We start from the raw sequence: 72,089 nt of genomic DNA, 5'->3' as shown, positions 1-72,089 counted from the left end.
GCTCCATAACATCAACTCTTTTTAAAAATGTTTTTAGATTTTTTTATCTCATTCATTGTGTTCTTCATCTACAGACTTTCATTTGGTTTGCTTTTTGGAGTTTCAATCTCTTTTGTGAAGAATTCTCTCTGCCCCTTAATTTTATTCCTGAATTCATTGAACTGCCATTCTGAGTTTTCTAGTAACTAGTTGAATTTCTTTATGACAACTATTTTGAATTCTCTGTCATTTAGATTGTAAATTTTTGTGAGTTCAGGATTGGTTTCTGGAGACTTGTCATTTTCTTCTTCTTTGGAGTGTTAATGTAGTTCTTCATGGTGTTGATTAAGTGATCCCTTGCCCATGCATATTGGTAGTATCAGGGCACAGATTCCACCTTACACCATGGGGGGGCAGTGGGTGTGAGAGCTGTGTTGTTGGATCCTGCTGTGTCTGCTGGAAGTTGTGCTGATAGGACTTATCTGCATTTACCCATTGGCTGCAGCTGCTTGGCAGGTCACTCATGCACATACAGGCCCTCTGATGTGGATCCACTGCCTTCCTGGGGACTGTCCAAGCTGGCATGCCAGGTGCGGGGTGGAAGGGTGCTGTCTTTCATGTGTGTGGGCCCACTCTGTGCTCATGGGCATTTTCACCTGGGTTGCTGTGCTTGGTGGGGGCACCCATGCAGTGGCTGAGTTGTGCCAATCAGTGTGGAGCATTCCTGTGGGCCAAGCTGCTACTCCAAAAGTGAAAGGATGCACACAGGCCTGCCTGCTCTCCCACCTCCTCTTACAGTCATGTGCCAACTGCTGTGTGAGGACCCACAACCTAGATTGCTGCTGCTGGGGAGGGGGAGGGTGTACACTCACCTCCTTCCACTGCTTCCTGGGGATCTAGTACCTCTACCTTGAGATGTGTAGCTGTGTGGATCTCTCAGATGTCCTATTGTGCTTTTTAGGGAATCTTCTGTTGGTTAATGAATGTCCATTTGGTTGTAACTTAAGGGGGGGGGGAGACTAAGGGGACAGCTCACTCTGCATTGATGCTGATGTCACTTTTGATAACATTCTTTTATCTTATCAAGTACATTGTGTAGATTTTTGTCAAAACCTTGAAGTTCCAGATTTAGCTCAATGTACAGAAGAATGATGTCTAATAGAAACAGTATGTGAGTCACATATGCAATTCTAAGTTTTCTAGTAGCAACACTGAAAGAAGTTAAAAAAAGCAGATGAAATTAATTTAATAATGTATTTCATTTAGATCAATATGTAAAAATATCACCCTTTAAAAATATAATCAATATAATAAAATTTACGCTGCTTTGGTTTTTAATTTTAAATATAAGAATTCAATTCCTCAGTTACATTAGCCAAACTGAAATACTCAATAGCCACATGTGGTTAGTGGCTATTGTATTAGGCAGTGTAGATATAGAAAATGTTTACCATTTAATCTATCTGGTAAATCTAGTCCTCATTATCAATTTAATCATCAAAATTAGATTTACTTTCTGTCAAAAAAGTCTTCATTTCTCAACAAACAATATTGTGTACTGCAATAACTATTATAAAAATTTTAGACCCAGCCCTGATGGCCTAGCAGTTAAAGTTTGGTGCACTCCTCTTCTGCAGCCCAAGTTCGGTTCCTTGGTGCCAAACCATACCACTTGCCTGGCAGTAGCCATGCTGTGGTGTCAGCTCACATAGAAGAACCAAAAGAACTTACAACTATAGACAACTATGTACTGGGGCTTCAGGGGAGAAAAAGGCAGAAAAAAGGAGAAATATTGGCAGTGATGTTAGCTTAGGGCAAGTCATCCCCTGCAAAAAAAAAAAAGCATAAGGGTATATCACATAAAACAGGCTCCTGAAAGCAGCAAAATAAGATTAAATCAACTTTGGTCTAATATAAATTAATCTATTTTGTATTATAAGTGCTAAAACATCATCCTAAATCTAAGGTTTTCATTACTTAATTTACAATAATGCAATGTAGCGCACAGCTAAAATTATGTCATTTATAAAGTTAGAAGTGTAATAAAAGATGTGGCATTCCTAAGCAAATGTATGTTTGCTTATGATCTCTTGTATTTGCATTTTTAGAAATAGTTAATTAAGAATTATGAAATCATTCCATTAATTAAAGATGAACCCTGAAATTATTCCATTAATTTTTTTGGACACTGTTATCACATTTTCCCCACGTATTTAGCAAGAAAATAAAGTTACATAATGCTTCAAATTAATCAGTTGCTCCAGCCACTAAAATATAATTTTGTTTTTTGGTAATAGAAGGCAGAAAATATTAAACATTTCAAAAATTGAAATAGGATGAAGATGGTGTGGTAGGCAGAATTCTAAGATGTCCCCTAAGATGTGCATGCCCTCTATCATCCCCTTCCCTTGAGTGTGAGTGGGGCCTGTGAATATGATGGGATAGCCACTCCCTTGATTAGGTTATGTTCCATAAACCTGTTTTAGCTGACTGGAGAGATTCTCCTGCTGGCTTTGAAGAAGCAAGCTCCCATGTTGTGAGAGTGCTTGTGAGAAGGTCACCTGACAAGGAACTGCAGGGGTCTCTAGAAGCGGAGAGTGGCCCCCAGCTGACAGTCAGCAAGAAAGCTGAGACCTCAGACCCACAACTGCCAAGCTGAATTTTGCCAACAACCAGCGAGCTTGGAAGAAGACCACTGAGCCTCAGATGCAATCAAACCCCTAGGCTACACCTTGATTGCAGCCCATCAGATCCTGAGTAGATGATTCAGTTAAACTCTGCCAGGACTCCTGACCCATGAGAACTGTGAAGTAATACATGTATGCTGTTTTCAGTTGCTAAGTTTGTGGTTCATGGTAACTTTTCATGCAACATAGAAAAGTAATACAGATGGCCTGTAGTAAAGGAATAAATATTTTTAACCTTTTTTTTGAGGAAGATTAGCCCTGAGCTAACATCTGCTGCCAATCCTCCTCTTTTTGCTGAGGAAGACTGGCCCTGAGCTAACATCCATGCCCATCTTCCTCTACTTTATATATGGGATGCTTGCCACAGCATGGCTTGCCAAGTGGTGCCATGTCTGCACCCAGGATCCGAACTGGTGAACCCTGGACTGCCGAAGCGGAACATGTGAACTTAACTGCTGTGCCACCAGGCCGGCCCCAAGGAATAAATATTTTTGATATGATTTAATAAAACATGTTTTAAGGCCAACCTTGGTTGCCTAGTGGTTAAGTTCAGGGCACTCTGCTTCAGCAGCCCAGGTTCAGTCCCCAGGAGACTTACACTGTTCTGTTAGCAGCTATGCTGTGCTGGTGGCCCACTTACTAAAAAAATAGAGGAAGATTGGCATGGATGTTAGCTCAGGGCGAATCTTCCTCAGGAAAAAAGCCCACAACATGTTGTAACTATGATATTTAATAGTCCACACAGAATCTAAAGGAAATGACATAAAATATTTATCTACAGGTTTTATCCAGTGTCAAAAACATTTGAAAAATTTGGTACTCCAAGAAAGCTTTCCTAGTTACTGTGAAAATTTGACATATGTGGAGCCATTTAAAAACAGAACTGGAGCAGCCTTTCCAGAGGAACTGCCTTGCTCATCTTGTTCCTTGAACCATGAACTGGCCCAAACCTTTGGACTGGGCCAAAATAACAATTGTCTTACAAGCAATTGTTGGATAAGTCAGCAAGAGAATGAACAACCCTATCACAAGACTGATGATTGTGGACTTTCTGAAGATGGAGTCAATGACCAATGATGTATAGCCAAGAGTAACTTAGCTTGTCAGCACCAATGAACTCTTCTTAAAAACATCTTACCTTACCCTCCTCCTTTTTCCTATAAAAACTCTAAGCCCCTCTCCTGTATTTGGGACACTATTTGGATTTCTGCCTGAATGTGTGCTCACCAAATTGCAATTCTTTGATCTCAAATAAATGCTTTGTCTCTTTAACTGGTTTCTGATTTTTGTAGGTTGACATACATGGTGTCAGAAGTGGGATCTGAAGTGATCTAACCTTCTTGGACTGGCATCCTCTGGAACCAGGTATGACACCTACATGAGCCCCTTTGCTCACTGCTTCCACAGACTGCTGTGTCCTCCAACTGTGAGTCTTCTTTTGCTCCAACTTCCCTCTTTTTGGTTGAGATCCATTGCCTTTCTTTGGGATCAGGCAGGAGTTTCCCTGAAAGATGAAAAACCTGCTCATGGCAATTGCCACAGGAGGGGCTTCCCTGGTTGGTGAGCACTCTGACCAAATTGGAGGGGCTTTTCTCAGTAAGGGTATCCTAATTATCATTCTTGTGTTTCACGTTCTTCTTTAACATTGGACTTTCAGTTTCTAAAATTCTCTCATAAGTCCCTCCTTTGAGAACTCCAGTTGATTTTATGTTTAAGAACTATAGTCCTTCCTCTTGTAAATTTTTGTCCCAGGGGATTGACAATACTGAAGACAATTTACAATTACAGTGGTCTCTTTGGGACTCTTTTGAACTACCCGAAATTGTCTTTTTGGGCACTAGACTTGAGAACTGCAGATGAGACTAATCGAATGCGATCTTTAATTTCTAAAAAGTCAAGTGTGCCAACTTCCAGCACACCTGCTTAATAACTGTGGTCCCAGAAGCTGTAGACATTTACAAAACAGAAAAATTTTATAAGCTTGTTTCACATCCTGAGAACTTAGCTTAGTAACTGTCAGGTTGGGGACCCAAAATATGGTCAGACAGAAATGTGGGTTGCACCCAATTTGTGGCCAGATATGGCTGGGCAGAAATCGGGGTTGAACTCCATTTGCAGCTAGGGTCCTACCAAACTGCTGCCAGCTCTCAAGGGAATCACAATGGCCATTAGAAGGAGCATTCTAATTAGATCAAATCATTTAAAAAGTTCACTTAAAAGCAAAGTCCTCAAAATTCCAAAATACCTTCATTGAAAGTTGTGTTGCAAAAAAGCTAACCAAAAATTAAACATATAAGAGGTGTGGGGGATTGGAATTGGCCACCCGAAGATAATGCCTCTTTGGCATGAGGATTATTTTGAATGGGTTACTTTTAAAAACTGCAGACATGAGAGAAACTCTTAAAAGTAGAAGTTACCCTTTGTAAGATACCTTTACATTTGTAAAGGAAATCTCCATCTGTAAAGGTGTCTCCCTCTCTATACCAGGAAGAAGGGGGGATGACCTTATCTCTGGAAACTCCTATCAATGCAGAAGGCAAGGACTTAAACCTGCATATTAACCTTGATCTTGTTTATTGTACCTTTCTGGTAATCTCCCATAACTGACTCTCCCCACCCCCAACATCCTCCTTTGGCTTTAAGTGAGGATGGTATTTAAGGTGAGAGCTTCTGCCATTTTGGTGAGTTGCTCAGTTTTTCTGGGTCTCTCCCATGTATACATGTTATAAAGCTTTGTTTGATTTTCTCCTGTTATTCTGTCTCATGTGAATTTAATTTGTAGTCTGGCCAGAAGGACCTAGAATGTGTAAAGGAAATGTTTTCCTCCCCTACAGAGGTATCTAAAAGAAAAGGTTACATGACAGGAAACAAAAGCCCAATCTTGATAGGAAGTTTTTAGACCTTCCCCTGACTAAACTAAAATAAAACTATGTACCCAGAAGTAAAGAAACAAATTGGAGAAAATGTAGGTGGATGGGTATGTCAGTCCTTTGATAAGTAAATAACCTTGCCAATTTATCTCAAAAGGCTTGTAAGTATTCTGGTCTTAAGAAATCAAAATCCTTCTTGGAGGCATTTGCATTCCTTCCCTGTGCCTTTGAGATGTAAAAGCTCTATTGTTGCTTCCCGAAGCTCTTATCTAGAATTTTCCTGGATTCCTAAGACTAAAAAAAAAAAGGTTGTTCTAAAAATACAAGCTTCTAGAAAGGCTCTCTTGCCCAAATGTTACTTGTCTATAGCAAATGTAAATCTTTTTTTTCAATCTTTGTCTTTTATTTGGCTGCAGTGTTCAAACTTCAGAAGGCATTAAAGCAATAGTAATTCTGAACATACTTTTATGATACAAAGTTTAAGTACCACATTATTTGGACACAATTTTTCTTCCCCTTTTTATGTTTAGCTACAAGAGCCCATAGAGAGTATAAATACCCAAAGGTGGCAAACCAGGTATGTTTGTGTAGGTTACTTTTTCAACACAGTTAAAACATTTTTAAACAAGTATTTAGCACTGATGAATTATACTACTGAGGATATATGTACTTAACAACAAACTAACAGTGAAATTGATAATGACCATTGATAATGGTCAGTTCTACCAGTCTAAATCAATGTTTGGAATTCTTCATGGACTGTACAGAAACAGGTGGAAGTTTTGCTAGGTAGGGATAGGAGACCCAAAATAGCAGCAGTAACTGTTCAGAGACCATGAAGCCAAAGTTTAAAGATGTTAAAATCAAATCTTTTAAATTGTTCTTGTGAACTAACATACAATAGAAAATTAAGCAGTATATTATTTTTACAATTCCCCCATCTCTGGCAGACAGCTGGGCATAGCACAGCAGAGCATAAGCCAGTGTGAGGGTGATTGATAAATAAATGATAAGCAATAGGATATATTGGAGTATATAAGGAAGCCATTTGGTGTAAAACTAATTTAGCCTGAACTTGTGTTTCCAAAATGGCCTGACAGTGGCTGTTGAGCATGCATTGTATATCTGCTTTACATATTTACTATCCCAAAGACAAGAACAATGCCTTAAAGATAAGGATCCCACATAGGCATTTCCTTAAGGATAAGCATCTCTCCCTAGGCTAGGGATTGATCCCCAACCTGTTGTGACCACCGACCTTGAGACCACCAACCTGCTGCATTCACAGAAATGCTATGCCAGCAAGGCAATCTTGTGACTATTGTAAAAGGGACATTTCAATCACACATGATACGTGCTCTGTGATGGTATACAACCACTCTGTAGACCCCCACTTCTTTGGAGTGCTCCATTCCTTTGTGAAAGGACTCTCCTGGGCTATATGGTCCTCAGATCTGGCTCAAAGTGTAAAATTATATTTTCTCCCCTCTTGGAGCTTACAATCCAACAGAGAAAGAACTACTTGTAGCCATTGTAGCTAGAGGTGATTAGGAAAGGTCTCATGGAGACAGTGAAGATGAAGTGCTAGTAATTAACAAGTAGATTTTAATGACAGAAATGAGGACATTCTAAGAACTAAAGGTATAGATATGTGACAGTCCCAAAACTATGAGGAAGGCTAATTTCCTTGATGAGTTACATCAGTGATTCTAAATGTACAGACCATGAGTAGGCTTCAAGGGAACCCAAGAATCAGTGAAATCTTTTGGTAAATTTTGTGTGCAGTTTTCTAGGGAGAGGGTCAATGGCATTCATATTTTCAAAAGGGTCTATGTTGCAAAAGAGATTTTGAGTTTATGTTGTAAGTCCTTGGACAACCAACTTCAAAAAGTTTGGCCTAGGATGAAGACCTTCTAGATCAGGCTAGTAATGTAGAATTTGAGTCCCATTTGAGGCTTTTGTACAGAGGATGTGTAAACAGATTAAATTCAAGACTTGGTGATGACTTAGATGTGAAAGATCAGAGGAAAACATCAAGAATGAAATCAAACTTCTGATTTGGGACTGTGAGCGTGGCCAGAGTTACAGGCTTGCTGGAAGATGAATTAAGTTTGGAGTATTCAGACAGAGAGAAATGGACAATTGAAAACACAAGTATACAGACACAGTGCCAAGAGTCAGTAATGCTAGATTTAGCTGAAGAAATTAAACTGATCCAACCACTATTTGGCAAAATGGAGGTACTCAAAATTTGGTGAAAAATGGAGAGACTCAATAGTAGGAAATATCAATACTTAAGGAGAAAGAGTAACATAAGAGAAATGATCAAGATTGGGATTGGAATATCATGGTATCTAGCCCAAAAAAGGAGTGATTAGGTCGATCATACCCCACAGAGATCAAGTGAAAGAAGTGGTAACAGATGCCAGCTTGTTAATGGTTGAGGGGGAGGTAAAAAAGTGTAGACACTGTAGGCCAGTGGCAAGGGCTTTATTGAGTTTAATCTGTAGCAAGTCCTTAACATTTTGGGGGACACAGATCCTTTCAACAAAAATGTCAATTTTCTTCTTTTCATAGAAGTGAACATATACATAAAATTTTACATGTAAGTTTAAGAGGTTCATGGACACATGGATTAAAGCTTAGTGATCTATAAAATCCTCAGGGCTGCATAATGTAACAGTGATTTCCAAATATGGTTTATAGATTGATGATACGTCAATCTCTCAGTAGCAACTGCTCCTTTAGAAGTGAACCTTGCTGGGTACACTGCCCAGACTTAGGTTTTTACAAGAAAGAAACTAGTTATGGTTGTCAACTGGAGATTCCAGTTGCTGAAAATGTTTGTAGGCTAGGGGTTATTAGCGTGGCTAAAATATGTATTATCAGAATTAAAATAATTTTATCATCCACAGAGGCACCCACCATAGCCATACAAGATGTATTAAATCTTTCATTTGGAATGGGAAAGGTGACTCTGCTTTTTTTGTCCATGGGCAATTTCCCTGACACCCATCAGAGAAATTCTCCAAATAATTCCCTTTCAATGACTGCCACAGTGCCCCTTCATCTCATTTAGTGTCTTCCCTACCCTTAGGACCAATCACTACTTTTCTTAAAAAAAAAATCAAAATAAAACATCATTTCTATCTATAGCTAGAGAAAAATACACACCGTTTCTGAGATACTGACTACAAATACAAACCATGCCCTTAGAATTTTGTAAAGATCAAGGGCTGGCCCAGTGGTGCAGCAGTTCAGTGTGCACGTTTTGCTTCGCAGCAGTCTGGGGTTCGCCAGTTCAGATCCTGGGTGTGGACATGGCACCGCTTGGCAAAAGCCATGCTGTGGCAGGCATCCCACGTATAAAGCAGAGTAAGATGGGCCATGGATGTTAGCTCAGGCAAGTCTTCCTCAGCAAAAAGAGGAGAGTTGGTAGTAGTTAGCTCAGGGCTAATCTTCCTCAAAAAAAAAAAAAAAAAAAGAATTTTGTAAAGATAATGTGAAAGAGGACTATATTGCTCTTGTCACCCTTTCTGGGATATAACCATTTTAACTTTCTAAAACTTATGGATCGAGATACAGAAGATCAAGTAGTAACTTTAGAGCTGTATAATAGGACGTTATTAGCATTTAAGAAATAGCAAATATAAATCTTAAAGATCTTCTCCCCGAATAGTAAAAAGCTTTAACCTTCTGAGAAGATAAGCTTAATTTTTTTCCAAACTGCCCAAACAAAATTTGGATCCAACTATTCTTTCATAATTAGTGAGTTTTGTATTATTGTACCTAGTTCATGGCAGTAATTTTAAAACAATAGCTGTGGGGTCTCTGTATATGTGTGTCTATGTATATGTATGTTATAAATGTGTGATATTTTTCTGCCTCTGGGTGGTATCAAAACTAATTTGTAGAAAGCTCTATATAATTGACTTAAACAAACATAGACTATATAAACACTATTCTCAAGAATAGAAACTAACTGAAATGAATTTCAGGCTCACATGACCTAGGAAAATATTCAGTATTAAAACTAATTTAAGTTTGTTGGGTTAATTAAAATAGGCATGTCTTTAGGGTTATCAGCATTACGTATAAAACTTTTGTTCTACCTAGGTTTACAAAAAGTCAAAAAAAGTTCATGTTATCTTTGTTACAAAATTTGTAAGCAAAAAAATATTAGTGGCTGACTGTGTGTAATGTCTCACAAAGTTTTTGCAGGTAATCTAAACATAATTATTGGGAACAAGTAAACTAAATAGATATAAGTAAGATAAAGTTTTTAGGTGAACTTTTTAACAATAATTATGTGTTACGGTATATATACTTAAAAATAACTTCAAAATCTTTTGGTAACTTGAAACCTTAGAGTTTTGCTAAATCAAGTTAAATGATGTAAATTTATTGAATATCTAGATCATTTCCAAATAAGATAAATATTGAATATTAATTACTAAACATAGGTTTGTTTACTTTTGGCTTCTAATTACAGAAAAACTAAAAGATGTTTGGGTCTATGAGTAAATGTATCTTGTGCCACATTAAGAAAATCTTATACTGTGAGAAAATTCATGTTTTCAATAAACGAAGGTATAAGGAATAGAGATGTTTTTGTTAAGAGAGTAAATTTGTCCTAGAGCAAAACTGGTTATGGGAAAGAGGAAAGAAAAAATTATGAATGTAAAAAAGAAAGTTATAGAAGGTTTGTGGAAAAGGAACCCTGAGAAAAGAATTTTATGCATAGTCAAGCTGGCTAACATTAGAATGAATTTAATTAAGTAAATGAGATTTAATATCAAAGATAAGCTGGTGAAAATTAGAATTTGGTTTTCTCTTGTTAGAAGAACAAGGTTTTCTTGGGCTTTTAGTCTGCCTTTGATAAAGAGTATGAAAAGTTTTTCTTCATCTTTGAGTAGTCTGCCTCAAATGCAGGGATCTTGTTTTTATCAAAATACTTTCCTGTGTTGTTTTTATCAGGTCTTTAATTACAAAAGCTAAAGTTTTATCTTACAAGCATTTAACTTTCTGTATTTGCCTGAAGGTCTTTAATTATCACCATGGTCAAATGGATAACTGAGTACTGTTTCATAGTGACTTATGATCCTATTTGACTGAGTGTTTTAAAGTCTTTTTGATATTTTTCACAATCTTCCCAAAATCAAATTCTCAGTGAAGTTTTTTTTTTAAAGAGAGATATTAAACTCTTTAGGCTTGTTTGATATGCTAAACTATGTAGGAAAACATTTTCAATTAAAAGGTAATGCCAAACTTATAGATTTTATTTGTATAGGTATATGTGGTAAGCGTTCTAGAAATTGTATGAAATTCCTAGAAATGTGATATATCCTTATATAATGTTATCACTTGTAATTCCAGTTATCATCTCAAAATGTTATCTTGTCTGTCATCAAAACTGAGGCTCACACTAAAGGGACTAAATCTAAGTATCAGGAAAATGCTCTGGCTGACTTTCCTGCAAAGGCAGCAACAACAATATCTATATAGATTGTGGCACATGTGGATGAAATCTAGTGTTCTTCTGCAAAGTAGTTGCCAGATTTTTGCCAGGCTGATGTCCTTGTAATATGGCAACATCCTGCTTCTGAATCAGAGAAATTAAGATGGGTAGACAATGGCTATAAATTAAACAAATAGTCAGGGTTACAAAACCTAAGACAGCCACTTAGCTCTTCCCAGCTCGCTGGCAAACCCCATTTTTCATTTTTTGCATTCCTTTGCCCACTATACTGCATTAAGAAAAATTATTTCTGTCTCTAAGGACCTCAGACCTCCCCACTCTGGACCCTTTGAGCACCTGCAGCTGAATTTCATTCAACTGCCACTTAATATGGACTGTCAATATGTTCTTGTTATTGTATATAACAGTGTTCTCTGGATGGGTTAAAGCCTTCCTCTGCTGCAAGGCTGGTGCCTTCACAGTGGCAAAGAAACTGTTAGAAAATGTGTTTCACTTGGAGTATACCTTCTGGAGTCTCCAGTGACAGAGGCACCCTCCTCTACTGGGCAAATCATATGAGGCTTAATGAAAACCTTGGAAACTTCTTGGAATTATCATTGTCCTTATCCCCCCCAATCATCAAGCAAGGTCAAGAGAACTAACAGAAAAACTAGATTCAAGCAGAATAAGAATTAATAATATGGGACTGAATGAACTGATGAGGATTATAATTTTTTTTTTTTTACTTTTTATTAAGACTCTCATAGTTTACAACCTTGTGAAATTTCAGTTGTACATTATTGTCAGTCATGTTGTAGGTGCACCACTTCACCCTTTGTGCCCTCCCCCCACACCCTCCTTTCCTCTGGTAACCACCAATCAGTTCTCTTTGTCTACATGTTTAACTTCCACCTATGAGTGGAGTCATGCAGAGTTTGTCTTTCTCTATCTGGCTTATTTCACTTAACGTAATACCCTCAAGGTCCATCCATGTTGTTGTGAATGGGACTATTTTATCCTTTTTTATGGCTGAGTAGTATTCCATTGTATATATAGACCATATCTTCTTTATCCAGTCATCAGTTGATGGGCACTTAGGCTGCTTCCACATCTTGGCTATTGTAAATAATGCTGCGATGAACATAGGGGTGCATGGGACTTTTGGAATTGCTGATTTCAAGTTCTTTGGATAGATACCCAGCAGTGGGATGGCTGGGTCATATGGTATTTCTATTTTTAATTTTTTGAGAAATCTCCATACTATTTTCCATAATGGCTGCACCAGTTTGCATTCCCACCAACAGTGTATGAGGGTTCCCTTTTCTCCACATCCTCTCCAATGTTCGCTGTTTTTTGTCTTGGTGATTATACCCATTCTAACAGGTATAAGGTGATATCTTAGTGTAGCTTTGATTTTGCATTTCCCTAATGATTAGTGATGTTAAACATCTTTTCATGTGCCTGTTTGCCATCTGTACATCTTCTTTGAAAAAAATGTCCATTCATATCCTCTGCCCATTTTTTGCTTGGGTTCTTTGTTTATTTGTTGTTGAGTTGTGTGAGTTCTTCAGATATTTTGGAGATTAACCCCTTGTCAGATATATGATTTGCAAATATTTTTTCCCAGTTGGTGAATTGTCTTTTCATTTTGTTCCTGGCTCTTTTGCTGTGCAGAAGCTCTTTAGTCTGATGAAGTCTCATTTGTTTATTTTTTCTTTTGTTTCCCTTGCCTGAGTAGATATGGTATTCAAATAGATACTGCCAAGACCGATGTCAAAGAGTGTGCTGCCTATATTTTCCTCTAGGAGTTTCATGGTTTCTCATCTTACCTTCAAGTCTTTAACCCATTTTGCAAAGGAGCTCTTCCCTGTCTAAGTTACTGTTGTCACACCTTATTTCATTTTGTGTTGTGAGTTTGTGATTAAAATGAAGTGATTATTGTTATTTTTGATGCTTTCCTTCCCTTTGTCTTTTGTGTCATTAAGTGTTCTCTAACCTGTTCTGATGGAGAGCTGCAATTTTCTGATTTTGTCTATTTATCTCCTTGCTCAAGGCTTTGTAAACTTTTCCTTTTTTTTCAAGTATGAGGGCCTTCTTGCTCATTTTTTTCTAGGGGGGCATCTTATGGCTCTGAACTTCCACAGCTTTTGTTTATCTGGTAAAATTTTTATTTCTCCATTGTATCTGAAGGACAGTTTTGCTGGATAGAGTACTCTTGGCTGAAAGTTTTTGTCTTTCAGTATTTTGAATATATCATTCCATCTCTCCTAGCTTGTAAGCTTTCTGCTGAGAAACTCACAGAAAGCCTGAGAGGGGTTCCTTTGTAGGTTATTTTCTTTTGCCTTGCTGCACTTAATATTTTTTCTTTGTTATTTACTTTTGTCAGTTTTACTAATATATGTGTTGGAGAAGGTCTTTGTTTATGGATGTAATTAGGACTTCTGTTGGCTTCATTTACATGTAATTCCAACTCCTCCCTCAGGTTTAGGAAGTTCTTAGCTGTTATTTCTTTGAACAAGCTCTCTCCTCCTTTCTCCCTCTGAAATACCTATAATCCTTATGTTGCGTTTCCTAATTGAGTCAGACATTGTCAGAGAATTTCTTCATTTCTTTTTAGTCTTTGTTCTTTCTCTTCGTCCACCTGAAGTATTCCTATATTTTTGTCCTGTGAGTTACTAATTCTGTCCTCCATAATGTCAGCTCTTTTTTTTTTTTTTTAAAGATTTTATTTTATTTTATTTTCCTTTTTCTCCCCAAAGCCCCCCGGTACATAGTTGTGTATTCTTCGTTGTGGGTTCCTCTAGTTGTGGCATGTGGGACACTGCCTCAGCGTGGTCTGACGAGCAGTGCCATGTCCGCGCCCAGGATTCGAGCCAACAAAACACTGGGCCGCCTGCAGCGGAGCGCGCGAAGTTAACCACTCGGCCACGGGGCCAGCCCCAATGTCAGCTCTTTTTTTAAGGGTTCTGGATTTTTTTAAAATTTAGTTTTCTCATTCATTGTGTTCTTCATCTCCAGCATTTCTGTTTGGTTTATTTTAGAATTTCAATCTCTTTTCTGAAGAATTCTCTCTGCTTATTAATTTTATTCCTGATTTCGTTGAACTGTCTTCCTGAGTTTTCTTGTATCTCATTGAGTTTCTTTATGATAGCTATTTTGAATTCTCTGTCATTTGGATTGTAAATTTCTGTGGCTTCAGGATTGGTTTCTGGACATTTGTCATTTTCCTTTTGATCTGGAGTGTTAGTGTATTTCTTCATGCTGTTTAATGAGGTAAACTTTTGCCAGTGCACGGTGGCAGTATCTGGTTGCAGATTCCACCTGCTACCATATTGAGGGGACAGGAACTGTGTTTTCTGAGTCCACTGCATCCACTGGCAGTTGTGCGCATCCATTGGAAGCTGTGCTGGCAAGACCCATCTGTATTTGCCTCTGGCCACCACTGCTTCACAAATGCAGGTGCAGGCACTGTGTTATGTATCTCTTGCACTGGCCAACTGGCCGAACTGTGCACCAGGTGGCATTGGAGGGAGAGGAAACTTTCTTTCCTGCCCATGGTCCCAATCTACATTCACTGGTGGCCCACCTTGGCTGTTTGGCTTGGTGGGGGCAGCCCCCCAGTGACTAAGCTGCCTTGGTGTGGAGTGTTCCCATGGGCTGAGAAGCAACTCTGAGAGCAGAAGCATTCCTACAGAGGGCTGCCTTTTTCCCATCTCCTCTCAATGTTACATGCCAGCCCCTGCTTGAGGTTCCATGCTCTAGGTTGCTGCCACTGGGGAGGAGGAAGAGATCTGCTTTCCTCCTTCCACTGCTTCCTGGGGGATCCACTACCCCCACCCTCAGACGTATGGCTGCATGGATCTCTCTGATGTCTATTGTGCTGTGTGGATGTCCTCTGTTGGCTAATGAGTGTCCTTTTTGTTGTGTGTTAGAGGGGAGAAGCTATGGGAACAGCTCACACTGCCATGATGCTGATGTCACTCTCCCTGAAATGTAAATCTTAATGTAGGATCTTAAATTTTAATTAATCCAATGGAAGGCAGTGGTAGTTTCTAGGGCCCTTATTATGCAAAAAATGTTCAGTGAATCTTTTAAGAAAATCATTTTAAAGATAGAAGAATGGAATCCAGATGGAACTGGGCAGGCATTGGTTTCCAACCTTCACTTCTCTCTGAGGAGCTCTTAAAAATCCTGATGCTGGGGCCACACCCCAGACTGACTGAATTGGAATCTCTGGGGGTAGGACCCAGGCACCAATATTTTTAAAGCAGCTCAGCTGATTCCAGTATGAGTGAAGCCCCACCAAAGGGTGCTTTTAGTCTATGATAAGAACTCAATGGTAGATATAACATTAGGGCATAATTGATATTTAGAGTATATATTCTACAAGCACTATGTAGAAGGTATCATTTTTCTTTATTAGTTTGCTTCTTCACCTTGCTGTTTTCTTTTAGTCTACAGTTTTAAGTAAACTAAATGGTACTTTGAGGCCTGAGAGATACTAATTTTTCTGGGCCTCAGGCTTAAAAAAAACTTCTACAACTTCAATTTTATGTTTGGAACTGCTTCACTCAATCAACTGCAGCCAGAGTGATCTTCACTTTTTACTTGGGGTAAAACATACATACAATGAAATGCACAAATACTAACTCACATTTTGATGAGATTTGGTAAATGATTACATCTGTGTAACCACCACTCTAATAAAGATTTGGAACATTTCCATCACCTCAGGAAGTTCCTTTATGCCCTTTACAGTCAATCCTTACCCCCTCCCCATAGATAACCACTCTTCTGACTTCTATCATCCTAGCTCAGTTTGGCCTGTTCCTGAACTTCATTGAAATAGACTCACACTTCATGCACTCTTTCACAGTGATCTTTTTATTTTATTTTATTTTTTGCTGGGAAAGAGTCCCCCTGAGCTAACACCTGCTGCCAATCTTTCTCTTTCTTTTTCTCCCTCACCAAAGCCCCAGCACATACTTGTATCTTCTAGTTGTAAGTCCTTCTAGTTCTACATGAGCCACCGCCACAGCATGGCTACTGACAGACGAGTGGTGTGGTTCTGCAACTGAGAACCAAACCCATGCCACAAAAGCAGAGCACACTGAAGTTTAACCACTAGGCCATCAGGGCTGGCTCCACAGTGATCTTTTTAAAAACACAAATTGGGTCATGTTAGCCCTCTGCTGAAAAACTTTAATGGCCCCCTATTACTCTTGGAATAAAATCCAGACTCCTCCTTGTGGCTGGCAAGTCCCTGCATCCCTCTTAATCCTCCAGCATTGTCTCCCAACTCTATCCCAAGCTCAGGATGACGGTGTCCCAGTGACTCAGGGCTCCTTTTCCTACCTCCTTCCTACTTAGGGCCTCTACTTAGCTGTATTCCCCTGCTAACTCCTACTCACCTTCAGGCATCATCTTAAATGTTACTTCCTCTCAGAGGCACTCCTTGCTGCCCCATTCTAAATTAGGTTCTTTTCATTTCTGCTACTATCAAAATTAGTAATTATATATTTATATTTGTTTATTCTACTTCAAAATTGTCTATCTCCTTCACTTTATCCATTAGGGTAGTGGCCATGTCTGTTTTGTTTACCACTGTATTCCTAGCCCCCAGTCTGAAACATATTAGGTATCCAATAAATACTTGTTAAAATAAATGGATGAAATGGTTTAATTAAACTCTTGAACCTACTGTGTTGCAAAAAGAGGAGAAAGGGAAGAAAGGCAGAACAGATGTAGGCAGGTAAGGTTGGGATTCCAGTGGAGAACTGTACCTTGACTAGTGAGAGCTAGGAGTAAGTGTTATATATAATAACAGAAATCACACTTGAGAAGAAGCCAGATCACCTTGCTTGGCGACTTCTCTGGACCCCAGTTTCCTGAGTTACAAAATGCAGGAATTGGACTAGAAGATTTCATCAGTACTGCCTCACTTGCAGCGTTTGGAAATATATGAGGGAATTTCCATAGTCACAATAATGGAGACCACTATTGGCATTTATTAGCTCAGAGCACCAGGAATCTTAAATGTCCTGCAATGTATGAGATAGTCTTAAATCTGTAGCATCCCAAACACCAGTGTTGAGAAACACTATAATATGATTCTATCAAATCTACAAGGCATAGCCTATGGTTCCTCATTTTATCATACTTCATAGGCTATTTTCCAGGCAAACGCTCATTGCATTTACATTACTTTATCTATTAATAAGTAAATAGTGAATTATCTCATCTATTTATAAGTCAAACAGCTTGATTTAGTCTGTGATAAGAACTCAGTAGACATGATATCAGAGCATAATTGATATTTAAGGTATATATTCCACAGAAACTATGTAGAAGTTATTATATTTCTTTACTGTTAGCTTCTTCCCCTTCCTTTTCTTTAGAGCACAGTAATTTTAAATGAGTTGGTAAGCATTTCTCCCGGAAATTCAAAGAGCTTGACGCTATTTCATTCTTCCTTAGTAGATGCATAGGTAGAAGTCAGTTCACATTTGGGGAACTGTTAAGGACTGAATATTTGTGTCCCCCTCAAATTCCTGTGTTGAAGCCCTAACACCCCATGTGGTATTTGCAGGCGAGACCTTTGGAAGGCAATTAGGTTTAGATGAGATCATGAGGGTGAAGCCCTCACACAGGGATTAGTGTCCTTATAGGAAGACTTTGATTATTATTATTATTTATTTTTTTAAGATTGGCACCTGAACTAACATCTGTTGCCAATCTTTTTTTGTTGCTCTTCTTCTCCCCAAAACTCCATGGTACATAGTTGTATATTCTAGTTGTGAGTGTCTCTAGTTGTGCTATGAAGGATGCTGCCTCAGCATGGCCTGATGAATGGTGCCATGTCTGCGCCTAGGAACCGAACTGGCGAAACGCTGGGCCACTGAAGCAGAGTGCGCTTAACCACTCGGCCATGGGGCCAGCCCTAGGAAGACTTCTTATAAGAAGAGGAAGAGAGAACAGAGCTCCTTCTCTCTGCCATGTGAGGACAGTGAGAAGGTGGCCACCTGCAAGCCAGGAAGAAGTCCCTCAGCAGGGAACTAGATGAGCCAGCACTCTGTTCTTAGACTTCCAGCCTCCAGAACTGTGAGAAGTAAATTCCTGTTGTGTAAGCCACTCAGTATATGGAGTTTTGTTACAGCAGCCTGAGCTGACTAATACAGAAACTAAGGCTTAAAGAAGAGAAGCATTAAAATTATGCAGAGAACAACTGTGGCAAGGTTGATATTTTTAGTGTTGTGCTTCCTACATAATGTTTTATCCACCAGAACTCACTCTTCAGTGACAGTAATTAAGGAGACTATTTGCTAAATGTAGTCTCATCTTCACAATTTTAGGGTCCTTTCTTGCTCTAAAATTCTATGTGGTTTAAAAAAAAAATATATGGTGGAGGGCCAGCCCCAGTGGCCTACTGGTTAAGTCTCCACTTTGGCGGCCGGGGTTCTGTTCCCAGGCATGGACCTACACCACTCCTCTGTCAGTGGCCATGCTGTGGCAGCAGCTCACACACAGACAGAGGAAGATTGGCAGCAGATGTTAACTCAGGGTGAATCTTCCTCAGCAAAATAAATAAATAAATAGAAACATGGTGGAAACAACACAAATGTCCATCAACTGACAGCTAGATTAAAAAATATATTATTTATACAATGGAATGCTATTGGCCATAAAAATGAACGAAATACTGATACATGCTACAACATGGATGAATCTTAAAAATATGCTAAGTGAAAGAAACCAGTCACAAAAACCCCACATGTTATATGGTTCCATTTATATGCACTGTCCAGAAAAGGCAAATCTATAGAGACAGAAAGTAGATGAGTGATTTCTTAGCTCTGGGGGTAAGGGGGTTGGGGAGTGATCTCTAAAGGATACAGACTTCCTTTCAAGGTGATGCAAATATTCTAAAATTGACTGTGGTGATGGTTGCAAATCTGGGCAACTGTGGTGATGGTTATGAATATACTAAAAACCATTCAACTGTACACCTTAAATGGGTGAATTACATGGTATGTGAATTATATATCAATAAAGCTATTTAAAAATATGAAAAGGTGTTCACTTCATTCATAATAAGCGAAATGAAAATCAAAACAACAGTGAACAACCATTTTTCATCCATCAGATTGGCAAATATTTTTTTCTTTCTTCTTCTTCTCCCCAAAGCCCCCAGTACATAGTTGTATATTCTAGTTGGAGGTCCTTCTGGTTGTCATATGTGGGATGCCAGCTCAGCAAGTCCTGATGAGCGGTGCCATGTCCACACCCAGGATCCAAACAAGTGAAACCCTGGCCGCTGATGTGGAGCGCGTGAACTTAACCATTCGGCCATGGGGCTGGCCCCAGACTGGCACACACTTTTAAGTTTATAATATTTATATAGGTGAGAGTGTGGGGAAGTTGGTGCTTTTGTACCCTGTTGGTGCGAGTTAAATTGAGGCAACCTTCTTGGAAGGAAGTTTGGTGAGATCTTTCATGATTCAATATACACATACCTTCTGCTTTACTCATTCCACTTCCAGGAATTTATTCTCCTGCACATTTATCAAGAATGAAAATAATTAATACAACATTGATTATAATAACAAGTATTGAAAACAAGCAAAAGCCCACTAATAGAGAATTGAGTAAAATAAATTATAAATCTCTATAAATTATGAATACTATGCAGCTGTTAAGAGAATGAAGGTGCAGGACAGTATACATAACATGCTAGTGTTTTGTACCAAAAAAGGGGAAGAAAACAAGAATGAGATTATACATGTGACTATGTCTTTGCATAAAGAAGGATACACAATAAACTAATGTAAATGGTTACCTGGTTGAGTGGGAATTGGTGGATGGTAAGTAGAAGTGGATGTGAGATTTTCACTGAATACCTTTTCATATTGGTTTATTTTTGAGCCATATGAATATCTAAGCTAAAAAAATTAAATTAAAAAAATTAAGAATATGAGTGAAGTAAAAGAATAAAGTTTATCCACAAAAAGTAAATATAATGTGTACAACATACATTAAGTGAAAAAACGAGTTGCAGAGTTGTATGTACAGCACTCTTTCATCTATTTATTCAGTTAAATACCTTTGAGTCCCTAGTTTACATTCTAGATACTAGGGATATGGAAGTAAGAAGACAGCCAAGGCCCCTGCTATTATGGAGATTACAGTTCAGCAGTGAGTAGATTGATAGGCAAGCACATAAAGAAACAAATTCAAACAGTGATAGAAGAAAGAAGAAAAATAAAACATGGTGATGGGGAGTGAGTTGAGTTAGTTACTTGATGGGTGTCACAATATGCCTCTCTGAGGGAGTTACATATGAGCTGACAACTGAGTAAGGAGGACCTGGGAGAAGAGAGTGCTACGGGAAGATAATGTAGTGAATGCAAAGGTCCTGAGGCTAGAACAAGTTGGCAAGTTTGAAGATCTGGAATATAGTCTGTATAGCAGGTGGAGAGTGGTGGGAGATGAATTCAGAGTGGTAGTCAGGGGACAAATCATAGGTTTAAATAAAATAATGATACATATATTTGTATATAAATTGAAAATGTCTGGGAGGACACACAAGAATCTTAACTTTTTTTTGGTGAGGAAGATTGGCCGTGAACTAACATCTTTTGCCAATCTTCTTTTCGTTTGAGGAAGATTGTTGCTGAGCTAACATCTGCACCAAGCTTCCTCTATTTTCTATGTGAGATGCCATCACAGCATGGTTTTAATGAATGGTATGTAGGTCTGCGCCCAGGATCCCAACCCACAAACCCCAGACCACCTAAGTGGAGTGTGCCAACTTAACCACTACACCACTGGGTTGGCTCCAAATCTTGTTAACGTTTTTAAGTGGCTATTTTGTGAGTGGGAATCTGGGATGACAGTCAGAAGGACGCTTTAATTTCCTATCTTCCAGTAGCGTTTGGATTTTTGAAAGTATTTTAAAATGCATAAAATAAATATGCTTCAAAGAAAAAAATGTTTTAATATGGAGTGTTGAGCGGGAATCTAGGAAAGCGACTAGCTTACCTAGAAGCTCAAGGATTCCTTTGGTTCTAGTCCCTCTAGTGGCGATCATGAGGTAGTGCTGGTGACTGTGTCCAAGCGCAAGCATCCTATAGGGAGAGCTAAAATGTCTTTAACCGAAGTCTGAAACACTCAGAAATGGCTTGAATTCTTGAAATTGTGTAAGCCTTGCCAAATGGTGGGTGGGCAAAACTCAAAAATCGCTATGGTGATGGTTACAGTCACCGACTGTATATCAGGGAGCAAGTGACAGCAAAGTCTTTAGATTTTAAAATTAAAACATGAGGAGAACTCTCCAGTGCACTTATCTCGCAACTGTATGCCTTAAATATCCAGGCCCTGGTTACTATCTCTTCTGAGCCTTTGCTCAGGCCTATATTGCCCTGTCTTTTCTCGACCCGGACAAGCTACAACTTCCTCCCCTCTTGGTCAGCTCACATCTTCTACACAGCTTCCCCAACAACTCACTTTGCCCACTCCTTAACTCATCCCTTAGCATGACCTACCAGGAAAAAAACAGCTGACGTTTAGGGAGCTGTCACTAGTACTAGATACCACGATAATTCATGTTATCTTGCGGAATCCTCGAACCAACCCTGTGAGGTAGCTGCTATTATCAGCCCCCCCTTGTATAGATGGAGAAGGGGAATCTGAGGCAGAGGGCCAGAATCTAGGATCACGGCTGGTAAGTGCTAACTTGGAATTGAATCCCTGTCTGACTCTAAACCACATGCACTTAACCAGTAATCCATACTTGAATATATTGTTTTTTATTGGATATTCAATATATACTTTAATCAATGTAGATCATGGGTCATAAACTCAGATATGTATAGGGGCCAGGATGTGAGTCCAGGGAACTTGATACAGCAGTCTTTATTTTCTCCAAGGAATATATCCTCTCTTGTTTCTCTTTAAACATGGGCCTTCTTGCTCTATCTTTTGTTGTACTATATTTGATAAAATTAGGGACGGAGAAATATTTCACTTTCCTCTTAACTCTATCATGAAAATCGAAGTGACAATGCCTGGCAATTGACACTGGGCCTCAGTATAAGAGAACAGGGAGTTGGGAGACTATGCAACTCAATAGCATAGGCCCCACCTAAAGAGAGGTGTTCCAGTTCAGCTCCAGGCAAAGGTTGCCACTGGGAATGGAAAGTGAACCCAAAATTGTCAGATCTTCCCATTTTTCAAGAGGAGGTAGAAGCCTGGAATTTTATGTAAAATCTCCCAATATTAAAATGTTGGCAAGTAATTCATGTTTTGGTAGGTCTGTTTTGATCTGTGGGTCACAAGTTACATCTTGTCCCTTTAATTGCAATGCAAGTTCCCTGTAAGGAATTGCTAAATTAGATTCCTTTTATATCTTCCACAGTGCTAGGCACATATCATGCAGAACAGAGCCTTGAGTGGAAGAGGAAAGGTTTTTACTATGCCAGGCACAGGGAGCAAAGCAAGGGCTCCTGCCTCAAAAATTGCTAGCTCCCCGATGAGGAATGGGTAGGGATTTTTATTTGGGGTTTTGGGTAGGGGAGGGGGGAACACGTAGCTTGTGCAGCTCGGTGCTTTCCCACCAGCCTGCGTTTGGCCTTGACAGGCTGCTTGCAGCGAGGCTGGGGGGAGGGGCCGGGGGTGGTGAGATAGGAGGATGGCAGGTGGGCGTCCTTCGCTGTTGTCTGTTGCCTCGTCTTCCTGTTTGAGGTGGGTTCGAGCGCCAGGAGTGAGGCCTGGAGGTCTGGGAAGCCTCCGCTTCTTGATATTCTTGAGACAGCGGCTTTCCTGGCAAACTCAAGGACACATGATTAGCTAAACTTTAGTGTGCCTCCAACTCCAGGCCACCTGGGCTTTTAACAATTTGTAACTCCCATTTAGTTGTAAAGCTCAAAGAGTCCAAGTTTAAAGAAACAGGTATTTACATATGAGTGGAGCTAGAGAAGCAGGAAAGGGGGTGGTGGGTTTTAGTTTTAATCCTATATACGCTGGGTTCAACGTGGGGGAACTGATATCAGGGCTGATGTTAAGAGCCTGTAACAGTTTTAAGTTCACAGCAAAACTGATCATGAAGTACACAGTTCCCATATACTCCGTCCCCACACGCACTATTGTTAACAACGGGATTACTAGCATTTGTTATTGCACTTGATTAAAACTTCAAAGCAATGTTTCATCAGCCTTTAAGGAATCATTGACAAATTCTATTCTATCTCTGGCTTAACAAAAAGACTCTATTTTAGCACACCCTATTCTTGTCTCAGAATGCTCTTTGCTCTGGCAGCCAGGGAGGGATTTTATTAGGCTGTTTTACAAATGGAGGGACTGAAACAGGGAGGCTGGTCTGGGCAGGCTCCGTTTTCTCTCCCCTGAATCTTATGCTGGAACGGAGCAGTAGACTCCGAGGCGCAGGCGTTGAGAGCTAGGAGCTAGGCTGGAATCAAGGCCTTTTTATCAAAAAGCACCACAGGCGTCCAGCATGCCAGCCTGCACGGGGCGCACGGGCCAGCGTTGTGGGAAATTAGGACGAATGGTCGCAGGCGTTTCTGGAACTTGGGCTTAACACCTTGGAAGCTCGAGCTCCGAAGAACCCCAAAGGAAAGATGCTTATTTTGTTTTGCACGACAGAACTTTGGCGCCAGCTGGAAGGAAGAGAGAGAGGCAGGAGGGCGGCAACTCTGAGAACTGCTCTGAGGGCAGTGCGGAGCCCACCTAAGGCCTGCCTGATTTCTGTCCTCGTTCGGAGCTCCTGGGGCTTGAAGACTCTTCCAACCTTTCTCTTTTTCGTTTGAGCTGAATTTTAGTTGCTTTTCTCTTCCCATTTAAAGAATAGGGCATCTGGAGTGAAAAAAAAAAAAGAAAAGAAAAGAACAGAAAAGACAAAAGCACTTCCGGAGGGATGTTTCCCGGAGGCCGGAAGTAACGGGACGTCCCCCGCCCCCATCTCCCCTTTCACGGCCTTCCCGCGATGCCTTGTGGGGGTTGTAGTCCTGATGCGGGCGACACCTCCCGGACTGGAGGAGACTGGGCAGTATTTCTGGTCCGGTTGGTTCTGAGGTTGGGCGTCTGACTCCCCGCGTTTTGAGTCACTAAGAGCTCTAACTCTGTTGAAAAGTTCTACGTGATTCCCTATATATTTTCTACTGTGTATTTTTTTTAGGTTTTCTACAACGAACATATGTATATAAAACACAATGATAATTTGCTTTTTAAAAATACTGTACTTAAAAGCTTAAAGAAGAAAACAAAAGTGGTGGGATGACTACGTTGACTTCATACAAACAGTTCAGAAAGATATGAACGGAAACTGAGTCTCTTCTGTACCTGCCGAGCTCTCTCCCTTAAAAGGAAAATACTTATCTCCTTTTTAAAGAAAAAAAATTATAGGTGTAAATGTACATATTATTAAAAAGTACACAAAAGAGATACTGCTGTCATACTCTTCTCAGTCTTCCTTCTTCATTTGGTAATCCATCTTAGACAGCTTTCCATACTTACACAAAAAGAGCTACCTTATTCTCTTTCTAATGGCTATATACCAGATTATTCTACAAATATCATAACTTATTCATCCACTGCCCTTTTCTTCTCCACTCAGAACGACGTTTTGGTTGTTTCCATTTTTTTTCTGTTGCAAAGAATTTTGCAATGATCACCTTGAAAATATTTTGGTGTAAATTCACAAGGTAAATTTGTAGGACAAAATTGCCCAGTCAACAAGATACATGCTTTATAAAAGTTGATAAATAGCACCAAATTGCCAAATTATACCAGTTTACACTCTTGTCCAACAATGTATGGTGTTTACTTCCTCACTTCTGCTCTAGCATTGGATATTATCAAACTTGAATGATTTGTCTTCCTTTGATTGATTAGCAGTTTCATAATTATGAATGAGGATGCATTCCTGTTGATATGTTTTTTGGCCATTTATATTTCTGAAAGCAGTGATATTCTTGGCCCAATTTTCTGTTGGGTTGTTAATATTTTTCTTACTGATTTATCTGTACTTTCTGAAAATTAGGGAAGTTACCCTTTTGTCTCTTATGGGAATTGTGAAATTTTTTTCCTTGTACTTATTTACCTTCAGATTTTGCTTTTGTATTTTTTGGCTGCACAAATAAGCTTAATTTTTATATGGTCATGTTTATTAATTTTTTTACGGCTTCTGAGTTATTTGATTATCTGTAATTTATTTTGGTGTAAGGAGGAATGGTTCTGCTTCACCATTTATCATTTCTCCAAAATATTAGGCGTGGTCCCAACATGATTTTTGTTACATGTCTTTTGTTTTTCTTTGCTGAGGGAGATTTGCCCAGAGCTAATATCTGTTGCCAATCTTCCTCTACTTTTTGATTGTGACCCACTGCCACAGCATGGCCACTGACAGACAAGTGGTGTAGGTCCGTGCCTGGGAACTGAACCCAGACTTCCAAAGCAGAGTGTGCTGAACTTAACCACTAGGCCACCAGGGCTGGCCCTGCTACCTACATATTTAGGGAGAAAACCCAATGAACATTAAAAATATACTCTACTATGAGATGCTGTGGCAGTTTTGAAGGTTAGTTTTGGGCAAAAATGTAGAAATAAACAATGGCACTTCACTCCAACTTTTCTCAGAACATCTACTCATCTTGTTTATTCCTTTTTCTGATTAATACCCAAAAAGTTCGCTAATATTCATTAAGATAAGTAGTGAAAACTTTTCCAGTAAATATACAACTTAAGAAAGAGAACAAATTTATGAAAGTCATTTTAATACCTAATATTAATTGAAGTAGAATTCTCAAGTTGAGAAGGTATTATGTATATTCAAATACAAGGCAAAGTGTTTCCCCAAATCATCGTTCAGAAAAAAAGATAGATGCCCTATACCTGTGATCTACAAAGTTTCTCATACTATGGAAGAAAAGCACCATTCCTAAACTGATACAATTTTTTATAATATGTGATTTTAAGTGTGTAGGCTTAAGTAAATTTAAAAAATTAAATATTATAAGAGGTCATTTGGTCATTTTATGTATAATTAAATAATGAAAATTAAGTATTATAAGTAAGCGTTTGACTGTTTTATATATAACATATATACTATATTCATATGTAGTATACACGTATATGGCACCAAACTTTTTTCGGGATTATCTCATTGATGAAATTGAGTTGGCTTTTACTCAGGCCTATATGATATATTCTTACCATTTTTGCTATTGTTTGATCAGGGCTGTAGTGTGGGTATAGCAGTGCAATCCTTTACACTTAAAAAGTTCTGAAGTATCAGCGTCATTTAGAAAAATGGTGAAAAACACAAGAAGAAATATCTGAAATGTTTCACTGTATTTGCCTCTCGGCAAGGGGAGATGCGAGGCAAGTCTTCCACCTTTTTGTTATAAACCTTGGAATACTATGCTTTTTAAAAAACCCAAAACTTATGAGGATGTATAACATTGATGTAGAGAAAAATAATTTGAAAACAAGATTGTGAAATTTGTGTTAGTTTTGATAAGAAAAACAAGGAGACTGGTTGGGCACTTCTTTTCAAGATTTTCTTTTTCTCTCATTATGAAGTCACATTGCAAGCGTCTTCATCAAGGGCCTGATCAAACTCAACATTTTTATTTTGGGGATGTCATACAATAACTGAGTCACTCAGCATTATTATTAAAAAATAGCAAAACTCAAAGGCTTAACACAAGGTGAGAAGGAGCTTTTCACTCAGTTCTCACTGGGAAAATAAATGTGAAGATATCAAAAGGAGGAAAAGAACCAGCAACGGTGTGCAAACCTGTAACATCACAATATAAAGGACTTCACCTGGGTGCTAATTGAATTACTGCTTCTGAGGACCAGAAATATATTTGACACATCCTGTAATCATATGAGTGTGGAAACGCATGCGTAGTTTATGTATGTGCACCTAAACCCTATAGTATTTTCAGATAAGCTCAGCTGGAAAGTTTGCAAACCGCCTCCTTATTTCATTCTGCCAGATGAGCTCTTTCTCTTTAATCCTTATCTTTGCCCCAAAGGGTGTTGTGTGTTTGGGGGCACCAAGGAGAGAGGAGTCATTCAGAGCCAAGGTGTCAGAAACGTAGGCCACAGTTTGGTAAATAATACGGTAGATGATACAACATGGCGCAGGTGTAGACCATTCTCTAGAATTGCCTACTTTTAAGGTTATTGAGGAGAGGCATGAAAACCTTTAGTTGATTTTCTTCTGTCACATATATTATGCTTACATGGAATAATAATCTTGGTAAACTCAGTTACAGGATGTAGGGGGAGCAAAAGAAATTATCACAGAGTTCTTAAAAAAGAAAGCACAAACTACAGGCACTTGTGCCAATGTATATCCAATAGGCACTCAGTACATCAGTATTGGCTTATGTATATTAACTTCGTTTTCTAAAAAATATGTCAATGTGAGTGAAAGAACCTAAGAACAAGAGTATTCTGTGCGGTATTGTTTGTAAGGGCCTAAGGTTGGAAATATCCAGCACTAAGGGACTGATGCGTGTATTTGTAAATGCATAGAGTGACTCTGTAAACGTAAGACAGTGCTACCAGCGGTTATCTCTAGGGAAGAAAACTGGTGGCTGGAAGCCTAAGGTGGAGGGACACTCACGTGCCTACCCTTTCGTACCTTTAAAATTTTGTACTATGTGCATGTAGTGCCCATTCAAAAAAATAAAATTTTAAATAAAAGTGGGCCTAATTCTCGAAGTGATGGTTAAATTGTATTTGTCATTGTTTTCCAGCTTTCCTTCCTCCAAATGCACATGGCTACCAGATTAATCTTCTTAAAGCCCCACTTTTAACATATTATTGATGTGCTCAAGAAGCCACAGCATTTCCCTGTTGCTTCCACACTCGCTCAGCCTCCTCTTCCTGATCATCAAGGCTCTCCGCATTCTGGCCCCGGTCTCCTCTACAATACTAGTCTTAAAGGCTTTTCGCCCCAACACACTCTGCTATAAGGTCATTTTCCTCACCTTTGCCTGAACATGCTGTGGACATTTTCATCCCCTTATGATGGCTTATGCGTTTTGCCCCTTCCTTCTTTTTTCCATCTATTTTGTGAATACTTCTATGAATTCTTGTTAAATTTTTCCTCAAAACCACACAATTTAGCATTTGATTTTGTAATGTGCTAAAGTTTCATTCGAATTAATCTTATGTTCTCAACTAAATTAATTCACTCGCACATGAGGTGTGATGATTAAAGCATAGTCCTAATCAAGGAATAAGAAGCAGAATTCGGTGTTGTTTCCATTGCGCTATGATTCCTGTGGAAGAGGTCATTCAGAAGATACAACGATTGGACCTACCAATCAAAACGGACAGTGGCCAAGACACCTGTGAGAGGGGAAGCTCTGTGATGGCAAGATTTGTTCTCTTCTTCTTTGTCGACCTCACAGCACAGTGTAAGCTTCAAAGGAGGAGTAAATTGGCTAATTACATCACCCCAGTAGAGCGTGCAACAAACGAAACAAAACAAAACCAACTTAAGAACAAATCTTTGAACCGGGCCCTCTGAATTTTCCTTTCTAAGTTGGTAAATTGCTATGTGAAGTGTGGCATTTGGCAGTTTTTACTGATTCGTTTTTTATTGCCTCTTTTTTCTTATTACAAGAATAATAAGTGTTGATCTTAGCAAATGTAGATGAGTAAAAAATAAAATATGTCATCTGTGACTCCATTATCTAATGACAACTGGTCATATTTTGGTGTGATGCTTTCTCGTATTTTATAAATATACATAAAAAGTATATTTGTAAAACTGGAATCAGACTATACATACTTTTAAAATTTAAATTTTATATTTTACTTCTTAAATTGAAGTATAAGTTATACCCAGTAAAATGCATAGTTCTCACTGCTCAGTGAATTTTTACATAGTATATACTGTTTTGTAAACTTCTTTTCACCTAACAATGGACTGCAACATTTCCCAGGCATTAAATATGTTTCTACATCATTTTAAATTACTACAAGGTATACTACTGTATGTGGACCATTGTTGGACATTTAATTTCTCAAAATTTTTCTCTATTATAACTGTGTTTTGGTAAAGATAACCAACATTATTGCTAAGTCTTTGTATACATTCTTGAGTATAATCTTTAGATAAATTCCTAAATAAGGAATTACTTAGAAAAAGGTAATATAAAATTCTGACTTTTGATATGCCAATTTCCATTTCCGAAAGGATGTAGCAATTTCTTCTGCCTCCAGCAGATGCTGACTGTGTCTAGGACTCTTTGCTAACTTTAATATGCAGAATGGGAGAACCGGGTGGTTTAGGAAAAAGAGCTTTCGAGTTGCATTTTATAAAACATGGGTGGGTGCTTTACCAAAATTACTTTAATAATTATCTTTTCTTTTTGTTCTTCAGAACAACGTCAAAGCATTGTCCTGACTGTTCTCAGGATGGAGAGTAAAGGAGCAATACTTATTTTTTCTGGTCAATGTTGTCTAGTGTTTGAGAGATTTCAATCACTTTTCTTTTTAATTGTGGTAAAATATATATAATGTAAAATTTAACATTTCAACCATTTTAAGTGTACAGTCAATGGCATTAAGTACATTCACATTGTTGTGTAACCATCACCACCGTCCATTTCCAGAACTTTTTTCATCTTCCAGAACTGAAACTTCATATCCATTAAAGAATAACTCCCCATTTGTCCCTCCCCCCAGCCCCTGGTATCCTCTATTTTTCTTTCTATCTCTATGAATTTGACAACTGTAGGTGTCTCATATAAGTGGAATCATATAGGATTTTTCTTTTTGTGATTGGCTTATTTCACTTAGCGTAATGTCTTTAGGTTCTTCCATGTTGTAGCATGTGTCAGAACTTCCTTCCCTTTTCAAGGCTGAATAATATTCCATTGTATGTGTATCCCAGATTTTGTTTATCTGTTCTTCTGTTGATGGACACTTGGGTTGCTTCTCCTTTTTGGCTATTGTAAATAATGATGCTATGAACGTGGGTGTGCAAATATTTGTTCGAGTCCCTGCCTTCAGTTCTTTTGAGTATATCCTCAGAAGTGGAATTGCTGTATCACATGGTAATTCTATGTTTAAGTTTTTGAGGCTTTGCCACCTTGTTTTCCCTAGCAGCAAATTCACATTATTTTAAAGCTGTTTGTCCGTTATTCTGGTCAGGATTTTGTGATATCCAAGTAGACCTCCAAATACCTCAAGGGATATGAAATTTCCAAAACAAAATTAATTGTACTTTATTTTAAAATTCCATGCAGAACTTTTAGCAAGAGAGGATATATAATGCAGGATTAGTAAAAATAGTGCTTCAGTTCTTTATTCCTCTTCAAAAATAAATCTTAAAAGGGATGTATGTAGGTGAGCTCAATGAAACTATTTTTTTTTTTCAAGGTGATAACTTGTGGAGGCATTTAAAGGGTTGAGGCAGTTAAAATGTTGTATCTCTGACCACTTGCCTGCTTTAAATCCTAGACCTGACCTGCATTTACCAGGCGCACAACCAACTGAAACACAGACTCCCTGGACCCACCCTAGGCCAGACTCACTCCTGAGTGTGGAGAGAGCCAGTCTAGGAGGAATGGCACTGTGCTCCGCTCCAGTCATCAGCCAGTTCTCCTTCTCACTGTCCTATTTTACTTCCTTCATAGCATAAATCTACTTTAAATGATGTTGTTTGTTTACGTGTTTCTTGTCTGTCTCCCTCTGTCCTAAGAGAAGCACCGTGAGAACCGAGACTTGCTTACCAAGTCTTTTCCTACAATTGTGCTGGGCACAAAATAGGTCCTCAGTAAATACTTATTGAATGAATGAACTATCAGATTTATGACATTTGCTCTCTTAGTCTATTTCCGTCCACTTTTAAACTATTTAAAAAATGATGAAATATTCTAAATACTCAGAAAAGCACCTACTATTCATACTTAACAAATCCTAAGATTTTACCATATTGCTTCAAATTTTCTTCTATCTTTTTTAAAAAAAGACAAAGATAAAAATATAGAGGAGATGGAGAGATGGCTAGTTTGGGGAGTATGCGAAAGTGGACAGTCCTTGTTAGCCAGTAAGACGAATGGTTCACCTGCATCTCTTACGGCCTCTCAAACTACAGATCCCAGGCAGCACTGCGGCCGTCAGGCACGCGGTCTCTTCTTTTCTCTGCTGTAAACAGCCAATGAAAGGTAGAGTTTTCAAAGGTCTAGAATGACATCTGGTGTATTGACTGTGACCAGCCTTAAATCTAGTTACTGACGTTTGGAACGTGCTTCTGTAAACTAGTTTTAAAAAGGCTTCTCCTGTTAATTCATTCACAGTTCACTGTGCCTCTTGTTGCAGAGGGAAGAAAAGCTGATTTAGTAATCTAAATGGACGCAATACTGAATTACAGGTCGGAAGATACCGAAGATTACTACACGCTCCTGGGATGTGATGAACTGTCTTCGGTAAGACAGTGATAGAGCTGTTCTTTTTCACAACAGTATTTCAAATTTTTTTTAAGGTTTTAACTTTGAACTTTTAGTCACATTGCCCAAAAACCTAATCTTTTATTTCTTTAAAGCATTTTTTGCTCAGAGAAAGTTAAGGATTTAAATATTTCTTGGGTCTTTGATTGAACAGTGTCCTATTACAATTTTTTGGAAACTTCTGATTGAATATGTGTATTCTGGCAAATCATCATAGACTCTATTTCAAATATACTAAAAATACATATTTGAAATTTTATTGTAATTGCTGTTGGCTGTGTTTCATAGTATACGTAAGCTATATCTTTATTATGGTAGTTTACACTATACTTGAAATAAAGTGTAATTTTCTAATAATTAGTAATTTTAAAATGTTTTATTAAAATATGTAAGTTTATGTGAGCAGATAAATTATATGAACAAGGAGCATCCTTTTATGTTAATATGTCAAATTGTGTGAGAGAAATTACTTCTTAAAAGGGTGGCTTCTGAAACAAAACGTATGAAAACTCTGTAGTTGATCCATAACGGAATAATGTTTTTAAAGGTTCCCATAGACAATTATAAAGGTTGTAAATGTTTTTTAAATTATGGAAAACTCATTTACAATTTTACCTCACAAGGGTAACACTATTAATGTTTGGTATATTAATCTCCTGTCTTTTTCCTATGTATATTTTTTAAAGACCTGTTTTGAAGGATATTATACATATTGTTGATTCCTGCTTACCCACTAACATTATAAAAAGGATTTCTCCATGCTATTAAACACTCTTTATACATATTTTAATGATTACATTTTTCATTTTATTGTTGCACCACAGTTGATTATTTTCTCATTGTTAAATATTTCATTTACTTGCAGTTTTCCAATATTTTAAATACTGTTGAGATAAATATGAGATATATTTCAATAACATTATTAAATATATTTATGTTATTTTATACTTTATATAATATTTATTAAAATATTTATTTTATTCTTAAAATATAGCTATTAATATTAAAATATTTTAAAGCAGAATATTTTTCTATTTATCTTTGTTTCATAAGACTGAGGTTTAGTAATAAAATATACTTAGTTTTGTTTGGAGAATAGAATGTGATACTGGACACAAAGGATTAAAATGTCTATCTTCATCACGCTGAAGACGTTATTTTAGGTACCTTGTAGTTACACACACAGGAACAGGTTATAATGCTCCTTTAATTGCATATTTCTCCTTAGGGATAATGTGTTACTCTTGTTTACTTTGGTAGTGATTTACTGTAGCAATTGAGAAAGCTTATTACCATTTTTACCATATGTGTTATTTACACTTTGGATTACACTATTGCCAAATAATTTTTGAAGAAACTATTTAAAATCAAAGGAACATTATTTAGCTTGATAAGTTTCACAATTTAGATTTTTAAAAAATATTGTCATGCTAGGTTATAAAGTAAAAGTTGTTATATCCCCGTAATAAATCTCTTGACCCATTTATTCAGTCCTTTGTAATTATGTTATTGTCTTCTCAGTCTACAAAGGAGGATTAATTTTGAATAGACTAAAAAAAATGATATCATTGTTTATTGATAATGTTTATAATGGTTTCACTTCGTGGTTATCAGTTATAGTCATACTTCTCTGTATGTACTGTGGCGTATATTAAAAGGAGAATAAAAGCATTGTCTTGACATTCCTTTTTCTGGATGTATTTTACCAATTTTGTTAATGGCATAGCGTCTGTAGATAACAATCATTTATTTAAAATGAAATGACCTGTCACAATTTTGTCAATTCTTTTTATATGTATCCTTCCCATTTAAAATATTTTAATGCCACTTTTTGAGTATTTAGTGTAACATTTCCTTTACTTGATTTGTATTGGATGGATTTTCTTTACTTCAAATATTCACTTGATTTGATGCTCTGAAATTGACCAGAATTGTTCATACCCAAAACCAATTTAGCAGTTATAATTTCAAAGCAACCTGATGTTTTGATTCTACTTGTAATAATTGAGTTGAGACACACACATAATTCTTTTGTTTTAGTATCCAGTTCTTTCAATTTAAAGCTTGTGTTGGAAATTAATTAAATGACATACATAAACCATGGGAGGATTTCCATGCTGTTGAGTAGAAAACAAAATCCCCCCCATTTCAGAAACATTGACCAAAGTTTCATTCCAAGTCAGTCAGCTGTTTCTCCGTATATCAGATTTTACACGAAAGACATGTGCTTATAAAATCTTCTTATTGATGCAAACACCACACGCTAGTGGTGTAAGACATCTTCTCTGGTGTGGATCTTATTTGATTTTTTTTGTTTGCTCACCATTTCAGTAGTAATGATAAGACTTCCTGATTTCAAGATTTCATACACTTGAAAATTGAACATAAACTGGGTACATGGAAAAACCTATTTTTTTTCTAGTTCTCTTTCTTATTGACTTCAGACCACCTGGGTTTAAATCTTAACATTTACTAGCTGTGTGATTTGGGAAAGTTACTTAACTTTTCTATGCCTCAGTTTTCTAACCTGCAGACGGGGGTAATAATACTACCTACCTCATGCAGTTGTTGTGGGATTAAATGAGACTTTATATGAAGGGCTTAGAACAGTGTCACATAGTAAATTGTTGTGGTGGTTGTGGGTGTTTTTTGGGCCTCATAATAATACTGTGTGCTTGGAACTTTGTAAATTTATTATCCTATACTTTATATTGTTGTTTTAAATGTTTTATTTTGAAACGATGTTCAAAATAGACTTTTTAAGAGCAGTTTTAGGTTCATAGCAAAATTGAGTGGAAGGTACAGAGATTTCTCATATACCTCCTTCCCCAACTCGTGCGTAGCCTCCCCCATTGTGAACGTGCCCACCAGAGTGGGACATTTGTTACAACTGATGAGTCCTCACTGACACATCGTAATCACCCAAGGTCTATAGTTTACATTATGGTTCACTCTTGAGTTGTACATTCTGTGGGTTTGGACAAATGTAATGACATTTATCCACCATGATGGTATAATACAGAATACAGAATTCACTGCCCTAAAAATCTCCTGTGCTCCTCCTAATGGAATAACTTTTGACTTACAGAAAAGTTGCTGTGTACACTTCACTCACTTTCCCTTAAGGTTAACATTATATCTAATGGTAGGACTATTATCAAAGTCAGAAAATTAACATTGGTACAAAAGTATTAAGTCAACCAGGGGCTGGCAAACATTTTTTGTAAAGGACTAGATCAAGACAGGGTCAAGACGAGGGCAAGACAAGCAGGGTGCTTAGGACACAAAATTTAAGGAGGCACTAACTCTCACGGTTGCACAAATGCAGAAACTAAGAGAGAGGGTACCTCCTTAAATCTAGGTGTCCTGTTTGTCTCACCCTGATACTGGCCCTGAGGTAGCAAATATTTTAGACTCTGCAGGACTTAACGGTGTCTGTCACAAGTACTCTGCTGTGCCATTGTGAGAAAGTAGCCATAGATAATATGTAAATGAATGACCCTGGCTGTGTTCTAACAAAACTTTATTTAAGAAACAGGTGGTGGGCCAGATTTGGCCTGTGGACCAAAGTTAGTCCACCTCTGATCTAAAGTATAGCTCTCATTCGAATTTCATCATTTTCTGCTAATATCCTTTTTTTCTTCCAAGAGCCAAGCCAGGATCCTTTATTAAACTTAGTTTTCCTGTTCCCTTAGTATTCTCCAAAATGACAAGTTCTCGTACCTTCCTTTTCTTTCATGACCTGGACACTTGGAAGAGTAATGGTCAGTTATTTTGTAGAATGTCCCTCAGTTTTGGTTTGGCTGATGTTTTCTCTTGATTAGATGGAGGCTGTGTGTTTTTGGAAAGAACACTGCAGAAGTGATGTTGTACCTTTCTCAAGTGTATCATATCAGGGGTACATGATGTTGATATGTCTTGTTGACCTTGATCACTTGGTTAAGGTGGTGTCTGGCAGATTCTCCTGCCAGGTTTTTCCACTGCAGGGTTACTATTTTCCTTTCAGTAATGAACAAATACCTTGGTGAAGATTTTTTGAGACTGTATAGTGTTTCTCCTCAAACTTTCACCCACTGATTTTAGCATCCTTTGGTGGATCTTGCCTGTAACAGTTACTATTGCGGTATTTGCCTAACGGTTACTTTCTCTTTTCCTCATTCATTTTACATCAATTACTTGGAATTCCTCTGTAAATAAAAGCTATTCCTTCTTTCACATTTATTTATTCAACTATTTTTGTCACTATGGATTAATAGTTGCTGTATTTTATGGATTATAACCCAATATATTTTGTGGCTCACATAGTTTCTATAGCTTATGCTTCACTTATCATTTGATTAGAGTGATGTGGGATGATCTCTCATGGAATTTATTTCAGGGACATTTCTAATATCTGGAGTTTTGTGGGAAAAATTAGTTTCAAATTAAGTGAATTGAAATGATGGATACTGATTAACCCATTTATTAAAATGAATCTTCTCTTTTCTGCAGCATATTCTGCAGCATATAAATTTCCATCACTAGAATCTGTTCATTCTTGTAATGAATAAATCACAATTTTCGGAAAGCTCCTATTATACTACAGTCGTGTTTTCTGAAGAACATTTGTCAGTATATAATCAAATGTTTAGTCAACACTTGGCATTGGGTCAGTACTAGAAGTGGAGGGGGGTGTGGAACAAAACAAAACAAAAAGATGAGACATAGTGCGAGTATATAAGGATCTTGGCATCCAGTCAAGGAGCCAAAGCTAATACTACTCGGAAAACAATTTGAGAACTAATAAGTACTGTGCTATGTGGTATTGTCTGTAAGTGCAACAGGAATTAAAGAAACAATATCTGAAAAGACTTCAGAGAAGAGGTGGACCTTGAAATGATCTTACTCTATCAAAATTTAGATGCATGGAGGGAGAGACAGAGGACATTTGAAAGCTGGAGAAGATCCATCCAAGTGGGAATCAGATTAGTCCCTATTGCACAGTAGAGTATTTCCTGGCACAGATAAAAATATTGTACTAACAGGATATGGAAAAGATCAGTTTTTAAGTTTTAAAATATAATTTCTAAAATTAATATATATTCAGTAAGGAAATGTAGAGTATGAAAAGAGCGCAAAGGAAAATGTTAACTCAGATGTTTAATATTTGGGAGTATGACATGTACATGCCAATTATGTGTGCATAATGGTATATCTATGTAGTATGTAAATAAGTACGTGCATATATATATATGTATATATATACATTTATATGTGTATTTTTATATATGTTTGGAGTCAGACTACTTGAGTTCAAATCCTGGCTCTACCACTTACTAGCTGTGTGACCTTGGGAAAATTACTTAACCTTTCTATGTCTTGGTTTCCTAATTTGCAAAATGGGAATAATAATAGTACTCATCTCATAAAGTTGTTGTGGGAATTAAATGAAACGATGTATGTAAAGTGCTTAGAACAGTGCCTGGCACACAGTAAGTCTCGGTAAATCTGAGGTATTATTATCATCATACTATACATATATACGTTACATAATCTCTTTTGAGGTAAAACATGGGTTTGCACCACACATAATGTTTTGTAGCTTACCTTTTCTCATAGAAATACATTACATAAAATTTTTCAGATTATTAAAAGTCTTCTACTACTAGATGATTTTTTAAGGACTGAAAAATATTCCAGCCTATAGCTATATTACAATTAACTTTAACAAATGTCCTATTACTGGACACATAGGTTTTTGTTTAAAATTTATAACATTTTATTCATTGAACCTCCTTATAACTAAATCTTTTCCCACCTCTGATTATCTCTTAGACAAATTCCTAGAATTGGAATGGTTGGATCAAAGAGTATGAAAAAAATTAAAGGCTTTTCATATATATATATATGAATATATATGTTTATTTTCATATATATGAATATATATTTATATATATTCATATATATATATATATATATCCCAATTTCTTACCAAAAGATTTGCGCCTATTTACATCCTCACCAGGAGAGCATGAGACTGTTCATTTCTTTGCACCCTCAGTGACACTGAGGGTCATTATTATCCCTTGGATGTTTTGATACATTTGATTATGAGTAAAACTGAGCTTTTTTTGTATTTTTTTTTTGGCCAATAGGATAGGCAGTTTTCCAGACCTTGGACATCGGTTCAGGAAGGCAAGATTCAGTGACCTTGACATGGAGAGCCTCACTTGCCCATGGTCTGCACTGGCAACTGGGCACCTGGAGTGGGGATACCAGGAGATAAATAGAACGTGCCCAAGACAAATTAACCCACTTTCCCAGTTAGTTTACCCAGAACTAGCTCTACATAGGAGATTTGTGATAAACTTTGTGACAGTAAAACTATGAAAAGTAATGAAGACACACCTGAACTATTCTAACTTTTAAAAATATGAAATTGGCAAAATACAGAAAAGATAAAGAAGGAACTAACAATCACACATGTTAGCACTACTGAGAATTAACCGTTTTGACACGTTTGCTTTCATGGGCTAATGACAGAATGTTTCCTAATGGGATAGGAATTAAGAAATAAAACATCAACAACAGTAAAAATCCAAAATTTTCTACCTTTGATAGATATGTATAATTGTATCCATTTATGTTATTAAACCCTCCCAAGATATATACATAAATATGTATATAACTGTGTAAAAAATGTATCTTGAAGGATGTAACCTCTTATCTTGGGGGTAGATAGGTAAAGGAGCTTTTTATTCCATATTATAGAACTTTTTCAGGGAGTTTGTGAGCATTCATAAGTTACTTATAATTAAAAAATGCTTTCTCCTAGGCTCTTTGGATATTTAATATTTTAAAATTTAAAAACAAGTCATTTTCAGTTTTCTTCATTATATAAGCAGGTTATGGTGACTGATGGTTAAAGGGAGCACCCAGGAGGAGGAAACACAATTAATAACAGTTCTTAACAGGAAGTCTATCTCTCCCTGTTATACCAAGGGGTTCTCAGTAGATGCTTAACAAGGAAAAGAATAGAGTTATTAGTCTGGGCTTTATACATATGCATATCTAATACAGTCTGACTTTTTGTAAAAGTGAAGAAATTTTTTATGAGAATTGATTAAGGATGACATGGAGCTGATAAAAATGTTTCTCTCCTAAATCTTATGACCACATTGAATTGAGCTGCTTGAGAATTCATTTCTCAAACAAGAGGTAATTTGCTTTCATTAATTAGTGGATAGGAAATATGGAACTTAATAAGAGGTCCCTAAAGCTGCAGAATTTGGCATATGCAACAGTGGTTAAGATGACTGGATTTGAAGTTCAACTGCTTAGTTAACAAAAAACTCATCTTTTTAAATAACTAGCTAAATGACTTCAGACAAGTTACTTAACCACTGACATTTAATAATAGCTACGATTACTGAGTTCTTCCTATGATCAGGCTTTGTGTTAAGGGCTCTACTTATGTTAGGCATGTAATGGAAAGATGAGGAAACCTAGGCACATAGAAGTTATATAACTTGCCTAACATCTCAGGGCAGAACTGGGATTTAAAACAAAGCAAACAGATTCCAGAGCCACACGACCACTGTGGTCTCCTGCTCTGTCACTGCAATTACGATGAATAAAGCCAAGTCTTGGTAATTCATGATCATGAGGATTAGAGAGATAAATGAAATGAAATCAAATCATAATTCATTTTAGTTTGGGCTGAAGTTTCTGTTTTCTCAATCAAAATCTTTAACCAAGTTGTTAATTGGTAGCAAAATTATCAGATTTGAATTATGTCCTTTTCTTAAATTGTGAAATTCTTAATTTTTAAAAAAAGGACCAAAAGGCAGGAAGAAGGAACTTTATAATGGACTAATTTATAAACTGGACAGTCATCCCTGAATAACGAATGGCAGCTAAGCATCTTCTAAAGAACTCAAATATGTGAACACATCTTTTATATATTCTTAGGATAAACCTATCTGACCATTTTTGATATTTAAATATATTGAGCTCTTAGGTGTCTTGGGCCATCATCTAAATACAGTGGCAAGTTAAACTGTCATCACAGACCGCGATTTGAATAGGAGCTTTTAGTGGATGCTTTCTGAATTTCGTTATTGAGGAAATTATTTCTCAGAGTAAAAAAGTCAAAATACAAATATAAGGATCAAAATAAAAAGTTGGGTTGATCATGGCTGTTTTGGGAAGGACTGATGCCCAACTTCTTCCTTCATGCCGTTTGAGTTGGACTCCTTATTTTGTACATTGATTTTTGTTTTAGGTTGAACAAATCCTGGCAGAATTCAAGGTCAGAGCCCTGGAATATCACCCCGACAAGCATCCTGAAAACTCCAAAGCTGGTAAGTATTTAATAATAGCTATTTCTCATGAAAATGAATAGCATATAGAACTAAAAAGCCATTGAATAGTAACAATATTCTTTTATCTGTTATCCTCAAACTTACTCTTTCATCCAATATTTTGCACTGTTAAATGGTAGGAAGGGAGGAAACCATGGAAGGGTCTTTTCTCTAATAGCAGTTTTTAGCATCTGTTTTTCTTTCTGCTATAATGTGCTGCTTCATGGTTGAAAATTTGTCCAGTTAATGCTTTGTTTCACCAGTTCCTGAGTGTTAACATGACTTAAATAAGTTTGTAACTAGGTGGTTGTCTTGATGAGAACCTGGCTGTGTCTTCTTTGTTTCAGGCACCTGAATATGTCCATATATTATATATGATAATATATTCGTACTTTTTTCTTTATCATAATTTAAATTCCGTTATCACAAATTTAGACATAACTGCTTATGTGCATCTCAGCTTGAAAAAATACGAACAAATCTGTTATCCTTCCTTAACCTGTCTCCCTTCTGCTCCTTCCCTATCGCTCTCCTTCCCCTTAGAGCCAAACTTCCTGAAGAAGCAGCCCACGGTTGGTATCTGTACTTTCCTTCCACTCAGTTTTCAATTTATCCCAGTCTGACTCCCTCCTCACCTTTCTCAGAAACGGCTTTTGTAATAATCACCAAGGACTTCCCGGCTGCCAAATCCAATGGTTTGGTTACACTTCCCGGCTGCCAAATCCAATGGTTACTTTTTAGTCCTTATCTTCCCTCAGCCTGCATCAGAATTTGACACTGTTGACCGTGCTCTCCCTCTTGAAACACTCTTTTCTCTTAGCTACCAGAATGTGCACTCATGCCTTCCCTCCAGCCTCTTGGGCTGCTCTTTCTGTCTCCTTTGTGACTCCTTCTCTGCTGTCCTAATGTCTGCTCCCAAACTCTCTTCCTATCTTACTCCCTACTTTCTCTCTGGAGTCTCGTCCAAGTCTGCGGCTTCAATTATCAGCTCTTTGTTGATGGCTCCCAAGTCTATTCTTTTTTTTCTAAAGATTTTATTTTTCCTTTTTCTCCCAAAGCCCCCCAGTACATAGTTGTGTATTCTTAGTTGTGGGTCCCTTTATTTGTGGCATATGGGATGCTGCCTCAGCATGGCTTGATGAGTGGTGCCATGTCCACACCCAGGATTTGAACCGGCGAAACCCTGGGCCGTGAAAGCAGAGCGTGCAAACCTAACCACTTGGCCGTGGGGCCGGCCCCCGCAAGTCTGTTCTTAACTCAGTTCTCATTCCTCATCTTCAGAGTGTAGTTTCAGTTACCTCTTGGAAATCTCCATTTGGAGACATTTCAAAGTCACCCTATCAAAAACTGGGATTCTCCTCCCCCCTCTCTAAAATCTTGCTCATTTTTCTATGTTTCTCCATATCAATAAATGGCACCACCATTCATCAGTTGGTCCATCCACCACCTGACCATCAAGTTGGTCAAGCAGAAACCTTGCCTCCTTCCTCTCTCTCAAGGCTGCATCTGGTGAATTACCAAGTGCTGGCAATTTACCTTCTACATCTCTCTTCTGTAGGTCCTCTGCCCTCTTCCTCACAGCCACTGTAGTAGATAAGCCACCATCATTTCATGCCTGGATCCATACAGCACTCCTTATTTCATTCTGCACATAGTGATCTTTCTTTTTCATTATGGAGATAAATAAAAGATTTAACATGTATAAAAAGGTATAAGAATACTATGATGAGTGCCCATGTACGTATCAACCAGCTTAAAACTTTACCACTACAGTTGAAGTCTCTTGTTTTTTTTCTTTTTAAGCATGCAGATGAATAGCACATTCTATTTTTACTTTTCTTGGTGAGGAAGACTGGCCCTGAGCTAACATCTGTTGCCAATCTTCTTCTATTTTTTCCCCTCCCAAAAGCCCCGGTTCATAGTTGTATATCCTAGGTGTAGGTCATTCTAGTTCTTCTATGTGGGCTGCTACCTCAGCATGGCCTGATGAGTGGTGTGTAGGTCCATGTCCAGGATCTGAACCAGTGAACTCTGGGCCCCCAAAGTAGAGCATGCAAACATAACCACTCAGCCATGGGTTGAAGTCTCTTGTGTATTCCTATCCTGATTTTATCCTCAGGGTAGGTAATACTATCTTAAGTTGAATGATTATGTTTACTATATGTATATATGATAGGTATGTGTAGAGTGTGTGTATATATATATACACACATATATATATGATTTTTTATAAGGAAATAATGTGATTAAGACCTGTCTATACTCCTGTCAAACTCCTCTTTATTAAAATTTTTCCCCCTTATCTTAAAGCTCTTTATTAATTTTCTCTAGAAATCATTGATCCCATTGATTTGTATAAACAGATTATTTTCCAGTGTATGAAGTTGTCTTTTGTTAGATACTTAATTATTACTTTTGCGCATTTGATTTTTCCCCTTTTTATTAAGGCGTAACTTGTTTAGGGCAACATGAACAAATAGTAAGTGTAAACTTGATGCATTTGTGTCTATATATAAGTTTAACTCCTGCCCAGATGAAGTGTAGAACATTTCTAGCAACCCGGAAGTCCCTTTTAGTGTCCTGTTCAAAATCAGCACCCTCTCCCATTTTTGGATCTCTATCATCGTTGATTAGTTTTGCCTGGTTTTGAATTCCCTATAAATGGAATCATGCAGCGTGTACTCTTTTGTGCGTGCTTCTTTTGCTTTACATTATGTCTGTGGCATTTACCCATATTGTACCTGTAGCAATGGTTCGTTCTTTGTCATTGCTGGGCTTTTAGGTACAAGCCCTTTTTGTTGTGCTCCCCCACTTATCTCTCCATCTTCATTTTCTCTCCACCACCACACCTACAGCCCCATGTTTCAGCCACTCAGAATTACCTTGGTTCCTTAATGTGCCGTGTTTCTGCTCTCCAGGCCTTTATGCCTGCTGCGTTCTCTGCCTGGAACACCCCCGAGGCCTGCACACCTCCCTGCCCTGCTTTGACTGGCTAGGTGATGCTCCTGCATCAGGTCTCACTTAGCCATCCCTTCCTCCGGGAAGTCCCATGTGCCACGGCCGCGCAGAGCACCCTGTAGTCGGGCAGCAAACTGTGTATCACATCGTCTGCTTGTGCCCTGTCCCGGTGACTCGTCACGCTGGAAGCTCAGTGAGGCAGGCCTCCTGCTTATCTTGCTCACGGTGGTTTGCCCCCCACCCAGCACAGCACTTGCCTTGGAGGACACCTACTTTGAGCGAATAACTTCTTGAATGAGTGAATGAATGATTTCATGAATGCTTCTTTAGGAGATATATTAATTGCCTCTCTGAAGTGAAGTTAATATTAAGATAGATGTCCTAACATAAAAGTATAACAATTTAATAAACGCTTAAAAATAACTACCACCCAGGTTATTCTTTAACTGGGTTCTTTACCAGTGAAGCGTGGCTTTGAGTTGTTTCTCTGTCCCTGGCAAACAATGTCTATTTAGGACATGTGATGAATCACTGTGCAATCATTGCCATTTCTAGTTGCCATAGTGACGGGACTTTTCATGTACAGGTTACCTCAAGGCTTCTTGTTCAGAGGAACACTGGGCTGTGTAAATATTGTTTAAAATGAAAAGGTACACAGACATCAATATCTCCCCTTGTCAAGGTTGTAGTTGATAGAAGATTCAACCTTCGGGTAGAAATTGTTTTCAAATATGTTTAAGCATCCATTTACTCAATTTGGGTTAAAAAGACTTTCTGAAAATGTAAGTGGTTATTTACACACTTGGAGAAGGATTAAGGTTAATGAGAAAAATATTTTAAAATCTTAAACAAAAACTCACCAGATGCTGAATATTAGCTTGATGGAAATCCAGAATACATTGGACAGATTTTGAAATGTATTTCATCAAGGTGAAAGGCTAGCCTGTAGAGCAACTGCAAGTAGGAGAAATTCAACTTGTATATGTGCCTTTTTGGTCCACTAAATGTGTTCTCAACCATTGCCATTGAAATTACTGTTTTGTTAGCATAATGGAGTAATAGATATGAATGCAGGCTTGTCTGTCTGGATTGCTTCTAGCTCCAACTTACAAGCTAGTTGACCTTGGGAAACCTTTCTGAGCCTCAGCATTCTCATATGGAAAATGGGTAGGTTAATAGTATATTACTTCATGCATCTGTTATGAAGATTAAATGAGATATCCTGCATGTGGGAAGGGCTCAGTGTTGATCATTATGATTCAGTGGACTTTCTTTTCTTGTTTTTATGCAGCATTCCAAGATAAAAATTTAACAAAATGAGATTGTTTTCTTTTTTGTAAGTAACCATTAGATCTTTCTCGCTTTCATTAAAAAAAAAAAAAAAACAACGCCTAAATCTAAGGCTTTTAGAAATCCCTTTTCCTCTCCAGGTATGGGTGATGTAGGCAGGATTGGTTGTGCTTTAGAAATTGTTTTCTGTCACTGAGCCCAACAGCTCCTGGCTGGTGCTCATGCTAGTCCCGTGTGTGTGTGCGCAGCAGTATTGTTTCAGGCCAATGCTTTATTAATTTCTCTTTGACTCGGAAGAAAGGGGTTTCAAACTAAATTAACGACCTGTAAAATGGTATTTTTGTTATTGATTTGCAGACTTCAAAGACATTTGGATATTTGAGGGAGGGGAATTCTTTGTCCCTTGCTAACTTTTATCTTTCAATGTCTCAATGTTTTGCTACTTTAAAAACTCTTTATTGTGGGGGCAGCCTGGTGGCGGAGTGGTTAGGTCTGCACGCTCTGCATTGGCAGCCCAGAGTTTTGCCAGTTTGAATCCTGGGCGCGGACATGGCACCGCTCATCAAGCCATGCTGAGGCGGCATCCCACATGCCACAACTAGAAGGACCCACAACTAAAAATACACAACTATGTGGGGAAGGGGGGGCGCTATGGGGAGAAAAAGGAAAATAAAATCTTAAAAAAAAAACCCCAAAACAGAAAAAACTCTTTATTGTGGGCAGCCTGATGGTGTAGTGGTTACGTTTGCACATTCCACTTCGGCGGGCTGGGGTTCGAGGGTTCAGGTCCCGGGTGTGGATGCACACATCACTTGTCAAGCCATGCTGTGGCAGTATCCCTCATACAAAATAGAGGAAGATTGGCACAGATGTTGGCTCAACGACAATCTTCCTTACCAAAAAGCCCCCTTCCTTATTGCTTTTTTCCTTTAGAGTAAAAATAACATACAGTAATAAATAATGTTGAACGTGAAAGTCTGCCCTTATTGCTCCCTGCCAGAAATTCCCCATTAACAGTTGGTGGATTTTCCCCCACAGTTTTTTCAAAGCATGTTCTGACATCATATTATTATTATTTCTCAAGTAATTGTATAAGTGGCCTATATTTAAGATGTGGTGTAATCATACAAATTCTATTGTGAAATATGAATTTAAAAGAACTTCTGTATTTTCAAAGTAAGCCCAAAAGTTAAACCAGAGTGTCTCTCAAAGTTTCCAGCATCATTTGCTCGTATATGCCTGTAAAATGAGATCTCTCTTCCCAGAATGGTAAATGTTTATCTCGTGTGATTCATTTTATTAGCTGATATATTGAAGGACAAATATAAACCTAAACTCATTTTTATTAAATGTGTTGAAGATGGAAAAAGGAAACAAACACCTAATGGGAAAGATAAGGTCTCTTTTGCTTTCTGCTTATCAATTGTTAGAGGGATTGACATCAAAATAATTCCAAGCAGGCTTCTTTCATTCTGGAAACTCTGGAAAATAGGCCAACAGTAATGTACAAAGAAAAGGTGACTCATAGATAAATATGTAAATCTTTACACCGACTGCTCTCATAGTAACTGGCATGTGCACCGTGGTGATAATTTAATGAGATTTTTATTCCTGTTGGAAAAAAAGACATCTCATTTATACAGCAGGACATTTACATTGTCATCAGCAACAGGAGGGACTGCTCATTGGAGCGAGTTGCTATGGCAAGATGCTTTTTATTTGTTTGTTTCTGTTCCTGTATCTCTCAATAGCCAGATCTTTAGGGTCTTCCCTTTGACCCTTTAATTGCTACTGCCTGCAGTGGTGATATTAAATAGTTAGTGACCTGTTGGGTAGCTGTGCTGTCCAGCTTTGGAGCACGGTCCTGGCGGTGCCCTGCTGTAGTGGGCAGTGTCTCTGGTTCCTAGGGAAACACTGGAAGTGGCGGCGTCTGGGGGACAGGAGTTCAGGAACAGCAGCTCTTTACCAACTGGGGCACAGAAGCGTTTCAGTATTTTCACAATTGTATGGAGGTTCTGTCGGTATTGACTGCACATTTGCCCTAACACCTTCTCTTTCAAAGGATCTTGACTACTTCCCATGAAATATTTTTAAGGACTATTGGGGTAATTTTAATTATTTTTCCCAATTATACTATTAAAATGTTCCTAATTCACAAAGTGTTTTAAGGATAGGTGTCATTTCTTTGGTGCTTGGAGCTCAGGGCATAGCACCATATGAATATCTTTATATTCACACTCAAAATAGGAAGCATTCACTCATTCATTTGTTGGACAATACTTTTTGAGCACCTGCTGCACTGCTCCAGTGCAGGCTATGCAGGAGAACAAAATAACGTCTCTGCCCTCATGGGGTTTGTATTCTGGTAGAGGAGGCAGATTATAAACAAATAACTGTATGCTGTCAGGGAGAAGTACTATGAAGAAAAGTAGTTTGGGCAAGGTAGATTAAGGAATGGGGCTGATGGAGTGGGCAGCGATTTCGTATAGCATGGTCAGAGAAGACTCCCTTGACAAGATGGCGTCTGAGCCGACATCTGAAGGGAGTAAGTCATGAGCGTGCCTGAGGTAAAAGTGTTTTTGGTAAAAAGGACAGCAAGTGCCAAGGTCCCGGGACTGGAGTGTACTTGGTGCACTCAGGGAACATCAGGGAAGCTACTGCTGCTATAGCAAGGGGGCACGGGGAAAATAGAAGGAAATGAGGTCAGAGAAGGAAGAAAAGAGTAGAGGGCAGGCAGAACATGTCTGACCTACTAGCCTTGGTAAGAATTTTCAATTTTATTCCAAGACAAATGAGAAGTCATTGGAAGTTATTTTGAGCAGAGGAGAGATACTATGTGACTTATTTTTTTTAAAGATTTTATTTTTTCCTTTTTCTCCCCAAAGCCCCCCGGTACATAGTTGTGTATTCTTCGTTGTGAGTTCTTCTAGTTGTGGCATGTGGGACGCTGCCTCAGCGTGGTCTGATGAGCAGTGCCATGTCCGCGCCCAGGATTCGAACTAACGAAACACTGGGCCGCCTGCAGCGGAGCGCGCGAACTTAACCACTCGGCCACGGGGCCAGCCCCCTATGTGACTTATTTTTAAAAAGATCACTGTGACTGCTGTGTAGAAAATAGGCTGAGGCAAAGGCATGAAGATCAGTTGAGAAGCTACCATAATAATCCAGCCAAGAGAGGATGGTAGCTTGGACCAGAGCAGTGGCAGTGGAGGTGGAGACAAGAGATCAGATCTTGGGGATATTTTAAAGGTAGAGCCAACAGAATTTTTAATGGATTAGAAGTGAGATGTGAGAGAAAGAGAAGAGTCAAGGATAACTCCAATTGTATAGAAAATGAATGAAATATTTCCTGACTCCCCAAGCAGAGCCAGTCTTGCCTCTATATTTCTATGTATTACCTTGTATTGAAATGATTTGTTTATATGTCTGTTTCCTTACTAGACTCAGAGCTTCTCAAGGGCACAACCTAGATCTTATTGATGAATGATGAAGTTTTTATTATCTCTGGAGTTGGAGGAATAAGTGGGGATTAGAGAGCAACATGCATTGGAGAAAAATGGCAGGGGCAGGAAGGCAGTCAAGTGGAGAGTACCAGCTGGGAAGCCTGGCAGGCTTGAGTTTGAACCATGGCTCCATCACTTGAAGCTCTGGGACTTTGGGCAAGTTACGTTAACCTCCTTCAGCCTTAGATTCCGTAAAATGGGAATAGTAATAATATCTGCCTCATAAGGCTTTTGTAAAAAAGAAAGAAACTCTGTACTCATTAACAATCACTTCCCATCTCCCCTTTGTCAGCCCCTGGCAACCACCAATCTACTTGCTGTCTTTATAGATTTGTCTATTCTGGATATTTCATATAAATGGAATCATACAATATTTGTCATTTTGTGAGTGGCTTCTTTCATTTAACGTAATGTTGTCAAGGCTCATCCATGTTGTAGCATGTATCAATACTTCATTTCTTTTTGTGGCTGAGTGATAATTCCAATACATGGATATACCACATTTTATTTATCCATTTATCAGTTGATGGGCATTTGAGTTGTTTTCACGTTTTGGCTGGTATGATTAATGCTGCTATGAACATCCATATATAAGTTTTTGTGTGGACAGATGTTTTCAGTTCTCTTGAGTATATACTTAGGGTTGGAATTCTTGGATCATATGATAACTCTATGTTTAACATTTTGAGGCACTGCCAAACTGAGGTAGGGATCCAATTTCATTCTTTTACATGTGGATATACAGTTTTCCCAGCACCATTTGTTGAAAAGATTTATTCTTTCCCAATTGAATTGTCTTGGTACTCTTGTAGAAAACCAACTGACTGTAAATGAGAGGGTTTATTTCTGGACTCTCAGTATCCCATTTATTTATGTTTATCCTTATGCCAGTACCACATTATTTTCATTACTGTAGTTTTGCAGAAAGTTTTAAGTTGGGAAGTGAGTCCTGCCAAATTTGTTCTTATTTTTCAAGATTGTTTTGACTATTCTGGGTCCCTTGCACTTGCATATAGATTTTGAGATTAGCTTGTCACTTTCTGCAAAAAAAGGCAGCTAGGATTTTAATTGTGCTGAATCTGTAGATCAGTTTGGGGAATATTACTATCTTAGCAATATTACGTCTTCTGACATGGATGTCTTTCCATTTACTTAGATATTTAATTTCTTTCGACAATATTTTATAGTTTTTGGTGTATGAGTCTTTCACTACTTCTGTTAACATTTTCCTAAGTATTTTATTCTTTTTGATGCTATTGTAAATGGAATTGTTTCCTTAATTTCATTTTCAGATTGCTCATTGCTAATGTGTAGAAACACAATTGATTTTCATATGTTGATCTTGTGTCCTGCTCCATAGAAAGTTTTAACTTCAGTAAGGAGCAGAAGAGACATTGGAAGTGTTTCTAATAGGGCCATGGAAAGTTTCTATTGTATGCCATCTGGTCAAATAGTTCAGTGACAACACTACCATTTATCAACCACTTACCATGTTATTTCCTGTGTTGAAAACCTCCCAATAGCTTCCTGCTGCTCTTACAACAAAAAACAGGCCAGAATCCTTAGCATGACTTCTGAGGTCTTGGATGACCCGGCCCTCGTCTACACTACATCCCCATCCCTCATTGTTCTTCCCCTGGCCCTGTGTCCTCCAACCACATTGGCATCCTCTACTTTCTCTAAATCACCATGCTGCTTCCTGCCTTGGAGTCTTCATTTACACTGTTCTGCTAGCCAGGTCGCTGCCCTCCCTTACAACTACCACTGGAAAAGGTAATTTTATTCCTAGTAGACAAATTGTAATTTTTCCAATGTTTACAAATGTCTGTCCTGCTAAATAGATCATGTCTGTTGTTCACACCTGTGTCATCAGCACCTGGCACGTCACTGGAGCTCAGTAAAGGGAGTGGATAAACTGTGAGCCAGGTACTTTACCTACGTGATCTCACTTGTCCTTATGAAACACTTTACAAATGAGGAAACTAAAGCTTGGTGACGTGAACTGGCCCAGGTCACATAGCTAGTAAGTAGCAGAGACACATTCCAGTAAGATCAGTTTGATTGTTTAAAACAACCCCTCTAAGAGGGAAGTGCTCATCTTTTGATTTATTTTCCAGTGGAGACTTTTCAGAAACTGCAGAAGGCAAAGGAGATTCTGACTAATGAAGAGAGTCGAGCCCGCTATGACCACTGGCGAAGGAGCCAGATGTCGATGCCATTCCAGCAGTGGGAAGCTTTGAGTGACTCGGTAAAAACGGTAGGTTTCTCTCTGGGATGAAGTGAATTTATGAAGCTCGGGCTGCCCATGGATTAGACTCATGTAATAGCTTAAAGAGTCAGTAGTCAATCGGAGGGAGAAGACCAAAAAGCTGGCAGAATCTGGGTATAATTCAGTGTCCACAAAATCCTGTGAGGGGAAATTTAATGGATCAACACCAGAAGAGCCTATGACTACATTTATCAGTCTCTTTGGCTGCTTGATTCAGTAAATACACTCCCTCTCCATTGTCACTTACTGTTTTATAAGTTCTGATAACCGTGCTTCTCAAGTTGCTCATTAATACTGCTGAATTTTGAACCATTGCAAATTCATCTCCTCCGTCATTTTAGTTCATTACAGTCTGTTCTCTCCTCGAGGCTTATAAATTCCATAAAAAACAAGGTCTGATTAATAAAAGAAAGTTGCAAATTATTTGTAAATTATTCCTGTTATAAATTCTGGTGAAAGAATTGTTGGATAGATGCAGAGAGACTTTAAAAACCATTGTTATCTTTCCTCATGCCATTAAAAAAACTATCAAAATAATCACTATAAATACTGTTATTATATTTATTTTGTTCTTACATTGACTGTTATATATTATAGAGAAAATGTAATTTTAAGGGTTTCTACATTCTTAGGCATGATTTATTATCTAGCTTTTTTCTGCAGAGACACTGTTCTATGACATGTGACTTAGGATACAGAAGTTACCCTATAGGCAAATCTCCAGGGACTCTTGTTAGAATTAGTCTATAAAGTGATTCACATCTCTCAAATTACATCCCTTCAGAGTTACATTTAGATTTCCTTCTTAATGGTTTTTATTTTAAGAAGACTAGAGCAAACTGCCTTTTCACTGGTAAAAGACCTGCAATAGTGAGGGAGGGTCTTTGAAGTAATGGGGAAGAACAATGCAAAACTCTCAAAATATATGGTTAAAGCCACTCTACATAAAATGGAAACTGTTTTCTTCGTCTCATTTTGGGACGACGTGTATTCATATGATTTGTTTAAGGTGGCTTAATCAGTTATGAAAGACTAACCACATGATTATGGAATATATGCACACAATAACTAGAGAGAATCTTTAAAAACTAGTGACAACTTCGGAGCTGGCCCCGTGGCCGAGTGGTTAAGTTCGTGCGCTCCGCTGCAGGCGGCCCAGTGTTTCGCTAGTTCGAATCCTGGGCGCGGACATGGCACTGCTCATCAAACCACGCTGAGGCAGCGTCCCACATGCCACAACTAGAAGGACCCACAACGAAGAATACACAACTATGTACCGGGGGGCTTTGGGGAGAAAAAGGAAAAAATAAAATCTTTAAAAAAAAAAACTAGTGACAACTTCAATACTCAAAAATAAGATTTTTTTCTTTTGCATCGTGTATATCCAAGTTTTTGTTGACAGTGACTAAATAAACACGGTCCTCCCACCCCTGCAGAACCGTATTTCCATTCTCCTGAGTGTGACATCGTATAACTGCAACTGAATTAGTGACCCTTGTTACTCTAATGCTTTTTGATTTATAGTTCATTTTTCTTGATGATCCACTGAACTCTGTTACTTAATTTTAACTGCTAATATCAAGTTAGCTGTGGATTTTTCAAAAACCCCTCTCCAAATCTCTGCTCTAATTTACATTGCTGACATATTTCTATTAAATACTAATTTCCTGTCTCCAAACACATCATTTCTGCTTTGAATTTCGCTTAGCTGTGAACTGTTTGAGGTCTTGCAATAATTACATTTTAGATCTTACTGGCTGTATCTTTTGTCAGCAAAATTGAAATAGTATGCGGGCTATCATTTGGTTTCAGGTTTATTTTTATTAGTGGCACAAAAATGATGAGATACATATCTTTCTGCTGTAAATCAGCAGTGATATTTTTTCTTGCACAGTCTTTGTTTGGGCTGAACCTTGTGTTTCTGACTTGCTTTTGTTTCTCTTCCTCAGTGGACTTGAAACTCCTACACCAAGTTTCACGTGTTTTGTCCCTCGTTCAATAGACTTTCTATGAATTTCCTTTCATGACTTTCTGTTCTGATCCTCACAGTGACTTCTGCACGTGGAAGCCTCATCTCTCTCTGTAACATTTTATTTTTTATTTTTTTCTTCTCCCCCCACCATAGATAGTTGTGTATTCTTGTTGTAGGTCCTTCTGGTTGTGCTGTGTGGGACGCCACCTCAGTATGGCTTGATGAGTGGTGCTAGGTCTGCGCCCAGGATCTGAACTTGTGAAACCCTGGGTCACCGAAGTGGAGTCCACAAACTTAACCATTTGGCCACGGGGCTGGCTCCTCTCTGTACCATTTTAGTTGCTGCTTCCTGTGTGTGCATTTCATTTGTCCATCCTTTCACATTCCCTCCCCTAGGGAAATTAATAACAGCTGTCATGCTTAGTATTGCCCATCACCTGATAGATCATTGTCTATCCTTCTGTAGACAAACATCACCACTGGGGTGTTTGGGTTAGGTATATTACATATGCCATTTTGACCATTAAACGGTTATAACTTAGGGTTTGAATGTTAGGTGACATCTATCTAAAACACATCTGCATGTTCACTTGCCCTACACATTTATAGATTGTTAAATCTCATAAAATCCCTACCTTTCACATCATCAACCCTATGTTTCTGCTTTTTATTTAAGCAATATAATCCCTCTGGAAGGAAAAGCATTGGTTGAGAGCAGAATTAGTGCCACTACCTTCAAGGCAGGACAAATCACAGTGCACTTTTGCAGCATCACACACAGGTTCACATCGCGGGAATCTCCTTGGGGAGAACTCTTCACATGAGCCACAGCTTCAGGGGTGACAGGTTTCTACCATCCAAGAATGATGAAACTGTAGCTGGCATTTTTTTTCTCACACCAAAGTCCCTATCACTTCACTAGCTATTTTTCTTTTCCTTTTTAGAAGTTCTTCTTGGTAGTTTAATTTGTAAAAATATTTTAAGAATTCATCCAGGTCAATGAATATGTTGGAAATTTAAGCTTGGATATGTGATGTTGGTTTAATAAAAGGATTTTGGGTGAAGGCATGCTTTTGGTGTCTTGGGATAACTTGAAAACAGACACCTTTCTAGCTCGAAGAATCTTAGGGAAGTTCATCCATGTCATGCCAAGTGGTTTTACCCCCAGAGACCCAGGGTGTGAATGGCTCTCCTTCTAGCTCCAAAATATGTGGCAGAATGGCTGTGGGAAAATGGTCGGGGCAAAGCCACAGTCAGAATAAACTGCTGAAAAAAATTCTCGTAAGCTGTTAAAAATGCCCATGTCCTATCAATTGCTATAAATTTTATAAAGAGGTAATAAAAACATATTTTTTTGTGAATTAATTGTTTGACAAATTGATTGCTTAGGTGGGGAGGGGGCTGGTTGGCCTGCCAGTCACCATCTCGTGGACCTATTTGTCTACCGATTGTTTCTGGGTTCCCGGGCGGGGTGAGGTGTCTTTGGGGTGAGTCCAATTGGCTATAGACTACCAGGGAAACTTTCTACTAGCCTTTATAGCCAGTTTCCCCAGCCAGATGGAAAACTGTGTGCAATGCAATACTTTCTGGTCTCGTTCAGAAGGCAGTATGTCCTAATTGGATGCTATCAGAAAGCAGGTCAGAAATCACCCAGGCAGGTAGAATATTCACTCATGGTGATCCAGGCTAAAAATAACCAGTCCATTTTGAACAATTATTCAGTTGATCCACGGCTTGTCTGAGTCAATTGACTTTTTTTTTCTATTTGTCTCAATGTTTACTGCCATGTAGACAGAATTTTTTTATATTTCAGTGTTGAGCAAGGTCCAGAGTTTAAGAACATGACTTCCTAGAGAAAAAAACCCAACCCATTAAGGAAAGCCAGTAAACAAGTTAATTCAGAAGGCAGAATAACGACATAATGATTTCACAGACTGTAAGGACAGTGGCCTTTGCACCCAGGCTCTGTGTCTGTTTAATGTTAGTTTACTCCATGCACACAGTGATTTTCTGTCTTCTGCAGTTTTTTTATTTTGCAGCATAGACTCTCCCTCCCTCTTAGTCTCTACACTGTTACCAGTTGATATTTTATTGATACTCATTCTATTGTATTGAGTTACTCCACAACAGTTTACTTGATGTTAAATGTTTTTCTTCCTAACTAATACCCAAGTGGAGCTGAGAAATACGCTCTGGGAACCAGAAATGAGTGCTCTAACTGAGTCCCAGCAAACAAGGCTGCTGAGCATCACTCTTATGTTGGTCCTTTGATTGCACTACAAAGCATGAGAAGTGCCTGTATAGAAGATTACAGGATTTTCCCCTGTGTGTTTCTTTGATAGGGATCTGTAGATATGGGGAGGGCTGATAGTAAAATACTTTATTCTGAGTTACTTATAAAGGGCATGGATCAGCAAGATTACTGTCTCAGAATATCTTTTCACTGACGGCTTTCAAAGCATTTACTGTAGGTGAGTCATGAATCCTCGCCACCCATCTAAGGCAGACTGTAGGCACTTCTACTCCAAGAAAGAAGTACTGAGGCACAGAGTTGATCCATTGTGTACAGGCCACCTAGTGACCTGTGATACGTTGACACAAATAATCCATAACCAATCTATAAATCAAAGTTGGGGTGAGTTTATTATGAGCCGGGTTTGAGGACCATGTAGCCTGGGAGAGTCCTTCCACAAAGGGATGGGGCACTCCAAAGAAGTGGGGGTGTACAGAGTGGTTGTACACCATCAAAGAGCATGTATCACACATGATTGAAATGTCCCTTTTACAATAGTCACAAGATCGCCCTGTCAGCACAGGGATTGATGGACTCAGTGGGGAGCTGGGTGGTCACAGGGTGGGCGCAGCAATCAATTCCTAGGCTAGGGAGAGATGCTCATCCTTAAGGAAATGCCAGTGTGGGGGAAGTTGCACCTTTATCTTAAGGGCATTTGTTCTTGTCTTTGGGACACAGCAAATTCTTAAAGCAGATATACAATGCATGCTCAATGGCCATGTCAGGTCCTTTTGGGGGAAAAAGCAAGGTTAGTGCAAATTAGCTTTACACCAAATGTCTTCCTCATATACTCCAGTATATCCTGTGGCTTGCCATTTCTTTATCAGACAGCTGATCTGAGCTCACATTTTCAGCTCCATTGGCCCTGAATTCTTGAATTTCTTACACTCTGGTTTTTACTAACCTTCTCAGTATCCTTTTCCCTCCACAGAGAAGGCCACTGGCCAGCCTGTTCTATCCTGTGCTTATGCAGAAAACCCAAGAAACCAAACAAACCAAATGACAACAATAACAACCACAGACCCAAACCAACCAAACCAAAACCAGATTATTTTTTACACCAGCTGAGGCCATTGCACATTTTTAAAGTTAACAGTTGCAGTTTGAAATAAAAACAATGGAAAAATGCTTAACACCTTCATCTAGCAAATGGTTATAAACTATATACTCTGTAACCCCCGTCTCTGCCCTGAACAAACACATTACTAGCACCCAGAAACTCCCCCCTTATATATTTTGACAATCATGACTGCATCTAGTTTTTAAAATCTAAGTTTTCTAATTGTACATATATATAATGTTGTCATAGAAAATTTAGAAAACACCAAAAAAGAAAAAGATAAGAAAAGGAAAAAATAATTTTATGATCCTGTCATACGAAGATAGCCACATTAACATTTTGGTGCATTTTCTTCCATTTTTTTCACCCTTTCATTTGTTAGTGTGAGAGCCAATTATGTTGAATGGTGGCAGCAGCTGCTTTACAGGGTGGTCCTGGATCTCACGGTGATTGGGCTGATTATATTTTGAGAAGGGGATTCAGGCTGATGCTTCTTTGCAGATGGGGAGATAGGTTGAAGGTGGGAAGAAGGGAGTTCTCTGGTTGGATTAGGCCAGAGGGCTTGAATATCCTTATGGTTTTAGGGTGTGTTCAAGCTGTATTGCCCTCTATATTTTATGTATATGTATTGACATATACATTTATATATCTACATTTGACTATATCTACCTAACTTTTAACATAGTGAGATCATGCTATTTATGACCATTTTGGCTATTATTTATTAACACTAATGTAATTTATTTTTATCCACAATTTATTTTATAACACTAATGTAATTTATTTATGTATTTATTAACACTAATGTAATGTGCCATTAACATTTACACTTAAAAGTTTCCAAGAAGGCATTTTACCCCTTTGCACTTTCCCTTTTTTCTTGGTGAGGTACTTCTCCTTGCTCCTGCCTGTGAGGTCAGTGTTAGTGCTCCTGAGACAGGCGATAAGAAATTGTGGTATCTGTCTAAGCTCTTTAAGATGCTGATGAACACCCCCCACCTAGCCCCCACCATTGCTTGGGTGAGCCAACTTGTCCATGTACACATGTAATATTTTGCCACTTCCCAGCGTTACTTTGTTTAAACTGGTAAATAAAGTGATAGGCAGAAGTTGACAACCCCAGTATTATAAGATAGTTGAGATTTTCCCGGAAAGAAGTGCACTGAAGATGAAAAGTGACATGACCCTTGCATCATGGGACCTGTGTACCAGAGGCTGTGGCCCCTTCCCTGGTCCATGGCACAGTTTTTAAATGTTGCCGCCTCTGAGCTTATTCAGTAAACCTTGGATTTCAGAAAATCAGTGTGTTGGTTTGGGTTGGTTTCTTTGCTTTGCTTTTTCTTTATTTTTTGCAGCACAGGAAAACAATATCCTGGATGTCAGGAAAATAATTTGTCTGGGGTTTTACACTTCCCGAAATACGTGGCTTATGGGTTTTCCTTGGGTTTTTGAGTAACAGAAATGGTGTGCAACTGTTCAGTAGTGCTCAGGAATAGCATCCCATAATATTCAGAGGAGGTTTCAGGAGACGGTTACGTTTATTATTTTGGTTGATGCACTGCTAATTATTCTACTTGAAATGTTCTTGACACGGCAAACTCTCAATCTCTTTCTCGCTCTGTATTCATCTATTGCTCCTTCCATTCATCCACCATCCATCCAATTTTAAACATTTTAATAGGAAATACATATGCAGGACACAAAATGAAAAAGGTACAGAAGGACGTATGGGGAAAGTAACTCTGTCTCTTATCTTTGTCCCTCAGTTCCCCGATGTAACAAACTCTTCCATTCTGAAGATCCATTTTTGATCTTCCCCTCACTCTCAACCCAACCATAAGCAGCAAGAGTTATGCTGACAAAATTACACAATTAAGTCACTGGGCAAAGGACTGCCACCAAGCATACTGGACACAATTCTGGGATATCTGGTTTCTGGGGAGAGTTTTCAAGGGTTTTGGACCTTGTGTTTGCCTAAAAATTTAAGTTATACCGGAAGTCAATGGGAAATACCCAACACTGTTAATTTATGGTCCCTGGTTTTTAAAAATTGTAAGTTAAAAATATAATAAAACTATCATACTTTTGTTAAAAAAGTCTAAGTAATGAAATAGGATATGTAATAAAAAGGGAATACATCCTTATTTCAGACTCCAGTTCTACTCCCCTCTCTCAGAAAGCCACTATTGCAATTTCTTGTGTTTCCTTCTAGAAATCTTTCATATAGTGTACCCATACATATTCATAATATCCTTTAAAAAATGGAAATATATTTAGCAAGTTCTTATTATTTGAAGAAAACTGAACTTGAAAAAGTTCACCTAAATTGAATCTACTTAAAGTTATGTCAAATATTTCATAGTAAATATTGATTTAATTCCTGCTTTGTGCCATAAGTTTTCTTAGAGAGAAGATGTATAATCCAGAATTCTAATGTTTGCCAGCCCTGCATTGGTCATGGTCAGACGGGAGGTCACGGCAGTAGTTGTGGGGATAGTGGTCACAGTAGTAGTACGGTTAATTTCTGGCATGGCTCAGTGCACATAGCCTCACTGTTTGTTGTTTGTTTTTTGGTGGTATAATACACATAACATAAAACTCACTATTTTAACCATTTTAAAGTCAACAATTCAGTGGCATTAAGTACATTCACAATGTTTTCCACCAATCATCACTATCTAGTTCCAGAACTTTTTCATCACCCTAAAAGGAAACCCTGTACACGTTAGCAATCACTCCCTATTCCCCTCTCCCCCAGCTCCTGGTAACCACTAATCTACTTTCTATCTGTATGGATTTGTCTATTCTTGATATTTCATATAAGTAGAATCATACAATAAGTGGCTTTTTGTGTCTGGCTTCTCATATTTAGCATAATGTTTTCAAGATTTATCCATGTTGTAGTACTTCATTCCTTTTTTATGTCCAATATATTTCACTGTATGGATATATCACATTTTTGTTTATCCATTCATGAGTTAATGTACATTTGGCTTGTTTCCATCTTTTGGCTTTTGTGAACAGTGCTGCTATGAACATTTGTGTATCAGTTTTTCTTTGAACACCTGTTTTCAGTTCTTTTGGGTATACGCCAGGAATGGTCTTGCTGGGTCATACAGTAATTCTGTGTTTAACTTTCTGAGGAAATGTCTCATTCTTTGAACCTCTCTGATGTTGGTCTCTTGGCTCTGTACCGTGATATGGATTTCCTTATATCACTAGTCTTCCAAATCAGAGAGGATTAATTAATTAATATCTAGATTAATTGATTAATATCTAGTTAATAGTCAAGTCTAACATTCTGTTAATCAGCACTATAATAGTAGCTCAGGTGTTACCACATATTGAACGTTAAATATAGAAAACTACATAATATTGATTTGATATTATATGTCTGCTTACATTAATGTAGTCAATGCACTGGGCTGTCAGAAGTAAAAAGGATCTGATGCTGGAAGAATCTGACCAGACTCGTACCAGCAAGACTGAAAATGAGGAATGGAACGAGCAAGGAGAAACAAAGAAAGAGGAGCTGGATTCAACCACAGAGAAAATGGAGCAGAAAGAATCTGAGTCTCTGGAGAAGTCATTCTCCCCACAAAATCCAGAGTCTCCAAGTAAGTCATGTCATGTGGCTTTGCAAAATGGAGAAGGTCTGAAATTAAAGGGCTTGCTTTATATTGCATTTATTTTCAATATTTCCCAACTGCGCAGTAGTGCCAAATTTAAGGATTGGTTCACCACCTTAAAAGATACTTACTTAGCATTGACACAGAAACTAGAAGATATATTCTTCAATGCATCCCTTGCAAAGGAAAATTTGAGACATCTCTGGGAGTATCCTTGACTTGACTGAAATAACACTAGCTAACATTTATTAGGTGTTTACTATGTGCAGGAACGTTCCTCGCATATATTACTTTACATCTATTGTGTTGTTTGACTTTAGTTTTACATATATTAGTTTCTTTAATCGCACTAGAAGTTTGTGAGGTTAGTACCAATATTGTTCTCATTTTACAGGTGAATAAACTGAAGCCCAGGGAGGTTGAGTAATTTTCTGAAGGCTGTACAGCTTGTATGTGGCAGGCAAGCTGTCTGTACTAAGGCAGTTTGGCCTCAGAGTCTGTTTCTAGGGCACTGCACTGTCCTGAGAAGATCCCGTATCTGTAAGGAGCTCTGTGGATGTTCTGCACCATGTATAGAGCCAGTGAAGCAGGGTGTGATAGAGGTTAAGCTGCTGGCTCCCAAACTACACTCCCTAGGTTCACATCCTACCTCTGCTCCCTGTTATCTGGAGTACTTGGTAAAAGTTGCTCAACTTCTCCAGACCTCAGTTCTCTCATCTATAAAACAGAGATCATAATGGTACCTTCTCATAAAGTTATCATGAGGATTAAATGAGGAGATCCATGCAAAATGCTTAGCACAGTGATTCACCTATAGCAGGTCCTGGGTGTGTGTCAGATAAATGTTAGATGTGTTATCATTTCTTCATCTATCTGGCCATACCACTGTGTTTATCTTGTGTAGGTGTATTGTATGCACACACTGCAGCTGCCCTCCAAATTCTTATCTGATGCTCGGGGTTGTGATACAACACTTCATTAGAATTTAGCTTTTTTGGGGTATGTGTGAGGAAGATTGGCCCTGAGATAACATCTGTGCCAATCTTCCTCTATTTTATGTGGGATGCTGCCACAGCGTGGCTCGACAAGCGGTGCTAGGTCCACGCCTGAGATCTGAACCTGTGAACCTTGGGCCGCCAAAGCAGAGTATGTGAACTTTACTACTATGCCACTGGGCTGGTCCTTAGAGTTTAGTTTTCGAGCAGAAGGTTCCTGAACATCCTTGAACACTTATTTAAACAAAGAAGATAATTAGACAGTTTGTGGAGAATGATAGATTTTCTAGAAATAGTCACTTCAAATTTCTCTTTAGGGAGAAATTGTATATGCTTACTACTGTCTGGGAATAAAGATCCTTAGACTTTGATTCAGGGGTTGCTGGTGGTTACCCAAGAGACTCCTGTAGAGTCTGCATGCTGATTGCATCAGCCTTGTAACTGGAAATAGTTATAATATAACAAACTGATCAAAGCAGAAGTCTGAATTTCAGAAAAACAGAGTTTTAAGCAAACACACACATACAAACACCCACCCACGTGCACACACAGCCAAATATCCAAATATTTCTCCCTTCAGCCCTGGAATGTTCAGATGTGTGGTTCCTGAACCCCTGGGCCTCCCCTCTGCACCCCCGTGACTTTGTGTTTTGGATTCAGATGTAGTTTGAGTTCACCAGAACTCAGGGAGTTGGACACGTCAGAAACTCAGGCATGACACCAAGGCCCCATTAGAATCCCTCTCATAAGATTCCATGAAATTTTCTCTGTCTTTAACAAAATAGTTATTTAGATATCAAAAAACCCCAAAGTAATGTGAACTTGTCATTAAAAAATCAAAGAATCCTATATAGACAATAACTTAGTGTCTACCCCAGTCTCCCATCCTTCTCTGCTTCTACTTCCTGAAGTAACCAGTGCGGATGCCCAGGTGTGTCTCCTTCCATACTGTTCTCTATGCTCATACAAACATGTATAAGGAGACGTTCACTTATGAGGGGTTTAAAAATAAAGAACAGCATTAGACTGCGCACGTTCCTCTGTGTTACACAGTGGCTAAGAGCGGAGACTCTGGAACCAGATCCCAGCCTTTCTACTGATGAGTTGTGTGACCTTAGGCAAGTGAGTTAACCTGTCTGTATCTGAGTTTTCTTACCTATATATAATGGTCAAAACATCAGTGCCTACCTTGTAAGGTTTTGTTGAGGAGTAAATGACTTAGTATATGTAAAATATTTAGAGCAGGTGCCAGGCAAGTGTTTTTTAGTGTTAGCCTTTACTATTATGGGATTTCTCCTTAGACCTTTACATTTAGAATTAACTCATTCTTTTTACCAGCTGATAAATATTCCACAGTGTAGATATAAAATGATTTACTCAGAATAAATTGTGATGCCGGTTTTGATCCCCTCATTGTGAAGGATATTCTCTTCCTGTGCTTGAGAAACGAAGTAAAGGGGGTGAGAAGAGGAAAGATCATCATTCTGAGAAGTTGTTGGAGAATAAGAATTATGAAATTTTGCCAAAGGCTGCATTTACCAGTATTTTCTAAATGTTGTTTAAGAGATTTTTGGGTGTTCTAAGTAGTGCCTTAATGTTGGGGTTTGATATACCAAAGTGTAGTTGCATGATTATTTATAATTTCACTTTACTGAAGTGTAAATTTTTATAACATCAACATTTAAGAAATATTATTCATGTCAGCTTTACCAAGCCCCGAGTGGCTTCTCACAGAACTTTTCAGCATATTTGCTAATTTCCTCAAGTAGTGCGTGGTATTTACTTTGGAGTTTGCCTTTTGATGCCTCTTCTGTGATGATAGCCATCAAATAGTCCCCAGCATATTCTTTTTTTTTTTTAGATTTTATTTTTTTCCTTTTTCTCCCCAAAGCCCCCCAGTACATAGTTGTATATTCTTCGTTGTGGGTCCTTCTAGTTGTGGCATGTGGGACGCTGCCTCAGCGTGGTTTGATGAGCAGTGCCATGTCCGCGCCCAGGATTCGAACCAGCGAAACCCTGGGCCGCCTGCAGCAGAGTGTGCGAACTTAACCACTCGGCCACGGGGCCAGCCCCTCTCTGTCATATTCTAACTCTTCATCGCGACCAGTAAAATAGGGAGCACGGCGTCTGAAAACCAGCATGCGAGACAATCTCACTTGTACTTTCTTTCCATTTAAATATGCAATAAATATGCCGCCTGATAAATACAATTCTAGAACCAAATAGTTTGTGTAACATCCTGAGGTGAAAAAAAAATTTCAAATGTAGCATATGCTGTTTGTGTGCTGCCATATCCTGTGGGCATCCACCTTCCCAGGCGTTGCCAACCCTATGGCTTCTACCAGACCGCTTCCTCTGGCAGTGGAGCCTGCTTGGCAGCAAGGGAGCAGGTGGTAAGTGCCAAGGAGTAAACAGTCTTTGGGTGTAGCCATCAGACAACAATGAATGGGAGCGGGAGGCTCCTCTACCCCTGAAGGAGGATAACTCTGAGGGGTTTTTATAGTGTCTCCCAGGGGTCTCCAGAGCGATGAAGCCCCAGCTGCCGAGGGTGGTAACTTGCCTGATAATGTACCTTTTATAGACTTGGTTCCCTGCCTCACCTCCCTACCAGGGCCTCCTGGAATCACGACCCGTATTAGCCACTTGCATTCAAATTCTTGTCTGGGGACCTATTTCGAACTAGAATATACCTTTTTCAAACTATAAAATAACATACATTTACTGCAGAGATGTGAGAAAATATGGCCAAGCAAAAGGAAGAAAATACAACAACTTGTAATCTTACCACCTAGAGACATATCTATTATTGATCGTTTGGTATATTTTTATATATGTCAGTATACCTAAAACTAAAAAGATCAGGTAGTCAGAAATAATTTCCTTTTTGTTTTTTCCCCGAATGGAAATTCTTTTAGGTTTGTTTTCTCTGATAATTCCAGAAAAGTGCAAACAGATCCTGTTTTCCTGAGATAACCACTGTCAACTATTCTGTGTATATTTATCCTGACTAGACAGTATTTCGATAATATTTCTAAATATCAATGGAAGCATATTTTATATATTATTCTGTAACCTGCTTTTTCATTAGCAATATTATAAACATAAAAAATGACACAAGGCATACTTGTCCATTGCAGAAAAATAAGAAAATATAGATAAACAAAAAAAGAGTATAAAAAATGAAAATCGCATCTATTCCAACTATACAGGGATAACTGTTAACATTTAGGGATAATTCCTTGTAGACTTTAAAAATTTTTTACATAGATGCCCGTGTAAATAGTGAATTTAGGAATGTATAAACTGTTTTTCAACTACCTGTCATAGCAATATGTTAACGAGCATTTTCTATGACCGCAAATATTAAAAAATGTTAATGACTATAGCAAAGCCTTTTAACCATGTATCTCTGCTGAAGATTTAGATTGTTTCTTTTTTTTTTTCTTTTTTAAAGATTGGCACCTGAGCTAACAACTGTTGCCAATCTTCCTTTTTTTTCTTCTCCCCAAAGTCCCCCAGTACATAGCTGTATATTTTAGTTGTAGGTCCCTCTGGTTGTGCTATGTGGGATGCCACCTCAGCATGGCCTGATGAGTGGTGCCATGTCCACACCCAGGATCCGAACTGGCGAAACCCTGGGCTGCTGAAGCAGAGCGCACGAACTTAACCACTTGGCCATGGGGCTGGCCCCTAGATTGTTTCTTGATTAAAAAAAAAAACTTTTATAAATGGTATCATGATAAACATCTTTATAGTTAAAACCTTAAGCACATCTATGATTATTTCCTTAAGACAAATTTCTAGAAATAGAATTATTGCATTAAAGGTTTATGCATTTTAATGAGTTTGATAAACATTGCAAAATAGCCTGCCAGAAGAGTTTTGCCAATTTATACTTCCTCCAGTAGGGAAGGAAAAATGAACTTTTCTCTAGTTTTCAACAAAGTTGTTTATTAGAATAAAAAAATCTTGCTATTGTGGAATAAATTATTTGTGTTTCCAGGGATCCCTTAACACTGACCTTTTATTTTTGGCAGCTGTTTGAAAGTTGTTTCCAATTTCTTTGCAGGTGAATTGTCAAAATTCCCACTACTGGAGACATCTATAAATATCCTCTTATTATTAATCGTTTATGCATGTGAGGTCCTGTCATCCATATAAATGAATTCCTGTTCATAAGAATTCAAAAGTCTGCTTAAGTTAATCAGTTTCTGTAAGATATTAATAATTCATACCAAAGACTTACCCCTACATTTTACTTATTGCCGTGAAATCTTATCACCAAGCTGTTTTCTTTTCCTACCTCTGTTTTAAAGATCTTCTCTTCTCTCTTCTAAAGCTCTTTCACATGGGAACCGCTGGCACCTTCGTTTCCGCTGGTCTGGGGATGCTCCCTCAGAACTCCTGAGGAAATTCAGAAACTATGAAATATGAAATGTCCCTGCTCCACAGGAGAGAGAGAGAAAGAGAGCAAGACCGTCTCCTGTGCGGCTAACAAGCCGTCTTTGTTCAAATCTTAAAGATGTTATGTTTATATGTCATGTTTGTGAATTGCTGAGTACTGATTGATTCCTCCATCCTTGAACCCATTCTCATGATGTTTTTTAAATGAGAAAAATTTCAGAAGATTAATTTCTTTCAACATTTGAATAAACTAAGGCTCTTAGATTCAAAGTAGCTTGTACTATGTGCATTTTCCTGTTAATGTTCTTTATAGAAATCCATGAAAAAAATCTATCTCTGTATTTAAATATTTCATTGATATACCATGATCTTTATTAGTGCTGGGTGTACAAGAAACGTTTTCTGACTCTTGACTTAAAATGAAACATGAAATTACTTGTCTAAACCGCATAGTGTGAAATAAACAATTTTCCCAAAGTTCATGATGAATTTATAATTCACCTGTGTTTTGGAAATAATTTGAATAGGCATTTCTACTTTAATTTTAATAATTGTAAATTTAAAAGGCTTTTATTTATTTGAGTAAATAAGATTTCTTTTGTTATATCAAGTGATAAATTTATAAATTGTGTTCTAACTATGAAAATGGGCATGTTAGGTAACATATCTTTTTAAAGTTGGAATTATTTTTTTATTCTTTCTTTCTTTCTGTCAAGGATTGGCGTCTGAGTTAACATCCGTTGCCAATCTGTTTTTTTCCCCTTCTTCTTTTCCCCAAAGCCCCCCAGTACATAGCTGTATATTCTGATTGTAAGTGCCTCTGGCTGTGCCATGTGGGACGCCACCTCAACATGGCCTGACGAGCGGTGCCATGTCTGCGCCCGGGATCCGAACCGGCGAAATCCTGGGCCACTGAAGTGGAGCGCACGAACTTAACCACTCGGCTACAGGGCCGGTCCCTTTAGGTTGGAATTATTGATGGTCATGTGTAGTCTATGGTTAGTTTTTAGTTTGCAAACAAGTAAATTAAAAATTAAGAAGAAAAACAATTTTAGAGCAGGGGTTCCTTAGTCAATGACAGAATTTTCATTCGTCTACAGCAAAATGCGAAAAGTAAGAATATAGGAAGTTTTTTTTAAAAAGCTAAATTATTCAGAAATTATGTCCTTCTTACCTTTGTGGTTTAAAATGTGCTTCCTTTGACAAAATAGTACCGTAGGAGATTGTGTTAGTTTGCTAGGGCCGCCACAGCAAAGTACCACGGACTGGGTGGCTTAACAACGTTCCTCACAGTTCCGGAGGCGAGGAGTCCTGGAGTGAGGGGTCTCTAGGTTTGGTTTCTTCTAAGGCCTCTCCTTGGCTTGCTGCCTTCTGGATGCGTCCTCACATGACCTTCGTCTGTGCACGTGTGTCCCTGGTGTCTTTACCTCCTCTTCCAAGGACGCCAGCCATATTGGACTAGGGCTCCACCCCAACAGCCTCCTTTTAACTTAATCACCTCTTGAGAGGCCTTATCTCCAAAAAGGGTTACACTCTGAGGGGGTGGGGATTGTGACTCCAACATATGAGTTTCAGAGGAACACAATTTAGTCCATAGCATAGATGAAAGGCTTTTTGTTTTTTTTTTTTTAAACAAATACAACCCTATGTTGGTTCCCTTAGTTTCATTTGAATTTTTACTGTTTTGTCAAATCCAAAAGTCAGGGCCAGCCATTTAGCAAATTATTTCTATCCATATTTCACCACTTTGGTAAAACGTGATTTGACACTTTTACCATATCTGCAAATTTTACTTCATAAATAGGAAAAAATTATATTTTTTGAGGCTTGTTTTTTATTTTATTGGAAAATAATGATATTCAAAGAACATTAAAAGGCCAAGGACCTGCGTGGGAGTGGGTGTGAGGAAGGCTGGATCTCAGGCTCAGCCAGGCTGTGCGTGGAGCTCCTCTCCAGAGTCGGGGCCTCAGGGGAGGCCTGGGCTGGGGGACCCCAGGGTCCGGCAGGAGGGCAGGGAGCAGTCAGCGAGCACCAGGATGCAGTGCAGAGCTGGGGCAACGGGCGCTGGGCGGCCTCTGCAGGCTCAGCAGCTCACTAGGTATGTCCCTGTGGTGAAAAATATGGCAAGTTAAATTAATAAAATGAGCTTTTGGATTACAGTTGCCTGTCATAATGCCTGCCTGGCCCAGGTGGGCATTCCAAAAATACTAGATTGAATGAGGGGTTTTTGAATCTAAGAATCAGGGTTTTAATTTTTTCCCATTTTCCCCTGTAGACTGTCTGATTACATCATTGATGACCTGTAATGATTGGTCCAGGCGGAAACCACTCCTACTCCCGAGGGCTGCTCTCAATTGTTGACAAGACTGAGCACTAGGTCTTGTTTGCTTTTCTCTCTCATGATACCAGAAACTGCCAAACAAGAAATGAGAAATAGCTCCACTTTAATGGGGGTTTATACTTGATCCCATAGAACTTAGTAGGAGAGCTTTATTCTCAAACACTTAATACTCCCCTGAACTCAAGGTTTAAAGAGGGAGGGGACTGTGCTTGGATAGTAGTTTTGCTCTTTGAATGAAAACTAAGGAGAAAACTGGACAAATCTTCAATAATTTGTTTGAATTCCTCATCACAACCACAATCATATGTATGCATAGTAGCACATTTTCAAAGCCATTTATTTTTGGATTATGGCTCAACTTCATGATATAGCAAACTGATTATGAAAAGATAACTTTACATAAAAGTTATTAAGCTCTTAAGTTAGCTCTAAATGGTGAAGATAATTTCTCTCATATTTGATATTGAATGAATGAATGAGGCACATATTTCTTGAGAACATTATTATGTCTTGAAAATTGTACTAGCATTTATGCAGGATATAAAAATTCTTAAGTCATGTTTATGTTCTTGAGTAGTTGATAATCCAGTGAAACATGACAGGTTTAGTGAAATAAGATATAAGAACATCTTACAGTTTAAAAGGAGTATATCAAATTAGTTTAAGTATGTAATGTGTTTAGAACATGCATAGCACATAGTAAGCACAATGTATATTAATTACTATGCTTATTATATTATTATGTGTTAAGTCTTGTGATCATCAGTTAGCAGAATTATGGCCTCTCATCCTCCCTTACTCCCTTCCTCAGTCCCTTTCCCCCAATTCTCCATCTCAGAGGCACCACTTCTTGCATATCTTTCTTTAGGTATTCTGTGCATTTACCCACATATATGTGTTTCTCTTCTTTTCTGTACACAAATAGTAGCATATAATTTACATGGCTGCACGCCTTCCATTTACTCAGTTGAGATATCTTAGAGATTTTTCCATTTTAGTATGTAAGTGCTACTTTATTCTGTTTATGTGCTGTGGTATTCCATTGTATAGATGAACCATAATTTATTTAATTTGTCCTCTATTGATGCCTTTCAAGGTTACTACAGGTTTCTTACAAATAACACTGTAACAGATAGTTCTGTGCATAGTATTTCTTGTATGTGAAGTATACCTGTAGGACAAATACCTAGCACTGGAATGGATCAAGGAGTGTATATGCACATTTAGAATCTGATTACTATATTCTTAGGCAGTTTGGCAAGTTTCACAGCTCTTAGGGTCATTGGATTGGAAAACCCAGAAAATAGTGCTTTTTCTTTGGGATTCTTGCTTTGAGTTTTTTTCCACTTTAGGCTAAACTTTGTTGAGTGGCTCAGTTTGAAGCACTGTGCTCATGGAACCATTTACCCAGCACTTTCCATAACCCCTGATACCCTGACTGCCCAAGATATAAAGCAATAATAAAACCAGAGTACACTTTTCTTCTGGTACCTTCCACAGAGACAGGAAGAGAACAGGGTATTTTTTTCCTGTTATGGCTTCCTGCCCTCTGGGTGTCCTGAAATCTTGAAGTACAATTCTGAAACATTTTAGCTCTTTTAAGTAACAGAGCAACAGGCAACTCAACAGAGCGACTCTGGAAAACCTAGGCAGAGTTCACAATTTCCTATGATCCCAAATAGGTTCCAGTCTCCAAGGGACATATCCAAGCCTGTCAAAAATATGCCCCCTGATGAGCAAATTAGAAATGCAAAAAAGACTTTGCAGATATTTCTTGTACAGAAAGAACTGGATAAGGGGAAGATAAGGTTGTTTTCCTGCTTATGAATTTTCATATCCTTTCTGCGCCCAGATCTGATGGTGGTTACGAGATTAATCACAGCAGCAAGGATCGATGACTAATGCAGCTATTGAGAGGGGTCTTTAATTTCCTGGAGGCAAAAACCATTACCCGCCACCTCCACATCACAGAAGAGGAGATGCCAGGACTACTGGGGAATCAGTGATGGAAGAAATGGTAAAACTGATGCAATTACTGAGAAAATGATGAAATGTCTCACAATGAAAGGCTTCAATTCCCTTCAATTTGAGGTTTTGTGATATGTATCAGTGTGGCTATGTCTTCAGCATTATTACTTCTCGGCTCTCTGTGTCATCGTTCCCTCATTTGGGGGAATATTTTGCATCAGGCGGCTCATTCTCGTCCTTTCTCCTCCTACCCAGGCTCTTCCATTTCTTCCAATGTCTTTGCATTCATGATTTCTTGTATTAATTAGCTGCCAAGAGTAAACGTTTTCCTAGTGGAATCTAGGTTAGGTTTATGGAAAACTAGACCTTTCTCTGATTCTAACCTATGGTGGGATTTAGGGAAAATCACTTGAGCTCTCTGATCCCGTTTCTTCTACCTGTGGCTGGAAATAAGCATCCCCCCTTTGTAGAACACAGGCTCTGGGCTCCGAACCAGGTCCAGAGCTGCCTGTGGGAGCCAGGACACTGTGGGAACTGGTGAGGAGTGTGTAGTCCAGAAGTAGAAGTCAAGGATTAGCAACGACAGGGAAGGCAGAGAATGAGACTGTGTCTTCTCCATCATTCTTTCTAATAACTCTTCTTACTGTTCTTTTAAAAAAAAGGGCAGAGATAGCAAGGGAGAGATTACAGTTAAGTAGATATATCTATATATACACCGGTTCCAACCACCTCAATTATCTTTTCACATTCGGCTGAATTAGATGCCATTCTTCGTAGCATCCCGCTTCTGAAGATAAAGGTGATTTGTCTTCAGAATAAAGTATATGAAGTAAGCTTATATTTAATATATTAAATAGAAGGAAAGTATATTAAATATTTTCCAGCTTGTTAGATGATTAGGGGAGGCTCTAAAACGGGGTCTAATAATGATAATAATAATAGTGACTCCTATCTTTAACAGTTTCCAAAGCATTTTCTCATGAATCTTGTTTGAACCTCACAACTGACTTCACTTTCTTGAGGAATTTGTAGCTTTTGTTACATTCCAAAAATCATGATAGAATGGAAAACATTATTTTATTTTTAGTTTTTTCTTAAATCATTGGTTCTCAACCTTGAAATCACCTGGGGAGCATGAAAATCCTGATGACTGGATCCCACCCCAGAGGTTCTGAAAAAGAAGCTGACATGAAGGTTGTTCACCAGAAAACACCTCAAGAGGAATGATTAGCTCTGTGCCCTTAGGCAAGTCTTTACTTTTACTTCTCTGAGCCTTGCTTCCTCTCTTGTAAAATGAGGACATGTAAACCTCATTTTACCAAGAAATGAAACGAAACCAGGAAAATTGTGGTTTTCCTGTGGAACAGTCTGGTTTTGATTCTTCTCTTCTGGACTAAATTCAAGGAATCAGGGAGTCTATGCATCAAGGCGGGGGCACTCTGCTGGCAGACATCCACGGTGGCAACATCCATGGTGCAACGTGTGTGGTTAAGAGGGTGGCTCTGGAGGCAGCACCTAGCCTCAGTGTAACCTTAGGCAAACTCATTAACCTCCCTGTGCCTAGTTTCCTCATCAGTAAAACGGGATAGTAACTACTTGATGTGGGACACAAATGTCTACCATTAATAGTAGAAATTGGGAAAGAAAATCAGAGAGTGACTAAAACTATTTTTTCCCAACACCTTTCCATTCTCTAGAATGGTGCTCCAGCATCCCCCGGGGGCTTGTTACAAATGCAGATTATTGGACCCCACCCCTGACCTACTGAATCAGAATCTGTGAGGGGTAAGGCCCAGGAATCTGTTTCGAATCTCTCTGGAATCTTGAGGGGATTCTCGTGCATGCTAGAGTTTGAATGGCACCATTCTAGAATCTTGCTCCCCAAAGTGTGATCCAGAGACGAGAATCATCAGCATCACCTGGGAACTTATTAGACATGCAGAATCTTGTGCCCCACTCTGCATCTGCTAAATTGTAACCTGTGTATTAACAAGATCCCTAGGTATTCCTACGCACGTTAAATCTTGAGAAACACTGCCCTCGAACTGCATCTCTAATGCAGTAGCCACTAGCCATATGTGGCCATTAAAATTAAAATTAAATTAATTAAAATGAAATGACATTAGAAATGCAGTTTCTCAGTCACATTAGCCATACTTCAAGTGCACAAGGGCCACATGTGGCTGGTGGTTACTCTAGTAGACAGTGTAGAGTATAGAACATTTCCATCATCTCAAAAAGTTCTATTGGACAGGCTGCTCTAGAATAATCATTACTATCATTGTCATTTTCTTTTGTAGCTACAGAGCATCTAAATGGAGCAGATTGCCTGGGGCAAGGGTGATAAACTCTAATGTTTAAAAGAGCCACGCAGGTGAAGTAAATGAATAAAGTAGGCCAATTATAAGAGAACCAAGATCACAAGCATAATGCTAAGTGGCCAGCAATACTCAACCTCCATGCTGGGGCTACAATAGGGAGTGCTGGGGACTGTGGTAACCTGAGAAAAGTGTGTTCAGATCCAGCCATTGGTTACCATGGAGGAGGCTAGGCCCAGGCTAGGCTAGACAGCTCTATTTTTGTTTAAGAAGCTAGAAATCTGGATTTTGATGTGATTCTTAAATTTTTATTGTTAAATTAAAATTAAAAAAATGCTATGCTGGCCAAAGAAACATTTCTGAAGGTCTGATTTGACCTTGGCCTTGTGACCTGAAACTCAAGCTCTCTGGTTCTACCTTGCCAAGGTCACTTGTTTGCTTTGCGTATATCTTCCTTTCTTGCCTCTATATCTTCTTTCTTCTCTTCTTTCAATCTTGTCTTTGCTTTCCCTTCCCTTTTTTCCTTTCCTTTCTCCTCCTCTAATTTTTCTTGCATTCAGTAAACATTTATTGAGTGCTCTCTATGTGCCAGGCACTGTGCTAAGGGCATAGGATGCAAAGATGAACCAACATTGCCCCTCCCCTCAAAGAACCCACAGTTCAGTTTAGTGGGAAACTCACAGATGCATGCAGATAATGACTGCAATCTGTGGAGGGCTGTAGCAGAGGTGTGTTCAAAGCCCTGTGAAGTCACAAATAAAGGAGTAAGTCAACTTTAGGGGGAGGAGTCAGACAGGTCTTCACACAAGTGTGGATATCTGAGCTGGGTTTTGAAGGATGTGGAAGAGTTCTCCAGGCTGAAGGGCTGGGATAGGAGTGGAAGAGGGTATTTTTAGTGGAAGGAATAGCTTGGAGACTTGACAGGGTTTGGTGTGTTTGGAAAGAGAAAATTTCTGAGTGGCTGACATGTAAGGTATAAAGTTACATACCAGACCTCCTTGTTCTTAAAAGTCTGTCGCTAGCCACTCCTTGCCACTATTTGAGCCACTTCTCCCTACCTCTAGTTTCCTCTCAGTGCAGCCTTGTGGCCCCTGGATCTAACACTTCCTCTTGAGTCCCCCCACCCCCTGCTGTCTTTTTACTCCCTCCCCTCTCCTGCCTGAAGCAAGATTGGCTGTGCATTGTTGTTGTTGAACCTGGGAGATAGGTACCTAAGTGTTCACTATACTAGACTCTGTATTTCTGTATATGTTTGCATATG

The 72,089-nt window shown here is 38.5% G+C and overlaps 1 protein-coding gene across 1 annotated transcript; it reads left to right on the top strand.

Moving 5' to 3' along the window:
- Nucleotides 1-31,183: 31,183 nt before the first annotated feature.
- On the top strand, nucleotides 31,184-65,229 carry DNAJC12 (DnaJ heat shock protein family (Hsp40) member C12). Its single transcript, XM_014861839.3, has 5 exons — nucleotides 31,184-31,465; nucleotides 39,750-39,828; nucleotides 49,697-49,836; nucleotides 58,586-58,790; nucleotides 64,137-65,229. The coding sequence occupies exons 1-5, from the start codon at nucleotides 31,388-31,390 to the stop codon at nucleotides 64,229-64,231; spliced, it is 597 nt and encodes a 198-aa protein (XP_014717325.2). The 5' UTR covers nucleotides 31,184-31,387; the 3' UTR covers nucleotides 64,232-65,229.
- The last annotated feature ends 6,860 nt before the right edge of the window (nucleotides 65,230-72,089 follow it).

Source organism: Equus asinus, chromosome 2 (assembly GCF_041296235.1).
Source record: "Equus asinus isolate D_3611 breed Donkey chromosome 2, EquAss-T2T_v2, whole genome shotgun sequence".
Classification (NCBI taxonomy): Eukaryota; Metazoa; Chordata; class Mammalia; order Perissodactyla; family Equidae; genus Equus; species Equus asinus.
The sequence above is the reverse complement of the archived record's forward strand: the minus strand, read 5'-3'. Positions and strand labels throughout refer to the sequence as shown.

Excerpts from the sequence above, each read along its gene's own strand:
- DNAJC12 (XM_014861839.3), top strand. The coding sequence starts at position 31,388 with ATGGACGCAATACTGAATTACAGGTCGGAAGATACCGAAGATTACTAC. Across the intron at positions 31,466-39,749 it reads GATGTGATGAACTGTCTTCG|GTTGAACAAATCCTGGCAGA; the intron begins GTAAGACAGTGA and ends TTTTTGTTTTAG. Across the intron at positions 58,791-64,136 it reads ACAAAATCCAGAGTCTCCAA|CTCTTTCACATGGGAACCGC; the intron begins GTAAGTCATGTC and ends TCTCTTCTAAAG.